Source organism: Schistocerca americana, chromosome 6 (assembly GCF_021461395.2).
Source record: "Schistocerca americana isolate TAMUIC-IGC-003095 chromosome 6, iqSchAmer2.1, whole genome shotgun sequence".
In the NCBI taxonomy this organism is placed as follows: domain Eukaryota; kingdom Metazoa; phylum Arthropoda; class Insecta; order Orthoptera; family Acrididae; genus Schistocerca; species Schistocerca americana.
In genome coordinates this window covers 2,737,869-2,809,957 of record NC_060124.1, presented here as the reverse complement: position 1 = coordinate 2,809,957, position 72,089 = coordinate 2,737,869, and the positions used below count along the sequence as shown (strand labels likewise).

The following is a 72,089-nucleotide window of genomic DNA, read 5'->3' as shown; positions in this document are numbered from 1 at the left end:
GCCAATAAATCTACACGTAGGAGTAATCGAAAACTGTGTTAGTAACTGTAGAGAGAATACTGGACAGTTACGTAAAAAGTCACGTATCTTCATTGTTAAGTGTCTTGAGGGTATTGCTGGCAATTTAAAATCGGTAAGGAGATTTTTGAGTGAGAAACATCTTTCCATTTAACGACGACTGCAAATAACTAAATGGCTGCGATAATATGACACTGAACCAGAGCTGCTCAACACTTTACACTATAGTAAAGGCATTATCTCATACAGAGAACGAATTAGTTAAGGATGGGACGACAGACTGTTTGTAACAATCGATTGGCCAATCAATTGCTTTTTCGTCCAGTCGCTTTTTTCAGTCGAATGAGTCAACTGAATGAAACTAGTCTCTGCAGCCATGAATGTTTTCACCCATTCACTGGGTTTGAGTGGTTTCACTGAATGCGAGAGTCTATGTCAGTTGTGGCTGTTATATGAATATTTTCAGTCACTGACCAGGTTTGACTGGTTTTATTCAGTGCGAGAGAACTCAAATGGCTCAAATGGCTCGAAGCACTACAGGATTTAACATCTGAGGTCATTAGTCCCCTAGACTTCGAACTATTTCAATCTAACTAACCTAAGGATATCACACACATCCATGCCTGAGGCAGGATTCGAACCTGCGACCGTAGCAGCAGAGCGGTTATGGACGGAAGCGCCTAGAACCGTTCGGCCGCAACGTCCATGACACTGACTGACCATCTATCGGTTGCGGTCTGTGTATGAATACTTATGTTAACCAGGGACCTGGAAACGACGGAGAGGCTCCGTCCCCGCCCAGCCACAGTGGTCCGCAACCCCACGACGACTACCGCAGTCCACTTCACCCCTCCACCGCCCCAAACCGAACCCGCGGTTATTGTGCGGTTCGGCCCCCGGTGGACCCCCCAGGGAACGTCTCACACCAGACGAGTGTAACCCCTATGTTTGCGTGGAAGAATAATGGTGGTGTACGCGTACGCGGAGAACTTGTTTGTGCAGCAATCGCCGACATAGTGTAGCTGAGGCGGAATAAGGGGAACTAGCCCGCATTTGCCGAGGCAGATGGAAGACCGCCTAAAAACCATCCACAGACTGGCCGGCTCGGGCAGGCGCGTAGCGCCGCCACCGTAGCCTCCTCCTGCGGCTGCCAGGGCTAGGGATGCAGCCGACGCGAGAAGGTGAGGCGGAAGCCTGCTTGAGCGCACCTTTGCCGGGAACTGCGCCACCTCCTCGCGCGGCCTGCGACCCTGGCCTTGGCAGCTGCAGGACGCTGACGTGGAGCGTGTTCTATTTACGGATGCATTCATTCCATTCATTCATTCATTCATTCATTATATATATGCAAACAGTCGCAAAAATGTGTCAGTGATTCTTTCTTCTTCATTTACCCCTAAAAAGAACTCCTAGCTTGCTCGGTATTGTACTATGAACGAAGTTTCGTTTTAATAGCAACTAGAATACTTTAACCCTTAACTACTAGGGATGGTCGGTCTCTCAGACCGCTACAGATTTTTTTTTGTCTTGCGATATTTCACATAATCCTGTGCGGTGCTTTTATGTACCTTCCTATTGGATGGGACAGTGACTCATGGCCTCAAAAGAATACATAACGTTACTTCTACTTTCTTCTTGATTTGTTGAGTAAAAATTTCGCAAAATTTCTGCTTTGATAGAATTATGCGGTGGAATAATCGCTCTAAGGCTGAAACGATGACCAGTAATCTCGAAGCTGATTCCAATTACAGTTTGTCATAACTGAAACGTGTTTTTCCATACATTTATGTGGTGGATCTGTAATACGAGGTGCATTCAAGTTCTAAGGCCTTCGATTTTTTTTCTCCGGACTGGAAAGAGATAGAAACATGCGCATTGTTTTAAATTGAGGCCGCCTTCATTGTCAATACGTCCCAGAGATGGCAGCACCATACGGCAGATGGAATTTTACCGCCAGTGGCGAGAATGAGAACTGTTTTAAATACTTAAAATGGCGACGTTTTCCTTACTTGAACAGCGTGCAATCATTTGTTTTCTGAATTTGCGTGGTGTGAAACCAATTGAAATTCATCGACAGTTGAAGGAGACCTGTGGTGATGGAGTTATGGATGTGTCGAAAGTGCGTTCGTGGGTGCGACAGTTTAATGAAGGCAGAACACCGTGTGACAACAAACCGAAACAACCTTGGGCTCGCACAAGCCGGTCTGACGACATGATCGAGAAAGTGGAGAGAATTGTTTTGGGGGATCGCCGAATGACGGTTGAAGAGATTGCCTCCAGAGTTGGCATTTCTGTAGGTTCTGTGCACACAATCCTGCATGATGACCTGAAAATGCGAAAAGCGTCATCCAGGTGGGTGCCACGAATGCTGACGGACGACCACATGGCTGCCCGTGTGGCATGTTGCCGAACAATGTTGACGCGCAACGACAGCATGAATGAGACTTTCTTTTCGTCAGTTGTGACAATGGATGAGACGTGGATGCCATTTTTCAATCCAGAAACAAAGCGCCAGTCAGCTCAATGGAAGCACACAGATTCACTGCCACCAAAAAAATTTCCGGTAGCCGCCAGTGCTGAAAAAATTATGGTGTCCATGTTCTGGGACAGCGAAGGCGTAATCCTTACCCATTTCGTTCCAAACGGCACTACGGTAACAGGTGCATCCTACGAAAATGTTTTGAAGAACAAATTCCTTCCCGCACTGCAACCAAAACGTCTGGGAAGGGCTGTGCGTGTGCTGTTTCACCAAGACAACGTACCCGCACATCGAGCTAACGTTACGCAACAGTTTCTTCGTGATAACAACTTTGAAGTGATTCCTCATGCTCCCTACTCACCTGACCTGGCTGCTACTGAATTTTGGCTTTTTCCAACAATGAAAGACACTATCCGTGGCCGCACATTCCCCAGCTGTGCTGCTATTTCCTCAGAGATTTTCCAGTGGTCAAATCAGACTCCTAAAGAAGCCTTCGCCGCTGCCATGGAATCATGGCGTCAGCGTCGTGAAAAGTGTGTACGTCTGCAGGGCGATTACGTCGAGAAGTAACGCCAGTTTCATCGATTTCGGGTGAGTGGTCAATTAGAAAAAAATCAGAGGCCTTAGAACTTGAATGCACCTTGTACTTTCTCTCTGATAATCTGTGAGTGAGTAGAGAGGCAACTATGTGATTTTATTTTAGTAATACGTAAATGAAAATAAACTGCAAATTTTGCTGTGTTTTAGTTTTCCAAGTGTCTTAAATACTGCGTTATTTAAAATATTCGAATTTCCATAAAGTCTGTTTCCCAGAACTGTAATGTATAACGGGAAGTTATGAAAACATATCTTCACGAAAACGGTGGTTTATTACACATAAGATAACACAGCAGTTTGAAAAACCCCTCCATAGTAACTGTGTTCCTGTCAACATCCATGCTACCTGGGGGTTAAAGCACAGCAATCCAACTATCAGCTTTAAATGGTGAAAAGAAGAATTAAATTTGTCTCTCAGTATATAATGAAATTGGTTTGTCTGTTGTTTGTCTTTCCGTAGACATGAGAGTATATGCAACACGGTTTGTATTGTACACCACTGATTTGCTTCAGCTACTGAAAGTACTACAGACTGGTTTCACTCAGAAGGATAACTGAATAACTCAGTTCTGTGACTGACGCCCGAACAACAGGGAACTAACATGCATCGAGATCAGAAAATGTTGCATTGATAATGACTAGACACTAGCCGAAATCTGGATTTGCGTAATAAAACCTACAAAAAAAAAAAAAAAATAGCGACTGATTGCTGCGCTCTATAATTTATAAATCACACAACAGGGCATAATGGAAGGTAATCTGATGACGTATTTATTTGTGTCTTCCAAGGTTCGTTAGCTGCTCTGGAGCTTACCTGGTCTAGAACAGAGACTACCAAAACCCTTTAATAAGGGAGTGTACCAGAGGTACAGACAACAATTCGAATTACTTAGTGACGCGAGAAGGATTGAAGTATCTACTCAATCCCCTAAATTCACTACATTATTCGCTTCATGGCTTCAAAAGCATAGAGTTTGCTCTCCTTGGTAGCTGCGCGGTCAGCGCCGTGGACTGCTAACCAAAGGGATCCAGGTTCGATTCCTATCCAGGACGGGGATATTCTCCTCTCGGTGACTGAGTACTACGTTGTCCTCACGCTCGTATTGTCATATCTGGCATTTCACGTATGGCACATCCCAAAAACCAATAAATTTGAGGAAACAAAAGAGTTTCGTTGGGTTGTTTGGCGGAGGAGACCAAACAGCGAGGTCATCAGTCTCATCGGATTAGGAAAGCATGGGAAGTCGGCCGTGTTCTTTCAAGGGAATCATCCCGGCATTTGCCTGGAGCGATTTACGGAAATCGCGGAAAACCTAAACCAAGGATGGCCGTACGCAGGATTGAACCGTCGTCCTCCCGAATGTGAGTCCAATGTGCTAACCACTCCGCACCTCGCTCAGTGAGAAATAAAAAGAAAAGGAAAACGTCTGAGACCTGATACCAAGCAAGGCACGGTTGGGGTACGATTGTGGATGGGACAGTAATGAATTACTGCTGGTTAGTTTATTTTTCAGTCATGTACACTTTATTTGGAAAAAAACAAAAAATAAAAGGTGACAATAAATTAAAGTGTTCCATAGCTGAAGGCAACAAATTCAAACTGTTTCTCGGCTGAAGACTCCAATAACCGCCGCTTCTGGCACTAGCGGACAGACAACGCTTGCAAACGGAGTGGCGCCATTGAACACAAGAAGATGACAACCGTAACTATACCAACTAAACAATGCCAACCTAGCAACGGCACGAACGCGAGCCACAGCTTGGCTCAACCTCCTCCTCCCCCACCCCCTCCCCTCCCCCCTCGAATACAAACCTGGGGGCAACCCAACTAGCGGTCTAACCAAATGGACCCGGTATTGTTTACCAGTACGGTTGTCCTTAACCAGAAGATTGACTGGGCCTAAAATACGCATAATTGTACACAGACCCAGACATCGGCGAGTAAACTTACCAATGTTGCCGACACGCACCTCCCAGCCAGGAAAATTGCGGACATAAACCTGATCTCCCGGCTTACATCTGAAGGCTTGGCGATTACGATTATAACGATCAGCTTGACTGTTGTGGGCCCTGAGAATATTGCGGCTCTTGCGATTCCTGTTTTCCTTGATGACCTGAGGGGTAATGTCCGCAGGAATTGGATCTTGAATCCCCCATAAGTTCGAAAGGGGGGAATTAACAGGATAAGCAAAGATCAGGGGGAAACCGGGGTAACTTTCAAAGCCTCATGACTGGCGGTATTGAAGGCAAAGCTAAGCCAAGGGAGACTAGAATCCCACTTACTGGGAGACATCTGATGAAAGATAATCAGTGCAGATTTCAGGTTACGATAGACGCTTTCCAAGAAGGAGCCCTGCGGATAATAGAGAGTGGTAGTCACGTATTTCACACCGCTTTTAAAATAGAAGGCCTTGTACGGGGCCGAAAAAAAGGCCGGCTCAGTATCACTAACGATTTGCTTAGGGGGTTCAAAAACACTAAACACGTTAGTTAAATGCGCAATGGTGGTAGCAGCAGCCACATTACGACTCGGAAGAAGCCCGGTAAACCTCGAAAACACGCCAATAACTAATATATGCCGATGGCCACCTTTGGTGCGAGGTAAGGGCCCCACATAATCGATATAGAGTTTGTCCATGGGGCAGGATTCGCGTTCAGAACTCAGGAAGCCCTGTTGAACATCGTTCTTCGGTTTGGCCACTTGACAACTGACAACGAGAAACCTTCTCTCTAACGTCTCGGTTCAAATACGGCCAAGTCAGATGCTTCTTAATCTTCTGCAAGGTCTTATAGGTTCCTAACTGCCCACCAATCAAAGAGTTGTGAAAGTAATGGAAAACCAGGCGTACTAGGGCGGCTGGTAGACAGACCTTAATCTCCCTGGCACGTCCCACGCTTTTACACAAAATGCCTTTGCTGATAATGTATTCATCCAACAGTTCTCCTGCCGAAAGCTGTTTCTTAACTGGTCCTGCGGTAGGGTCCTGATCCTGCTGGTCGGCAATGTCACTTAACATTTTCAGGAATACCGCCGAACACTACACAACTAAGACTTCCCTCCTGAGTTTCTTGTGCGCCCTCACTAGATGGATGTTCAGTTAACATATGGCTGAGGACGCCCGCGAGCACATTCTCGGTGCCCTTAATGTGTTCAAACTCGAATTGAAACGCCGAAATGCGTACCGCCCACCTCGCGCCGGTTTTACGCGGTCTAGCTAGCACCCAGCTTAAGGCTTGATTGTCAGTCTCTAACTGAAATACTCTGTGTTCGAGATAAAACCGGTACTTCCCCAGCGTGAACAAGACAGCCAATGCCTCACATTCGTGAACAGAATATTTGAGCTCGGTTCTGGTTAACCGATGAGACGCGTATGCTAACGGCTGCCTCTGACCCTCAAACTCCTGGAGGAGGACTGCCGAAATTCCCGTTTCAGATGCGTTAGTTTGGACAATAAATACCTTTTTAAAACCAGGCACTCCGAGAACCGGAGGACCGGCTATAGCTGCCTTAATGTGCTCAAAACCGGCCTCTTGGGCAGGTGCCCATTCAAAACGCACCCCTTTTCGGCGCAGTTCATTTAAAGGAGCCGCCAGCTGAGCAAAATTAGGGACAAAACGCTTAAATTGTCATTCGTATAAACCTGGTAATCACACGTTTATCAGTAGGTAGCGGCACAGCCCTCAATGCCTTATTGCGCTCCTGATCAATGTGAATGCTCTCACCTGATACTAGATGACCTAAGAAGGATACCTGCTGCCTGGCTAATATTCACCTTGTGGGTTTAACAGTCAAACCGCCCACCTGCAACCTACCAAAGACTTGCAGGATATGTTCCAAACGCTCTTAAAACGAACGACTACAAATTACCAAATCGTCCAGATAATTATAAACACAGACTAATTTCAAGTCTCCAAGAATATTATCCAGCAAACGATTAAGGATGGCTGCGCCAGTAGCCAAATCAAGAGGGACCATGTTAAACTCACAGATTCCAATCAGTACAAAGTGCTGTAACGTGTTTACATTCTTCGGCTAAGGGAATCTGATAATAGGCCTGACTCAGATCGAGCACGGCGAACCAATTAGCCCCGGCAAACCAAGTAAAAGACTTATGAAGATCAGTTAAAGGAACTGATTCTAGGATAACCTTCACATTTAGGCGGCGGTAGTCAACAACACGCCGAAAATCCCGCCACTGATCCTTAGGGACAAGGAATATAGGGGAGGCATAAGCAGATGTAGAGGGCCTAATAACTCCTTGTTCAAGCATTTTGGAGATCTTTCGGCTTAATATCTTCATCTTAGGCGGTGAGAGACGATATGGGGACTGCCTGACGGGAATATGCTCAGACAGACGAATATGGTATTCAAGAACATTAGTAACACCCAGTCTGTCACAGAGAAGCTCTGGGAACCTCTCCAACAAACTCCCTAGTTCCGAGGTCTGCTGGGAAGAAAGATGCACGAAATCACATTCACTAACCTTAGTATCAACAGCCAGTATTCCCGCATCTCGATGCACTTTACGTTTAGCACATTCACAGAACCCAAATTTCTGAACAGAAGCGAACTTAAAGAAAAAAGTGTACCCGGAATAATCCAAGACAAGATCAGTTTTACCGATAAAACCACACCCCAAAATCGAATCGACCGGCTGCTTCTTCACCAAGGCCAAAGACAAGGGCCACGAGAAATAGCCCACCGAGATACTCCCGCGGATCCAAGCATGCAGAGGCAACACCTGCCCGTTAGCAACCCGACATCTCTGCACCAGAGAATGGACTGACCTAGGCCTCTCAAGATGACTAAATTCAAGGAATCATTCCAAACTCAACAATGAAAAGTAGCTACTAGAATCCGAAAGGGCACAAATGGGATCGACACCTACTCTAGAACAAATATAAAGCAGAGGAGGTTATGATGGAGCAGCGACACGGGCACACCAGGTTTTAAAGGCTCGATTCTGGTGTCGTTGCCTAGCCAGGCGTCATTTATTGTCTCTGGGTGTCCGCGGCTGAACCCAAGTACGAACTAAATGCCCTGTCCGACAGCACCTGAAACAACGCCGCCGTTCCCTTTTAGCAGACTCAGCTGATGTAGATAATCAGGAATTCTTATCGACAACGCCCGAGGACTGAACCTTAACTTCACGGCATGGATCGTCCGAGAGCTGCAAGAGTGGATATCGCTACAACGGCGGCATGAAGTTCTTCCCAGGTGGAGGGACGACCACGAAAAACAAAGTGTGATTTATCCGCCGCTCGCATTCCCTTCAGGACAATAGAAACTAAATCCTTTTCTGGAAAGTCAACTAAAAAGGCCAAACAGGCCGTCTTGACTCTTTTCACATATTGATGTAACTCCTCTCTAGCGCACCACCCGGACAATAACACATCCTGCTCCGCGGTCCTCTTCCCATCAAGTTCTAAGCAAGTCACTTTAAACTGCAATTTACTAACCAAGGACTCTAATTCAGCTGTTGATTCCTTATCACGATTCTCTAACTTTAATCGCCTTAAATCAGATTTTCGGTTGCACCCGCAGCCTGTCTAACTGATTGCCACTAGGTTTAGTGTCCTCTAAGAAAGAGATGTTATCCTCAAGACTACTAACGGCTTTAAAGAAGAACTCAATGGTTGTCTGTCTCACCCACAACTTCCGTCAACTGGCTGAAGCACGGTAGCACATAATCCGGCTGCTAAGTCCGGTAAACTGCCCTCAACAGGCTGGCGTCTTATCGCCAGCTCAGAAATAAGGTGGTCCTTCCTCGAAAGGCCGTCCCGGGGCACTGTCTGACCGCCATGAGAGTTGGTCACCTAAAACAGAACACAATACGAAAGACAAGTATCGTATAACACAGAGTTCAAACCAACAGTAACTGAAATGACAATATTACAATCCCAACCACGCTCTGCTAACAGTTGAGATCTGATACCAAGGAAGGGAGCATTGGGATGCGATTGTGGACGCGGCTGTAGTCAATTATTGTTGGTTAGTTTATTTTTAAATCATTTACTCTTTATTTGAAAAAAAAACAAAAAATAAAAGGTGACAATAAATTAATAAGTGTTCCAAGGCTGAAGGCCTTAATGACAACAAATTCGAACTATTTCTCGGCTGAAGGCCCCAATAGTGATAATTTAAAACTGTTTCACGGTCGAAGGCCTGAATCGCAATCTTAAGAACCAGTTTAGCAATCTTAAGAACCAGTTAAAGTACTTCAAACAGCAATTACAGTTATTAAAATATTTTAAAGAACAATCATCAAAATCTCACTGCTAGAATACCATTGCCAAACTAAAATTTTAAGACAAGTAACACTCACGGCTGAAGGCCTTAATGACAAGAAATTCAACCACTGCTCGGTTGAAGGCCCCAATAGTAATAACTTAAAAACTGTTTTACGGCTGATGGGCTGAATAGCAATCCTTTTAAGAACCAGTTAAACATCTTCAAACTTCAAAATACAGTGATTAAAATATTAAACAAATAAAAAAAATAAAAAACCATCAGATCGCTTGGCAAGCGATGAGATAGGCAGCCAAGAGGTGCATTCACTTCACGAGATAATATCTCAGACTAGTGGCAGTTTAAACACATGACCTATAATCATTTGCCGAAGCTACGTAACGTGCAATGACCAATGCAACGATGGAATAACACACCCAAGCCGGAACCGGTGGTCAGCACTACGTCTTCAAACTCTGGTGTTTAGAGCACCCGGAAGCAGAAAGAAAGCACTACTACCAGAGTAGGGGGAAAAAACCACCACCTGGGCCACAAATCAAGGAAGCTGTCGAACTACACACCCTACTGGACAGCAGCGTCAAGGCGTGTGTTCCTGTCGTGGCAGAATGCGGGCGAGGCAGCAAAGCAGAGTCACTGTGAGTGAGAGAAATGAAAGTGAAAAAAGTCAAGGTGGCCGAGCTCTTAGAGAAGTTTTTGGCGTGGGTCGGGCTCTCTATCAGCCATGTATGTTAGCGCAGTTTCCAGTCAGAGATTGGCGCTGCGGATGCGGATGGGTAGGCAATGGAAAATTTTGAATTGGAAATAAATGCCCAGGAGGTGATTATAAGGCGTATATACCATTAGACACTTTTATTATTTCACAGTTGAGCATTTACATGTGCTAGGTTGATAGTCATTGTAAAAAACAGGGGAAGAAGTAATTTTCTCGGAATCTTGAGCACGCTACAAAGCCTGCACTTTTACACTTACACGATTGTGTCAAAATTTAAATAATCAAATTTGGTTTACTTTCATAAAAGGCTCCATCACTTCGCCTTGTTTGGAGCAAACCACACATAAAGCATCATTTCCCGAGATTTTGCGAGAATATTGGTAATGTACAATGGAACGTATTCCGAAGCAGTCTTCTCAGCTGCGATCTCTTTTTCGCTCTCAACGAGAAAAGAGCAGTTTGAAAGCTTTTTGATCAAATTCTTTAACTGACAGTAAGAATAGAAATCGCAGTGATGTTGTAGCGGAGAGCTTTACGGTATATCTCTGTTATACTACGCCAATGAACCCTTCATCTTGAAAAATCTCGTCGTACAACTGTGGATTTCGTTGTCTTCTCTAAGAGCCGATTAACAAAAGAAGTTTGTTCACCTACAGCTAGGGCTTTTGTGTAAGGCTGTTGTAACTGTCCCAGCTTTTGCCCTGTATTCATCCACCATTTTTTCAATCCTCGATCCAAGAGAACCAGCCCTTTCTTTTAGGAAAATGTAGATGACAATAATTTTCCACAAATGGTTACAGCATACTGCTCAGCACAAGAGGCTTACTTTCTTCATATTTCAATTTATTTTCAGCAATGATGATGATGATGATGATGATGATGATGATGATGATGATGATGATCGTATGGCACTGATGGTCGGTCGTCGAGTTGCAAGTCTTTTCAGTTGACGCCACAATGGGACGACAATACAACGCTCGATCAGTCACCGAGTGGAGAATATATCAGACCCGGGAATCCAACCCACACCCGCTACATACCAGTCAGGTGCGCTAACCACTCAGCTAAGGGGGCGGACATAAAAACTGAAAAAAGTATCGTGGTAGGAACTTTACGACCTTCAAATCACCAGACTCGTTCCACTGTACCAACCGCTGCCTGGAAGCTGAGCTCCAACTTCTAATACTTGCATTCCTTGCCAAGTTCCGCATGTATCAGAAATATGCACTAGGTTGGTGATGACGTGTGTAAGAGGTCTGCTTCTGAAGAACAACAGGAAGGAGTAATATGTGACAGACGAGCAGCCACAACTTGAAATCTACGTCGGGGACGTTGCTGGTTGCCTTCAGAGAATACCTATTGGGACGCACGGTGCGTGTACCGTCCGCTAATTTCTTCATACTGGAGTGGCTGGCTCCTTAGTTGGACAGCGAACAGCAGTACCTCTTGGTCTTTGGGTTTTCTTTAAGCAAGAAGTATGGTAAGGCAGCTGTTTTCATCTAGTCTGGCAGTTGGTCGGTCAACAGCGGAGCCGCGAAGTCTGCGAGCAGTGGCGGTTGGTTGCTGCCAATGTGTGATAGCGTCCCCATATGTAGGACGACAGGAAAGTCAGTGTGTATGGGAGAACGACACAACGTGGCACCTCAGAAGCTAGGTGGTGGGTGGCGATTAGCAATACGAGCGTGCACACCCGTGGGCCAGAGACATGGGACGTTCAGCGCTGTCCTGGTGTCCGTAAGTCTCTTCCTTGAAGTTCCTGTGATTGGTGATCTACCTGTGTCTTTGACACAGCGCTCCACAGGAGCAGTGGAAGAGGCTTGTACGTCTGCCCATTATATGGTCCACCTTGTCTTACAGGAAACACACCAGGGACTATGCCCAGGCCACTGAAACTTTGCCCTTGACGATTGAGTTTCAAGTTGGAAGAGTAACAGTTTAACATTATTGAAGAACGTGGAGCGCAAGGCGTCAGTCGTGGTGCCAATCTCAGAGCAGTAATAGCTATCGGTCATGACGAAGCTCCCGCGTTGCAGAATATGTTTGTACGAAAATAAAAAAAAAAAATGTTTCGGTGTGATTTGGAAAATTCTGAAGCTTGGAAAATGCCACCAAAAACACTTAGTTCTCCTAGTGACAGTCCTTTGCGTCGAGGTGTACCGCTGAACATCGAGGCCCTGTAATTACTAAAGAGAATTCGTGAGTATTGGTTCAAATGGCTCTGAGCACTATGGGATTTAATATCTCAGGTCACCAGTCCCCTAGAGCTTAGAACTACTTAAATCTAACAAACCTAAGGACATCACACACATCCATGCCCTAGGCAGGATTCGAACCTGCGACCGTAGTGGTCGCGCGGTTCCAGACTGTAGCGCCTAGAACCGCTCGGCCACCAGCGGCCGTCCGTGAGTATTACGAGCAGGAGAAATACTACGTAAGTACTCAAAGACAGTTATCAATTGTCGCCGATAAAGTTGCGGAATGAACATCAAGAACTCTCGGAATTAGTGCTAGAACAGTGGTGAGTTGAAAGACGTTGACGTGAGCCGTGTTCTGGATCAGATAACGATATTTTTTGCCAGCCCTGGAAAGAAGAAAAAGCAGTCTCACCTTGTCACTGACTTAGATTCTTTCCAGACCTATGTGATTCGCAGGCATGTTTATACTTATTAAAGCAGGAAAGAGTGTCCATAGTAGCCAAATTACTGGAATCGTTGAAAGAATGTGAACTCCCCAGGAGCGGGAGAACGTCGCTACAAACTGTGCTGAAAAGTATTGGTTCCAGTTATAAAGCGCTAGACTTACGCAAAGTCCTGTTAGAAAATTCACATACTGCATATAGCCATATGAAACAGCGACGATGGGGAGCTGGAACGAATTGAGCCGCTGTCGCCGTAAATCGTTGATTGGAAAGTTACGAATATCGGTTATGTATTGCACAATTGTCATTATAAAACGTTGAGCGAGAGATTAAAACCTCTGTTATTTTTTCTTTTGGAAACTGTGTACCGTATTGGTTTCGAGATATTGGTTACCATCAAATACTTATTTTCTTTATTTATTTACACGGTTATCGAAAGAGTGTGATTTGTTATGTCTATTTCAACATTATCATGCGGTTATTTGGTGTCATAATGGTAGCAACGAAAAACCAATTATCATATCCACTTTCACTGTTCAAGGGCGTACATTTACGGGATTGAACGGAAAACCATATCGTCTGCTATGTGTACAGAGGCTCGTGATGCAACGTAGTTACTGCCGCATAGCGAGCCTAACTTAACGTAAGGCGGCGGAGGTATAGTGCTACACAGCGTATATGGACACCGAGTCTATGAAAGTTTGGCTACATCTTACACTGCCTTTAACTAATTTTGCGCGTAATTGGATACGCCTCGTTGTGGATCTCATGGGTAACATCATTTGTGTAGTCCTTGCATCAGTAGTGGATGAAGCAAATTTTGTATAATAATGCATTTGCTGCCGGAGATGACGTTATTTTGGGGGATAAATTAGTGATGATGTTGTTACCTCTGATGCCCATTTCAGTTTGATCACTATGGTCTAGCACAATTAAATAGGTTTTAATTTAGTGGTTTTCATGAATAGCTGACGTGAGTCTCGCTAGTCTCGTGAGTTGTTTAAGGATTCCGTGATGGTATTACAAACTTTTAGGAGCTATTGAGAAACGTAAATGCATCACCTTGGGGTAGTGGACCCCGGTACGCTAACAACCTAGTCGAAAGTTATAGCCAAAAATAGTTCTGATACCTCTGACAGTGCAATACATGTACCAGTACTACTACTACAGGGGTTCTAGTGTAGCTAACTTACACAGGCAGCAGCTTGGATCAAAAGACGAAAAAAGTCAGGGAAACATCGGCCCTAAAAATCATACCTTAAAACCTATGGGCACTTGTTCCTCTTCGATATTGTGAAACAAACCTCTTCGACTGCAATGTCTTTGATTTCCATATCTTTCTTGGACGTAGTATGGACAAAAACAAGAAAATGTCCAGGAAATATGGGCTCTAAAATGCATATTGTAAGGGCTATGGACACCTGGTTAGTAGAGAAGAAAAGAGAGACACATGCTCTCACAACCCCCAGTGACTTCTGCTACTCAGCCAACGTTATTGCTAATCTTATTGCATCCGTAGACATAGACTTTGCACATAGGACGACCTCAGCGATAGACGTCTAAAGGAGGAGGGGCCATTTTATGGACGATATCACTCCTCTTCCCCGTTATCACTAACAAACCAAATATTCATTGCCGCAATTAACATGTAACATTGGGTTGCTGTAAGTTCCCCCTGCAAGTATTAATATTTTACGATAATGTCAGTCTAAAAACTGACACTGGCTTGTTAAAAGGCACCGATTAATTTTAGAGTAATGTTAGAGAAAGAATATACTTCAAATGTAAAATTTAGGTCTATTTATCTAACGTCTTAGAGAAACGTCATAATGCCGCAGTATTGCATGCATACAGCTCGAAATACGGGTATACCCTTGGCTGTCAAGTAGTCTCTCCCGATCGTTGGGTTGGTTGTTTAGTTGGAAGAGACCAAACTGTGAGGTCATCGGTCTCGTCGTATCAGGGAAGGACGGGGAAGGAAGTCGGCCGTGCCTTTTCAAAGGAACCATCCCGGCATTTGCCTGGACCGATTTAGGGAAATCACGGAAAACCTAAATCAAGATGGCCCGACGCGGGATTGAACCGTTGTCCTCCCGAATGCGAGTCCAGTGTGCTAAGCATTGCGCCACCTCCCTCAGTCTCCCGATCGTGTCTTCGGATATCGACTACCTGATAATTTTTCAGTTTTGAATGCTGAGGTATATATGGTGATCAGGGCAGCGGAGCTGATCAGTGGTCATCAAAGTAAAAAGTTTATCAACTGCTCCTGTTTCGTTCGCGCCAGGCAAGCATTACAGAAAATCTACCAGGTAGAGAAATTCATCCAATGAATATGGAAAAACTGTTTCCCTTTCAACAACAGGGGAAGTACGCACTATTGTTCTGGGTACCACACTGTGTAGGAATTAGGGCACATGAGATACCAGATTTAATAGCTAAGAAAACTATTTTAAACACAATCGTATGGACCTTTTTACGTATTTATGCTAAATTTTACGATATCGTTTGTTCAAGATACCTCATGATCATCAATGTAAACATCATCACTAATGGTTACATTTTGAGTTGATGGTTCAAATGCCTCTGAGCACTATGGGACTTAACATCTGAGGTGACCAGTCCCCTAGAACTTAGAACTATTTAAACTTAACTAAGCTAAGGACATCACACACATCCATGCCCGATGCAGGATTCAAACCTGCGACCTTAGCAGTCTCACGGTTCCAGACTGAAGCGCCTAGAACCGCTCGGCCACTGCGGCCGGCCATTTTGAGTTGACTTCCAAACAGTTTATAGTAGTGACACTAGTCAACGCATTTCCACGATATTAAAAACATTTTTGTAAGATTACATAGACACCGATAAACAGAATGTTATTGGATAGCTACCCGCTACAGTCCCCTCACTGCTATGTAGCAACAACCGACTAATAGTTACATACTATTTGTGTATGCTGTGAGGTTAGGTCTCAGCAATCGACGTACCACCGTGGATGTCAGAATGACCTGTATCGGATGACTTACCTGTAAACAGATCACTATCACTCCCTGTAGGATCAGTTGAATTTAATTGCAAGTGTCACACAGTGGATTAGTTAGTTAACTGAATTAATTATGAAGGTGTGCAATGGCCCTAACATACATGAAACTTGGGTGTTGTAACCCAGAAGATGATAAAGCTAGGGAACTAATCAAACTACTAAATGAAAGAATGGTTGCTACAAGTCCCTGTACACTTCAAGTGAAACCCAAAGTGAACAGATGATGGAGGACTGTTACGTTCTTGAAATATCAACACAGGTTATAACTGAATTAAAGTATCAGTACTTTGGCAAAGGTCAGATAATGGACGTGAAATGAACCAATGAGAATCAGCACGCGTTTGGGGTAGCAACGAATTTCGTGAAAGTCGCACAGTGACTACCGATGGTTAATCAAGAAGGAAGAAGAGAAAAACAGAAAGAATGGCGCATTCACCTACTGTCTGGATTAAGCGTACGTTTATCCTCTGAAGAGTAATAAGTATACTTGAAATGAAAATGCGAAAGTTCTAAAATTAGTATGAGGTCTTTGCGTGTGTTCTACAACTTGCTGTGTGAATGCAGCTGTTCCTCTCCATACTTAGTTACCTGTGCTTGCAGGTGGCTACTAAGGCGGTTGCAGAGCTCTTGAGCCATCTGTCCTGCATCAAAGGCTGCTTCTCTCTTAGAGCCCTGAATCGAATTCCCTCCCTCAGCTGAAGCGTCCCCTGCCGAGTCCTGGATTGAAGTGTGTTCTGCAGAGTGCTCTTGGTAGGAAGTGTATTTTACTCTTTACATGTGAGTGTACGCCTTATGCATGACTTTTTTAGCCCATGACAGTGGTCCTGACTGCAGACCGATCAGATACTATCTAATAGAGCAGAAGTTTCCCTTCCATACTCATTTTTAATGTGGTTAACCAACAGTGGTGATTTTTAATGCTGGAGCCCAGAAATAGGCTGTGTCTTACTATTATTATCTGTCGTATATCGCGTTCCTGCAAATAAGAGCTCCTCCACGTACGCATAGGCGAGCACCATTCTTCCATTACAGAATTTGTTTATCTCAACCAATGATAGCTGTTATTGATTTGTTTTTTCAATAATCAAGAACCTCTACTAATTTGGCACCACCCTTATGGCTGCCGATGCCATGATTACAAGCACGAAAGTACCAGTGGACATTTTCTTATTCACCTCTTAGATCTTATCTCTACAGTATTCATTTCTACATCTACATCTACGTAGATACTCCGCAAGCCACCGCACGGTGCATGGCGGAGGGTCCCCTGTGCCACTACTTGTAATTTCCCCTCCTGTTCCACTCGCAAGTAGTGCGAGGGAAACACGACTATCTAGACGCTTCCGTATGAGCCCTAAATTCTCGTATCTTACCTTTTTGGTCCTTACGTGCGATTTACGATCGCAGTAGTAGAAGCATTAGGCAATTAGTTTCAGATGCCGGTTCTCGAAATTTTCTCAGTAGTATATCTCGAAAACAACGTCTCTTTCCCTCCAAGGATTCCCATTTGAGTTCACAAAACATCTCCATAACACTTACGTGTTGTTCGAACCTACCGGTAACAAATCTAGTCGCCCGCCGCTAAACTGCTTCGATGTCTTCCTTCAATCCGACAAGGTACGGAACCCAAACACTCGAGCAGTACTCTAGAATAGGTCACACTAGCGCCCTATATGCGGTCTTCTTTACACGTGAACCAACCTCTCGTAAAATTCTCCCAATAAACCGAAGTGACTATTCGCTTTAAGTACCACAGTTTTCACGTGCTCGTTCCAACTCATATCGTTCTCAACGTTACGCCCGGATATTTAAATGATTTGACTATATCAGGTGGGACACTAGAGTAATACTGTATCCGAACATTAAGGTTTGTCCTTCCTACTCATCCTCATTAACGTACATTTTTCCACATTTAGGGCAAGCTGCCATTCACCAAACCGACTGCAATTTTTGTCTAAGTCGACTTACATCTTCCTACAGTCACTCAAGTTCGACACCTTACCACACATCACGGCATCATCAGCAAACAACCGCAGATAGCTGCCCACCCTCTCCGCCAGTCATTTATGTATGTACAGAACAACAGCGGTCCTATCACAGTTCCCTGAGGCTCTGCTGACGGTACCCTTGTCTCCGATGAGCACTCGCCGTCGAGGACAACTTACTGGCTTTTAGTCCCGACATTTCCCAGAAAGTGGGATTCCCACGGGGCTCAGTTCTCTTGCAACTGGCTTCCGGAAAAATTCATAATGTGCCTGTGGTGGTGACAGACTGGTGACATCAAAAACGGTCTTTCATTACTCAACAGACTCCCGTTGCATAGATCTCGAGCAATATTCCGAAGGAGAAAGCACAGAGGTGCCTGCCCAATGAACCTCTGGTCACACGCAACACACGGCCGTAGTGGCTTGCTACCTAGTATCTCAACTTACTTTGCACTGGCGGCAAGTGCTCATTCAAAGAGACCTGAAAATTCTCAGGACTAATGACTCGGCACTGGCCCTGTGCGAGAATTCGCTCAGCGTGGGTTCAATAGGACTCTCGACCACTCTTCTAAGTAATAATCCAGAAAAAGAGGAAGTAAATATGCAATAATTGTTGCTAAATATGGCAATCACTAACGTTAACTTTACCAGTATTCAAAGTTTCATTTCTCCCTGGAAATGCATTTAGATTAAGTGGGCTTATTGGTTTGATGGAACTTAATTATGATGCATGGCAGTTTTTATCATGTACCAGTACACTCTGTTCTTAGCTGTAGAGTTCTTTTCTTTCGAGCAAATTCACAAAACATGGACACATATAACCCATATATAGCAATAACTGTAACTACGATCATGTTTTCTCGTAATATTGAAGAGTTTAACTAGAACATGTAGGCACATTTATCAATAAATTACGGACGCCAAATCAAAACACTGAAAATTACTGAACAAACTGTTTAGAATAGGACCGCGGTATTCCTGAATGTCGTAAGACGCGAGTAGAAGGAGTCTCAAACGTTTCGGCCTATATGTGATGGTCCCCTCTCGGGTTTGACCTACTTCTACATCGACATCTACATGATTACTCTGCAATTCACATTTAAGTGCTTGGTAGCGGGTTCATCAAACCACAATCATACTATCTCTCTACCATTCCACTCCCGAACAGCGCGCGGGAAAAACGAACACCTAAACTTTTCTCTTCGAGCTCTGATTTCTCTTATTTTATTTTGATGATCATTCCTACCTATGTAGGTTGGGCTCAACAAAAGGACGAACGAGTGTAGTGTAAGCTGTCTCTTTAGTGGACTTGTTGCATCTTCTAAGTGTCCTGCCAATGAAACGCAACCTTTGGCTCGCCTTCCCCCCCAATATTATTCAAGAGGTCTTTCCAACTGAAGTTGTTCGTAATTTTAACACCCAAGTACTTAGTTGAATTGACAGCCTTAAGAATTGTACTATTTATCGAGTAATCGAATTCCAACGGATTTCTTTTGGAACTCATGTGGATCACCTCACACTTTTCGTTATTTACCGTCAACAGCCACCTGCCACACCATACAGCAATCTTTTCTAAATCGCTTTGCAACTGATACTGATCTTCGGATGACCTTACTAGACGGTAAATTACAGCATCATCTGCGAACAACCTAAGAGAACTGCTCATATTGTCACCCAGGTCATTTATATACATCAGGAACAGCAGACGTCCCAAGACGCTTCCCTGGGGAACACCTGATATCACTTCAGTTTTACTCGATGATTTGCCGTCTATTACTACGAACTGCGACCTTCCTGACAGGAAATCACGAATCCAGTCGCACAACTGAGACGATACCCAATAGGCCCGCAGCTTGATTAGAAGTCGCTTGTGAGGAACGGTGTCAAAAGCTTTCCGGAAATCTAGAAATACGGAATGAACTTGAGATCCTCTGTCGATAGCGGCCATTACTTCGTGCGAATAAAGAGCTAGCTGCGTTGCACAAGAACGATGTTTTCTGAAACCATACTGATTACGTATCAATAGATCGTTCCCTTCGAGGTGATTCATAATGTTTGAATACAGTATATGCTCCAAAACCCTACTGCAAACCGACGTCAATGATATAGGTCTGTAGTACGATGGATTACTCCTACTACCCTTCTTAAACACTGGTGCGACCTGCGCAATTTTCCAATCTGTAGGTACAGATCTATCGGTGAGCGAGCGGTTGTACATGATTGCTAAGTAGGGAGCTATTGTATGAGCGTAATCTGAAAGGAACCTAATCGGTATACAATCTGGACCTGAAGAGTTGCCCGTATCAAGCGATTTGAGTTGCTTCGCAACCCCTAAGGTATCTACTTCTAAAAATCTCATGCTAGCAGCTGTTCGTGTTTCAAATTCTGGAATATTCCATTCGTCTTCTCTGGTGAAGGAATTTCGGAAAACAGCGTTCAATAACTCCGCTTTAGCGGCACAGTCGTCGGTAACAGTACCATCGGCACTGCGCAGCGAAGGTATTGAATGCGTCTTGCCGCTTGTGTACTTTACATACGACCAGAATTTCTTCGGATTTTCTAGCAAATTTCGAGACAATGTTTTGTTGTGGAACCTATTAAAGACATCTCGCATTGAATTCCGTGCCAAATTTCGCGCGTATGTAAATTTTAGCCAATCTTCGGGATTTCGCGTTCTTCTGAACTTCGCATGCTTTTTCCGTTGCCTCTGCAACAGCGTTCGGACCTGTTTTGTGTACCATGGGGGATCAGTTCTACCTCTTACCAATTTATGAGATATGAATCTCTCAATTGCTGTTGCTACTATATCTTTGAATTTGAGCCACATCTCGTCTACATTTGCATAGTCATTTCGGAAGGAATGGAGATTGTCTCATAGGAAGGCTTTTAGTGACACTTTATCCGCTTTTTTAAATAAAATTATTTAGCGTTTGTTTCTGGTGGATTTGGAAGAAACGGTATTGAGCTTAGCTACAACGACCTTGTGATCACTAATCCCTGTATCAGTCATGATGTTCTCTATTAGCTCTGGATTGTTTGTGGCTAAGAGGTCAAATGTGTTTTCGCAACAATTTACAATTCGTGTGGGTTCGTGGACCAATTGCACGAAATAATTTTCGGAGAAAGCATTTAGGACAATCTCGGAAGATGTTTTCTGCCTACCACCGGTTTTGCACAAGTATTTTTGCCAACATATCGAGGGAAGGTTGAAGTCCCCACCAACTATAACCGTATGAGTGGGGTATTTTTTTGTTACGAGACTCAAATTTTCTCTGAACTGTTCAGCAACTATATCATCGGAGTCTGGGGGTCGGTAGAAGGAGCCAATTATTAACTTAGTTCGGCTGTTAAGTATAACCTCCACCCATACCAATTCGCACGGAGTATCTACTTCGACTTCACTACAAGATAAACCCCTACTGACAGCCACAAACACTCCACCACCATTTCTGCCTCCGCTCGTTTTCCATCTCTTGGGCGAGGATACTTTCCTGGGTATGATAACCACTTTGCATTATGCAGTGTTGCTTTTTGCTGATACGACAACCTTGAACATTTTTGCACCTAAGATCCAGCACGGTAGCCAGTCCGTTGTGGTGGGACCGCCATGTACACTGTTGCTTGTAGCCCCCTGACAACACATGGATCAGTCTTCTGATGCCTGCGCCGTTAACTCCCCACGTATGCCAAGGAGTAGATGCCCATCTCCCTGGGGCATCAGGACTCCCGGCAATGGCCATCCTGCCAGGTGGCCTTCGGTGTGTCTGAGTGGCGCCCCTGGGGTGGGCCCTTGGTCGGAGTAGGTGGCATCAGGGTGGATGACACGCAATGAAGCGTGGCACATCTTCTCTCGCTGGTGGCCAGCCACCAGCAGTCTCTAAGCGTTCGACGGCTCATTTTAAAGCTACGTGTATGACCCCAAATCGTTCCCCTCCCTGGCCACACCTTGGGAGGAATGAAAGGCTATGAATGACAGTGAAACGTATTTGCCCCGGTATCTCGTCTGTACCAGAGCTGATGGGGAATCCTTTGTATCCGTGAAGCCTCAGTTTTTTGTAGAGTATTTGGAGGACAAATTCAGGAAGGTGGAGGGCTTGTCCAAAATGCGGTCTAGTTCAGTCTTGATAAAAACAGCATCCTCTGCCCAGTCACGGGCCTTGCTCGCTTGTGAGACGCTGGGGATGCTTCAGTTATTATCACGCCTCATAAAAGCTTAAATATGGCCCAGGGCATTACTTTCCACAGGGATCTCCGTTTACAGTCCGATGACGAGCTGCACGCCCACTTAGAGTGACGAGATGTCCATTTCGTTCAGCGCGTTCATCAGAGTCCGAGGGATGATCAAGTTACCACCAATGCCTTCATCTTGTCTTTGAGGGTGACACATTACCTGAGAAGGTCAAGGTGATGGTCTACTGCTGTGTTGTAAAGCCATATATCCCTCCCCCAATGCGGTGCTTCACGTGTTGGAAGTTCGGCCATATGTCTTCTCACTGTGCTTCCAGCCTCATGAGTCGCGATTGTGGTCGTCAATCCCATCCTGATACTCCATGTGCCCCGCCTCCCATCTGCGTCAACTGTGGAGGGCACCATTCCCCTTGCTCGCCGGACTGTCCGATTCTGCGGAAGGAAAGGAAAATAATGGAATACAAGACCCTGGAACGACTGACCTACACTGAGGCTAAGCAGAAATTTGAACAGCTTCATCCCGTGTGCATGACGTCTTCTTAGGGCGCCACTGTCATTCCTGCTACAGTTCCATCAGCTGCAACACTTCCAGTCAGCTCTCAGAGTCGAAGGACCACTCCTGCCCCCTTGATGGTGGGGGGGCAATTCGCTCCCTGTCGCTCCTGCTCCATCTACTTCAGGAGCAACACCACCCTCCAACCATTAGGGACATCAGTTCCCCCTTCCCAGCCGGAGAAGCGTACGACTTCTTCAGCTCCTCTCGCCAGGAAGGGGTCCCTTGAGGACCTCCCTTCGCAAGTTCCGACCAGCAGAAAAGCGGACACCCGCAAGTGGCTGAAACAACCAGCAGTCGCTAATTGTAGGGCCTCACGGACGTCGTCTGTCCCTGAGACTGACCCACTGAAGCCCTCCCAGCCTGAACCACCGAAGGCACAACGCGAGAAGCCGAAAAAGAAAGAGGTTCCCAAGAATCCCGACATTGCGGTGGCACCTGTCCCACTACTTCCTACAAGCTCAGTGTCTGAGGATAAGGTCGAGATTCTGGCGTCTGCTGAAGACCTGGATCTCGCGAGACCCTTGGATGCAATGGATGTCACTCGCACAGGTACTGAACTCGTGGCAGCAAGTGACCCAGTGGTGTAACCTGCCTTCCCAGTCCCTTCACGCCTTTCTCAGCCATGGACAATGTCATCCTCCAGTGGAACTGCGGCAGTTTCTTCCACCATCTTGCTGAGCTCCGACAACTTCTCAGCCTTCACCCTATCTTCTGCATCACTCTTCAAGAAATTTGGTTTCAGCGATGCAAACCCCTGCTCTCCGTGGCTATTAGGGTTATTATAAGAACTGGCAGCTTATGAAAGGGTATCTGGTGGCGTCTGCATCTATGTCCTTCACTCTCTTCACAGCGAGTCTGTCCCTCTACAAACACATTTGGAGGCTGTCGCTGTACAGGTGTGGACGCCACAGGCTGTTACTGTCAGCAGTCTCTACCTTCCACCAGATGGTGATGTCCTGCAGCATGTCCTGGCTGCACTGATAGCCCAATGGCCGCCACCTTACCCGTTACTGGGCTACTTCAACACCCATAACCCTCGGTGGGGTGGGTCAGTAGCAACAGGCCGAGGCGCCACCGTTGAGAATGTATTAACACAGCTCGACCTTTCCATTTTAAATGATGGTGCCTTCACACATTTCAGTGTGGCGTATGGCACATACTCAGCCATCGACCTTTCTATCTGCAGCCCTAGCCTCTTACTGTCTGTCTAATGGAGTGTGCATGACGATCTGTGTGGTAGTGACCACTTTCCGATCTTTCTGTCACGGCCACAGCGTCACTCTTCTGGGCGCCCTTGCAGATGGGCTATGAATAAGGCTGACTGGGACTTGTTCTCCTCCATGGCCGCTATTGCGCCCCTTTCCAATGAAGCCAGTGATGCAGTGGTTCACTCGGTCACCACCGGCATCGTTACTGCCGCAGAATCTGCCATTCCGAATTCTTCTCGTTCCCCTCGGCGGAGGACTATGCCTTGGTGGTCGCCTGCGATCGCCGAGGCAATTAAAGATCGGCGGCGGGCGCTCCAGCGTCACAAGCGACATCCGTCAATGGAACACCTCATTGCCTTTAAACGGCTGTGTGCGCGGGCCCGCCGCCTTATTCGCCAACACAAGCAGGAGTGCTGGGAATGGTATGTCTCCACCATTGGCCTCTATTTCTCTCCATCACAGGTTTGGGCCAAAATTAGGCGCCTCTATGGCTATCGGACCCCTGTCAGCGTCCTGCACTCTCAATGAATGGAGCAGTTTGTACTGACTCTGATATCATTGCAGACTGCTTAACAGACCATTTTGCTCTCAGTTCCACTTCTGTGAATTACCCACTGGCCTTCCGCTCCATTAAAGAGCTGTTGGAATGTTGCAGCCTTTCATTTCACACGTACCATCCTGAATCCTACAATGTCCCATTCACTGAGTGGAAATTCCACAGTGCCCTAGCTGCTTGCCCTGATACAGCTCCCGGGCCAGATTGCATCCACTGCCAGATGCTGAAACACCTCTCAGTGGATTGCCAGCGACACCTACTCGACCTTTACAACTGTATCTGGGTCGAGGGTGAGTTTCCGTCGCAGTGGCAGAAAAGCATTGTTATCCCCGTTTTGAAACCTGGCAAGAACCCATTGGAGGTGGACAGCTACCGCCCCATTAGCCTCACCAACGTTCTGTGCAAGTTGCTCGAATGGATGGTGAGCCGGCAATTGAGTTGGGTACTCGAGTCTCAGGGCCTCCTGTCTCTGTCTCAGTGTGGGTTCTGTAAAGGCCACTCTGCCGCCGACAACCTGGTGAGCCTGGAGTCAGCCATCTGTACGGCCTTTGCCCGCCGTCAGCACCTCGTCGCGTTCTTTTTTGACATGCGGAAGGTGTACGATACGACATGGCGCCATCATATTCTCTCTACGCTTCACGGATGGGATCTTCGGGGTCCACTGCCGATTTTCCTACGAAATTTTTGGTCGCGTCGCACTTTCCACATGCAAGTCACGGGCTCCGAGTTCAGGAGAACAGAGTACCACAGGGATCTGTCCTAAGTGTCTGCCTGTTTTTAATTGCAATTAACGGGCTCGCTGTGGCGGTGGGAACGTCTGTCTCAGCTTCCTTGTATGCCGACGACTTCTGCCTGTACTATAGCTCCATTGGCATTGCATCTGCTGAACATCAGCTGCAGGGCGCTATCCGCAAGGTGCAGTCTTGGGCTGTAGCTCATGGATTCCAGTTTTTGGCTTCCAAGACCTGCGTTATGCATTTCTGCCAGCGACGAAGAGTTCACCTTGAGCTGCGGCTTTATCTTGCCGGCGAACTTCCTGCTGTGGTGGAGACACATCGGTTTTTGGGTGTGGTTTTTGATGCCCGGTTGACTTGGCTCCCTCATATTCGGCAGCTTAAACAGATATGTTGGCGGTATCTTAATGCTCTACGGTGCTTGAGCCACACCAGCTGGGGCGCCGACCGATCTACCCTCTTACGGCTCTACCAGGCCCGTCTGGATTATGGGAGCTTGGCTTATGGTTCAGCATCCCCATCTGCGCCGCGGGTGCTGGACCCAATCCTTCACAGCGGGACTGGACTTGCCACTGGAGCTTTCCGGATTAGCCCTGTGGAGACAGGTGTTCCTCCATTGCGGTTACGGTGCCAACGGTTACTGGCTGCTTACGCTACACATGTTTGTAGCTTACTCGGGCATCCTAATCATCACCTCCTGTTCCCTCAGTCGGTCGTCCATCTTCCAGAACGTCGGCCCCGTCTGGTTGTACGATCGCAGTCCGCTCAGAGACCTTCTCTGTGGGCTTGGGGTTTTCCCTCCTCCACCTCCTTTCCTGGACCCTCTGCATACACCCCCTGTGGTGCGTGCCCCGCCCTTGCCTTCGGCTCGGATTGGCACAGGGCCCGAAGGACTCAGTCCCTCCGGAGGCCTTCCGCCGCCGCTTTCTTTCCATCCTTGCCACGTATCAGGGCTCTGGCGTTGTTTACACTGGCGGTTCGATGGTTGCTGGACGTGTCGGTTATGCTCTCACTCTAGGGGACCACTACGAACAACGTTCATTGCCGACTGGCTGCAGCGTTTTCACTGCTGAGCTGGTCGCCATCTTTCGTACCCTAGAGTATATCCGCTCATGCTCAGGTGAGTCCTTCGTTATCTGTAGCGACACGCATCCCTGAGAGGTTTACGAGCTATCGACCAGTGATTCCCTCACTCTCGTCTGCTGATGGCTGTCCAGGAGTCCCTCCATACTCTTGCCCGTTGCGGCCGCTCTGTGGTCTTTTTGTGGACCCCAGGCCATGTTGGGATATCAGGCAATGAACATGTTGACCGCTTGTCCAAACAGGCCACCAGTGAACCAACTCTGGACATTGGCCTTCCGGAGACTGATTTGCGAGCTGTCTTACGCCGCAAAGTTTTCGAACTTTGGGACACCGAACGGTGCGCCCTGCCTTCACCAAAAGAACTTGGGGCCATCAAGGAGGCTACCGGAGTGTGGCGCTCCTTATTGCGGGTCTCTCGCAAGGAGTCTGTTGTCCTCTGTCTCCTCGTAGCTGGACTCAGGCAGACGTTTGCGCTGCCTGACCCGCTCCCTGCCCTTTTAACAGATGACACTGCCATGGCAGGCTTAGTTTTGCGTTTTATTCGGGCATGGTATTTTTTTTCACTTAATCTGAGTCCCTTTAATCCCCCCCCCCCCCCAAAACAAACCAACCAAACTGTTTCTTTAAAGAAATTGCTGCCATTTGACTATTATTACTTCATTTATTTTACACAATCATAATTTCAGTTTTTATAGCCATTATCAAGTGCATGTTGAAACGATAAAATACGTCTGACCAGTCTGTGACACTTCATCGTCGAATATTTTAACATTTCAACATGTACTTTAGAATGGCTCCAAAAGCCGAAATCATGATTGTGTCAAATAGATAAACAATGAACATGACACTTCCTGGCAGATTAAAACTGTGTGCCCGACCGAGACTCGAACTCGGGATCTTTGCCTTTCACGGGCAAGTGCTCTACCAACTGAGCTACCGAAGCACGACTCACGCCCGGTACTCACAGCTTTACTTCTGCCAGTACCTCGTCTCCTACCTTCCAAACTTTACAGAAGCTCTCCTGCGAACCATGCAGAACTAGCACTCCTGAAAGAAAGGATATTGCGGAACATGGCTTAGCCACAGACTGGGGGATGTTTCCAGAATGAGATTTTCACTCTGCAGCGGAGTGTGCGCTGATATGAAACTTCCTGGCAGATTAAAACTGTGTGCCCGACCGAGACTCGAACTCGGGACCTTTGCCTTTCGCGGGCAACTGCTCTACCAACTGAGCTACTGAAGCACCACTCACGACCGGTACTCACAGCTTTACTTCTGCCAGTACCTCGTCTCCTACCTTCCAAACTTTACAGAAGCTCTCCTGCGAACCATGCAGAACTAGCACTCCTGAAAGAAAGGATACTGCGGAACATGGCTTAGCCACAGCCTGGGGGATGTTTCCAGAATGAGATTTTCACTCTGCAGCGGAGTGTGCGCTGATATGAAACTTCCTGGCAGATTAAAACTGTGTGCCCGACCGAGACTCGAACTCGGGACTTTTGCCTTTCGCGGGCAAGTGCTCTACCAACTGAGCTACTGAAGCACGACTCACGCCCGGTACTCACAGCTTTACTTCTGCCAGTACCTCGTCTCCTACCTTCCAAACTTTACAGAAGCTCTCCTGCGAACCATGCAGAACTAGCACTCCTGAAAGAAAGGATACTGCGGAGACATGGCTTAGCCACAGACTGGGGGATGTTTCCAGAATGAGATTTTCATTCTGCAGCGGAGTGTGCGCTGATATGAAACTTCCTGGCAGATTAAAACTGTGTGCCCGACCGAGACTCGAACTCGGGACCTTTGCCTTTCGCGGGCAAGTGCTCTACCAACTGCGCTACCGAAGCACGACTCACGCCCGGTACTCACAGCTTTACTTCTGCCAGTACCTCGTCTCCTACCTTCCAAACTTTACAGAAGCTCTCCTGCGAACCATACAGAACTAGCACTCCTGAAAGAAAGGATACTGCGGAGACATGGCTTAGCCACAGACTGGGGGATGTTTCCAGAATGAGATTTTCACTCTGCAGCGGAGTGTGCGCTGATATGAAACTTCCTGGCAGATTAAAACTGTGTGCCCGACCGAGACTCGAACTCGGGACCTTTGCCTTTCGCGGGCAAGTGCTCTACCAACTGAGCTACTGAAGCACCACTCACGCCCGGTACTCACAGCTTTACTTCTGCCAGTACCTCGTCTCCTACCTTCCAAACTTTACAGAAGCTCTCCTGCGAACCATGCAGAACTAGCACTCCTGAAAGAAAGGATACTGCGGAGACATGGCTTAGCCACAGACTGGGGGATGTTTCCAGAATGAGATTTTCACTCTGCAGCGGAGTGTGCGCTGATATGAAACTTTCTGGCAGATTAAAACTGTGTGCCCGACCGAGACTCGAACTCGGGACCTTTGCCTTTCACGGGCAAGTGCTCTACCAACTGAGCTACCGAAGCACGACTCACGCCCGGTACTCACCGCTTTACTTCTGCCAGTACCTCGTCTCCTACCTTCCAAACTTTACAGAAGCTCTCCTGCGAACCATGCAGAACTAGCACTCCTGAAAGAAAGGATACTGCGGAACATGGCTTAGCCACAGACTGGGGGATATTTCCAGAATGAGATTTTCACTCTGCAGCGGAGTGTGCGCTGATATGAAACTTCCTGGCAGATTAAAACTGTGTGCCCGACCGAGACTCGAACTCGGGACCTTTGCCTTTCGCAGGCAACTGCTCTACCAACTGAGCTACTGAAGCACCACTCACGCCCGGTACTCACAGCTTTACTTCTGCCAGTACCTCGTCTCCTACCTTCCAAACTTTACAGAAGCTCTCCCTCGAACCATGCAGAACTAGCACTCCTGAAAGAAAGGATACTGCGGAACATGGCTTAGCCACAGCCTGGGGGATGTTTCCAGAATGAGATTTTCACTCTGCAGCGGAGTGTGCGCTGATATGAAACTTCCTGGCAGATTAAAACTGTGTGCCCGACCGAGACTCGAACTCGGGACCTTTGCCTTTCGCGGGCAACTGCTCTACCAACTGAGCTACCGAAGCACGACTCACGCACGGTACTCACAGCTTTACTTCTGCAAGTACCTCGTCTCCTACCTTCCAAACTTTACAGAAGCTCTCCTGCGAACCATGCAGAACTAGCACTCCTGAAAGAAAGGATACTGCGGAGACATGGCTTAGCCACAGACTGGGGGATGTTTCCAGAATGAGATTTTCACTCTGCAGCGGAGTGTGCGCTGATATGAAACTTCCTGGCAGATTAAAACTGTGTGCCCGACCGAGACTCGAACTCGGGACCTTTGCCTTTCGCGGGCAAGTGCTCTACCAACTGAGCTACTGAAGCACCACTCACGCCCGGTACTCACAGCTTTACTTCTGCCAGTACCTCGTCTCCTACCTTCCAAACTTTACAGAAGCTCTCCTGCGAACCATGCAGAACTAGCACTCCTGAAAGAAAGGATACTGCGGAGACATGGCTTAGCCACAGACTGGGGGATGTTTCCAGAATGAGATTTTCACTCTGCAGCGGAGTGTGCGCTGATATGAAACTTCCTGGCAGATTAAAACTGTGTGCCCGACCGAGACTCGAACTCGGGACCTTTGCCTTTCGCGGGCAAGTGCTCTACCAACTGAGCTACCGAAGCACGACTCACGCCCGGTACTCACAGCTTTACTTCTGCCAGTACCTCGTCTCCTACCTTCCAAACTTTACAGAAGCTCTCCTGCGAACCATGCAGAACTAGCACTCCTGAAAGAAAGGATACTGCGGAGACATGGCTTAGCCACAGACTGGGGGATGTTTCCAGAATGAGATTTTCACTCTGCAGCGGAGTGTGCGCTGATATGAAACTTCCTGGCAGATTAAAACTGTGTGCCCGACCGAGACTCGAACTCGGGACCTTTGCCTTTCACGGGCAAGTGCTCTACCAACTGAGCTACCGAAGCACGACTCACGCCCGGTACTCACAGCTTTACTTCTGCCAGTACCTCGTCTCCTACCTTCCAAACTTTACAGAAGCTCTCCTGCGAACCATGCAGAACTAGCACTCCTGAAAGAAAGGATACTGCGGAACATGGCTTAGCCACAGACTGAGGGATGTTTCCAGAATGAGATTTTCACTCTGCAGCGGAGTGTGCGCTGATATGAAACTTCCTGGCAGATTAAAACTGTGTGCCCGACCGAGACTCGAACTCGGGACCTTTGCCTTTTGCGGGCAACTGCTCTACCAACTGAGCTACTGAAGCACCACTCACGACCGGTACTCACAGCTTTATTTCTGCCAGTACATCGTCCCCTACCTTCCAAACTTTACAGAAGCTCTCCTGCGAACCATGCAGAACTAGCACTCCTGAAAGAAAGGATACTGCGGAACATGGCTTAGCCACAGCCTGGGGGATGTTTCCAGAATGAGATTTTCACTCTGCAGCGGAGTGTGCGCTGATATGAAACTTCCTGGCAGATTAAAACTGTGTGCCCGACCGAGACTCGAACTCGGGACCTTTGCCTTTCGCGGGCAAGTGCTCTACCAACTGAGCTACCGAAGCACGACTCACGCCCGGTACTCACAGCTTTACTTCTGCCAGTACCTCGTCTCCTACCTTCCAAACTTTACAGAAGCTCTCCTGCGAACCATGCAGAACTAGCACTCCTGAAAGAAAGGATACTGCGGAGACATGGCTTAGCCACAGACTGGGGGATGTTTCCAGAATGAGATTTTCACTCTGCAGCGGAGTGTGCGCTGATATGAAACTTCCTGGGAGATTAAAACTGTGTGCCCGACCGAGACTCGAACTCGGGACCTTTGCCTTTCGCGGGCAAGTGCTCTACCAACTGAGCTACCAAAGCACGACTCACGCCCGGTACTCACAGCTTTACTTCTGCCAGTACCTCGTCTCCTACCTTCCAAACTTTACAGAAGCTCTCCTGCGAACCATGCAGAACTAGCACTCCTGAAAGGAAGGATACTGCGGAGACATGGCTTAGCCACAGACTGGGGGATGTTTCCAGAATGAGATTTTCACTCTGCAGCGGAGTGTGCGCTGATATGAAACTTCCTGGCAGATTAAAACAGTGTGCCCGACCGAGACTCGAACTCGGGACCTGTGCCTTTCACAGACAAGTGCTCTACCAACTGAGCTACCGAAGCACGACTCACGCCCGGTACTCACAGCTTTACTTCTGCCAGTACCTCGTCTCCTACCTTCCAAACTTTACAGAAGGTCTCCTGCGAACCATGCAGAACTAGCACTCCTGAAAGAAAGGATACTGCGGAGACATGGCTTAGCCACAGACTGGGGGATGTTTCCAGAATGAGATTTTCACTCTGCATCGGAGTGTGCGCTGATATGAAACTTCCTGGCAGATTAAAACTGTGTGCCCGACCGAGACTCGAACGCGGGACCTTTGCCTTTCGCGGGCAAGTGCTTTACCAACTGAGCTACCGAAGCACGACTCACGCCCGGTACTCACAGCTTTACTTCTGCCAGTACCTCGTCTCCTACCTTCCAAACTTTACAGAAGCTCTCCTGCGAACCATGCAGAACTAGCACACCTGAAAGAAAGGATACTGCGGAGACATGGCTTAGCCACAGACTGGGGGATGTTTCCAGAATGAGATTTTCACTCTGCAGCGGAGTGTGCGCTGATATGAAACTTCCTGGCAGATTAAAACTGTGTGCCCGACCGAGACTCGAACTCGGGACCTTTGCCTTTCGCGGGCAAGTGCTCTACCAACTGAGCTACCGAAGCACGACTCACGCCCGGTACTCACAGCTTTACTTCTGCCAGTACCTCGTCTCCTACCTTCCAAACTTTACAGAAGCTCTCCTGCGAACCATGCAGAACTAGCACTCCTGAAAGAAAGGATACTGCGGAGACATGGCTTAGCCACAGACTGGGGGATGTTTCCAGAATGAGATTTTCACTCTGCAGCGGAGTGTGCGCTGATATGAAACTTCCTGGCAGATTAAAACTGTGTGCCCGACCGAGACTCGAACTCGGGACCTTTGCCTTTCACGGGCAAGTGCTCTACCAACTGAGCTACCGTAGCACGACTCACGCACGGTACTCACAGCTTTACTTCTGCCAGTACCTCGTCTCCTACCTTCCAAACTTTACAGAAGCTCTCCTGCGAACCATGCAGAACTAGCACTCCTGAAAGAAAGGATACTGCGGAGACATGGCTTAGCCACAGACTGGGGGATGTTTCCAGAATGAGATTTTCACTCTGCAGCGGAGTGTGCGCTGATATGAAACTTCCTGGCAGATTAAAACTGTGTGCCCGACCGAGACTCGAACTCGGGACCTTTGCCTTTCACGGGCAATTGCTCTACCAACTGAGCTACCGAAGCACGACTCACGCCCGGTACTCACAGCTTTACTTCTGCCAGTACCTCGTCTCCTACCTTCCAAACTTTACAGAAGCTCTCCTGCGAACCATGCAGAACTAGCACTCCTGAAAGAAAGGATACTGCGGAGACATGGCTTAGCCACAGACTGGGGGATGTTTCCAGAATGAGATTTTCACTCTGCAGCGGAGTGTGCGCTGATATGAAACTTCCTGGCAGATTAAAACTGTGTGCCCGACCGAGACTCGAACTCGGGACCTTTGCCTTTCGCAGGCAACTGCTCTACCAACTGAGCTACTGAAGCACCACTCACGCCCGGTACTCAAAGCTTTACTTCTGCCAGTACCTCGTCTCCTACCTTCCAAACTTTACAGAAGCTCTCCTGCGAACCATGCAGAACTAGCACTCCTGAAAGAAAGGATACTGCGGAGACATGGCTTAGCCACAGACTTGGGGATGTTTCCAGAATGAGATTTTCTCTCTGCAGCGGAGTGTGCGCTGATATGAAACTTCCTGGCAAATTAAAACTGTGTGCCCGACCGAGACTCGAACTCGGGACCTTTGCCTTTCACGGGCAAGTGCTCTACCAACTGAGCTACCGAAGCACGACTCACGCCCGGTACTCACAGCTTTACTTCTGCCAGTACCTCGTCTCCTACCTTCCAAACTTTACAGAAGCTCTCCTGCGAACCATGCGGAACTAGCACTCCTGAAAGAAAGGATACTGCGGAGACATGGCTTAGCCACAGACTGGGGGATGTTTCCAGAATGAGATTTTCACTCTGCAGCGGAGTGTGCGCTGATATGAAACTTCCTGGCAGATTAAAACTGTGTGCCCGACCGAGACTCGAACTCGGGACCTTTGCCTTTCGCGGGCAAGTGCTCTACCAACTGAGCTACCGAAGCACGACTCACGCCCGGTACTCACAGCTTTACTTCTGCCAGTACCTCGTCTCCTACCTTCCAAACTTTACAGAAGCTCTCCTGCGAACCATGCAGAACTAGCACTCCTGAAAGAAAGGATACTGCGGAGACATGGCTTAGCCACAGACTGGGGGATGTTTCCAGAATGAGATTTTCACTCCGCAGCGGAGTGTGCGCTGATATGAAACTTCCTGGCAGATTAAAACTGTGTGCCCGACCGAGACTCGAACTCGGGACCTTTGCCTTTCACGGGCAAGTGCTCTACCAACTGAGCTACCGAAGCACGACTCACGCCCGGTACTCACAGCTTTACTTCTGCCAGTACCTCGTCTCCTACCTTCCAAACTTTACAGAAGCTCTCCTGCGAACCATGCAGAACTAGCACTCCTGAAAGAAAGGATACTGCGGATACATGGCTTAGCCACAGACTGGGGGATGTTTCCAGAATGAGATTTTCACTCTGCAGCGGAGTGTGCGCTGATATGAAACTTCCTGGCAGATTAAAACTGAGTGCCCGACCGAGACTCGAACGCGGGACATTTGCCTTTCGCGGGCAAGTGCTCTACCAACTGAGCTACCGAAGCACGACTCACGCCCGGTACTCACAGCTTTACTTCTGCCAGTACCTCGTCTCCTACCTTCCAAACTTTACAGAAGCTCTCCTGCGAACCATGCAGAACTAGCACTCCTGAAAGAAAGGATACTGCGGAGACATGGCTTAGCCACAGACTGGGGGATGTTTCCAGAATGAGATTTTCACTCTGCAGCGGAGTGTGCGCTGATATGAAACTTCCTGGCAGATTAAAACTGTGTGCCCGACCGAGACTCGAACTCGGGACCTTTGCCTTTCGCGGGCAAGTGCTCTACCAACTGAGCTACCGAAGCACGACTCACGCCCGGTACTCACAGCTTTACTTCTGCCAGTACCTCGTCTCCTACCTTCCAAACTTTACAGAAGCTCTCCTGCGAACCATGCAGAACTAGCACTCCTGAAAGAAAGGATACTGCCGAGACATGGCTTAGCCACAGACTGGGGGATGTTTCCAGAATGAGATTTTCACTCTGCAGCGGAGTGTGCGCTGATATAAAACTTCCTGGCAGATTAAAACTGTGTGCCCGACCGAGACTCGAACTCGGGACCTTTGCCTTTCACGGGCAAGTGCTCTACCAACTGAGCTACCGAAGCACGACTCACGCCCGGTACTCACAGCTTTACTTCTGCCAGTACCTCGTCTCCTACCTTCCAAACTTTACAGAAGCTCTCCTGCGAACCATGCAGAACTAGCACTCCTGAAAGAAAGGATACTGCGGAACATGGCTTAGCCACAGACTGGGGGATGTTTCCAGAATGAGATTTTCACTCTGCAGCGGAGTGTGCGCTGGTATGAAACTTCCTGGCAGATTAAAACTGTGTGTCCGACCGAGACTCGAACTCGGGACCTTTGCCTTTCGTGGGCAACTGCTCTACCAACTGAGCTACTGAAGCACCACTCACGCCCGGTACTCACAGCTTTACTTCTGCCAGTACCTCGTCTCCTACCTTCCAAACTTTACAGAAGCTCTCCTGCGAACCATGCAGAACTAGCACTCCTGAAAGAAAGGATACTGCGGAACATGGCTTAGCCACAGCCTGGGGGATGTTTCCAGAATGAGATTTTCACTCTGCAGCGGAGTGTGCGCTGATATGAAACTTCCTGGCAGATTAAAACTGTGTGCCCGACCGAGACTCGAACTCGGGACCTTTGCCTTTCGCGGGCAAGTGCTCTACCAACTGAGCTACTGAAGCACGACTCACGCCCGGTACTCACAGCTTTACTTCTGCCAGTACCTCGTCTCCTACCTTCCAAACTTTACAGAAGCTCTCCTGCGAACCATGCAGAACTAGCACTCCTGAAAGAAAGGATACTGCGGAGACATGGCTTAGCCACAGACTGGGGGATGTTTCCAGAATGAGATTTTCACTCTGCAGCGGAGTGTGCGCTGATATGAAATTTCCTGGCAGATTAAAACTGTGTGCCCGACCGAGACTCGAACTCGGGACCTTTGCCTTTCGCGGGCAAGTGCTCTACCAACTGAGCTACTGAAGCACCACTCACGCCCGGTACTCACAGCTTTACTTCTGCCAGTACCTCGTCTCCTACCTTCCAAACTTCACAGAAGCTCTCCTGCGAACCATGCAGAACTAGCACTCCTGAAAGAAAGGATACTGCGGAGACATGGCTTAGCCACAGACTGGGGGATGTTTCCAGAATGAGATTTTCACTCTGCAGCGGAGTGTGCGCTGATATGAAACTTCCTGGCAGATTAAAACTGTGTGCCCGACCGAGACTCGAACTCGGGACCTTTGCCTTTCGCAGGCAAGTGCTCTACCAACTGAGCTACTGAAGCACGACTCACGCCCGGTACTCACAGCTTTACTTCTGCCAGTACCTCGTCTCCTACCTTCCAAACTTTACAGAAGCTCTCCTGCGAACCATGCAGAACTAGCACTCCTGAAAGAAAGGATACTGCGGAGACATGGCTTAGCCACAGACTGGGGGATGTTTCCAGAATGTGATTTTCACTCTGCAGCGGAGTGTGCGCTGATATGAAACTTCCTGGCAGATTAAAACTGTGTGCCCGACCGTGACTCGAACTCGGGAATTTTGCCATTCGCGGGCAAGTGCTCTACCAACTGAGCTACCGAAGCACGACTCACGCCCGGTACTCACAGCTTTACTTCTGCCAGTACCTCGTCTCCTACCTTCCAAACTTTACAGAAGCTCTCCTGCGAACCATGCAGAACTAGCACTCCTGAAAGAAAGGATAGTGCGGAGACATGGCTTAGCCACAGACTGGGGGATGTTTCCAGAATGAGATTTTCACTCTGCAGCGGAGTGTGCGCTGATATGAAACTTCCTGGCAGATTAAAACTGTGTGCCCGACCGAGACTCGAACTCGGGACCTTTGCCTTTCACGGGCAAGTGCTCTACCAACTGAGCTACCGAAGCACGACTCACGCCCGGTACTCACAGCTTTACTTCTGCCAGTACCTCGTGTCCTACCTTCCAAACTTTACAGAAGCTCTCCTGCGAACCATGCAGAACTAGCACTCCTGAAAGAAAGGATACTGCGGAGACATGGCTTAGCCACAGACTGGGGGATGTTTCCAGAATGAGATTTTCACTCTGCAGCGGAGTGTGCACTGATATGAAACTTCCTGGCAGATTAAAACTGTGTGCCCGACCGAGACTCGAACTCGGGACCTTTGCCTTTCACGGGCAAGTGCTCTACCAACTGAGCTACCGAAGCACGACTCACGCCCGGTACTCACAGCTTTACTTCTGCCAGTACCTCGTCTCCTACCTTCCAAACTTTACTGAAGCTCTCCTGCGAACCATGCAGAACTAGCACTCCTGAAAGAAAGGATACTGCGGAGACATGGCTTAGCCACAGACTGGGGGATGTTTCCAGAATGAGATTTTCACTCTGCAGCGGAGTGTGCGCTGATATGAAACTTCCTGGCAGATTAAAACTGTGTGCCCGACCGAGACTCGAACTCGGGACCTTTGCCTTTCGCGGGCATCTGCTCTACCAACTGAGCTACTGAAGCACGACTCACGCCCGGTACTCACAGCTTTACTTCTGCCAGTACCTTGTCTCCTACCTTCCAAACTTTACAGAAGCTCTCCTGCGAACCATGCAGAACTAGCACTCCTGTAAGAAAGGATACTGCGGAGACATGGCTTAGCCACAGACTGGGGGATGTTTCCAGAATGAGATTTTCACTCTGCAGCGGAGTGTGCGCTGATATGAAACTTCCTGGCAGATTAAAACTGTGTGCCCGACCGAGACTCGAACTCGGGACCTTTGCCTTTCGCGGGCAACTGCTCTACCAACTGAGCTACCGAAGCACGACTCACGCCCGGTACTCACAGCTTTACTTCTGCCAGTACCTCGTCTCCTACCTTCCAAACTTTACAGAAGCTCTCCTGCAAACCATGCAGAACTAGCACTCCTGAAAGAAAGGATACTGCGGAGACATGGCTTAGCCACAGACTGGGGGATGTTTCCAGAATGAGATTTTCACTCTGCAGCGGAGTGTGCGCTGATATGAAACTTCCTGGCAGATTAAAACTGTGTGCCCGACCGAGACTCGAACTCGGGATCTTTGCCTTTCGTGGGCAAGTGCTCTACCAACTGAGCTACCGAAGCACGACTCACGCCCGGTACTCACAGCTTTACTTCTGCCAGTACCTCGTCTCCTACCTTCCAAACTTTACAGAAGCTCTCCTGCGAACCATGCAGAACTAGCACTCCTGAAAGAAAGGATACTGCGGAGACATGGCTTAGCCACAGACTGGGGGATGTTTCCAGAATGTGATTTTCACTCTGCAGCGGAGTGTGCGCTGATATGAAACTTCCTGGCAGATTAAAACTGTGTGCCCGACCGAGACTCGAACTCGGGACCTTTGCCTTTCGCGGGCAACTGCTCTACCAACTGAGCTACTGAAGCACCACTCACGACCGGTACTCACAGCTTTACTTCTTCCAGTACCTCGTCTCCTACCTTCCAAACTTTACAGAAGCTCTCCTGCGAACCATGCAGAACTAGCACTCCTGAAAGAAAGGATACTGCGGAGACATGGCTTAGCCACAGCCTGGGGGATGTTTTCAGAATGAGATTTTCACTCTGCAGTGGAGTGTGCGCTGATATGAAACTTCCTGGCAGATTAAAACTGTGTGCCCGACCGAGACTCGAACTCGGGACCTTTGCCTTTCGCGGGCAAGTGCTCTACCAACTGAGCTACCGAAGCACGACTCACGCCCGGTACTCACAGCTTTACTTCTGCCAGTACCTCGTCTCCTACCTTCCAAACTTTACAGAAGCTCTCCTGCGAACCATGCAGAACTAGCACTCCTGAACGAAAGGATACTGCGGAGACATGGCTTAGCCACAGACTGGGGGATGTTTCCAGAATGAGATTTTCACTCTGCAGCGGAGTGTGCGCTGATATGAAACTTCCTGGCAGATTAAAACTGTGTGCCCGACCGAGACTCGAACTCGGGACCTTTGCCTTTCGCGGGCAAGTGCTCTACCAACTGAGCTACCAAAGCACGACTCACGCCCGGTACTCACAGCTTTACTTCTGCCAGTACCTCGTCTCCTACCTTCCAAACTTTACAGAAGCTCTCCTGCGAAACTTGCAGAACTGGCACTCCTGAAAGAAAGGATACTGCGGAGACATGGCTTAGCCACAGACTGGGGGATGTTTCCAGAATGAGATTTTCACTCTGCAGCGGAGTGTGCGCTGATATGAAACTTCCTGGCAGATTAAAACTGTGTGCCCGACCGAGACTCGAACTCGGGACCTTTGCCTTTCACGGGCAAGTGCTCTACCAACTGAGCTACCAAAGCACGACTCACGCCCGGTACTCACAGCTTTGCTTCTGCCAGTACCTCGTCTCCTACCTTCCAAACTTTACAGAAGCTCTCCTGCGAAACTTGCAGAACTGGCACTCCTTAAATAAAGGATACTGCGGAGACATGGCTTAGCCACAGACTGGGGTATGTTTCCAGTATGAGATTTTCACTCTGCAGTGGAGTGTGCACTGATATGAAACTTCCTGGCAGATTAAAACTGTGTGCCCAACCGAGACTCGAACTCGGGACCTTTGCCTTTCGCGGGCAAGTGCTCTACCAACTGAGCTACCGAAGCACGACTCACGCCCGGTACTCACAGCTTTACTTCTGCCAGTACCTCGTCTCCTACCTTCCAGACTTTACAGAAGCTCTCCTGCGAACCATGCAGAACTAGCACTCCTGAAAGAAAGGATACTGCGGAGACATGGCTTAGCCACAGACTGGGGGATGTTTCCAGAATGAGATTTTCACTCTGCAGCGGAGTGTGCGCTGATATGAAACTTCCTGGCAGATTAAAACTGTGTGCCCGACCGAGACTCGAACTCGGGACCTTTGCCTTTCGCGGGCAAGTGCTCTACCAACTGAGCTACCAAAGCACGACTCACGCCCGGTACTCACAGCTTTACTTCTGCCAGTACCTCGTCTCCTACCTTCCAAACTTTACAGAAGCTCTCCTGCGAACCATGCAGAACTAGCACTCCTGAAAGAAAGGATACTGCGGAGACATGGCTTAGCCATAGACTGGGGGATGTTTCCAGAATGAGATTTTCACTCTGCAGCGGAGTGTGCGCTGATATGAAACTTCCTGGCAGATTAAAACTGTGTGCCCGACCGAGACTCGAACTCGGGACCTTTGCCTTTCACGGGCAAGTGCTCTACCAACTGAGCTACCGAAGCACGACTCACGCCCGGTACTCACAGCTTTACTTCTGCCAGTACCTCGTCTCCTACCTTCCAAACTTTACAGAAGCTCTCCTGCGAACCATGCAGAACTAGCACTCCTGAAAGAAAGGATACTGCAGAGACATGGCTTAGCCACAGACTGGGGGATGTTTCCAGAATGAGATTTTCACTCTGCAGCGGAATGTGCGCTGATATGAAACTTCCTGGCAGATTAAAACTGTGTGCCCGACCGAGACTCGAACTCGGGACCTTTGCCTTTCGCGGGCAAGTGCTCTACCAACTGAGCTACCAAAGCACGACTCACGCCCGGTACTCACAGCTTTACTGCTGCCAGTACCTCGTCTCCTACCTTCCAAACTTTACAGAAGCTCTCCTGCGAACCATGCAGAACTAGCACTCCTGAAAGAAAGGATACTACGGAGACATGGCTTAGCCACAGCCTGGGGGATGTTTCCAGAATGAGATTTTCACTCTGCAGCGGAGTGTGCGCTGATATGAAACTTCCTGGCAGATTAAAACTGTGTGCCCGACCGAGACTCGAACTCGGGACCTTTGCCTTTCGCGGGCAAGTGCTCTACCAACTGAGCTACCGAAGCAAGTTTGGATGGTAGGAGACAAGGTACTGGCAGAAGTAAAGCTGTGAGTACCGGGCGTGAGTCGTGCTGTTGAAATACTTTGATATTTACAACATGACTGTAGAAGTGAATTACGGAAGAAAAAGTTATTACTACTACTACTATAGCTGCTACTACTACTATCAGTGAAGAAATATTATCAGTATAATAGCATCTCACAAAATTTGTCGTCGATGCAGCTTAGCGATATTAACTTGATGACCGTTTACTGGGACAGTACAAATACCATTTCAGAATTCTGAAACCTACATAGAATTCTTGTCTTGGGAGACACGGAAACGCACACCACAGCATTTCTGTAGCTGATTTAGCAAAACGCCTGACGAAATTAAGTGAGTCTTCTTCCATCTACTTCATTTGCGAGGCCTTTCCCTGTTCCACCCCTGATTTATTGAGCGCCGTAAATAACCTCCCACGATTTAGGTCATTAAAAGTTAATTTCGGCGAGGGTAGCATCTGATAGCCTTAAATATTCCGAAAAGCACATCTACGGTTTCGGACTGGTTTTATAATTAGCGGCTGAATTTCTGATAGCTCCACATCCTCTTTATATTTAGCATCCCGCTTGAAGGAAAACAACGAATACATAATTTTTTAGTACTTGTCTTCTTCCTAATCTCCTTGACGAAGTAGAAATGTTTTCTCAGCAACAGTCTACTGTGCAAAGAGAGCTGAGAAAATATTTGTGACTCCTTTTAACGGCAGACGATGGAACCACAGTTTTAGTACCTGCACATGTTGACTACAACTGATGAAGTATCACTGTTTTCGATTTATGAGCGTATCCGAGAGATTATTACCTGACATTGTGAAGATGGAGAAAACGGACAACAAACGTATTTCTACACACATAAAGTCTTTAAAAACTTGAAACCTTTTACATCTAAATTAGCTAACTAGTTCTGGTTGAAAAAAATCAGGCATCTTCAAATATGAAAGGAATAAGCAGATGGAAAATTGCTGTAGACGCGATTTTTTTACAGTGATAGTTTTCCAGAAAAAGGGTTTTAACGCAATATATAGCTAAAGAGAGAGCATACTCAGTTTGGCGAGAAGTTAATGTTAACAGTACGTAAAAATAATAAAATGAACCATCTGAATAGCAGGAAGCTGCGCAAACCTTCTAGGAGATGCTGCATCCAACGCTAGCTGATTTTGTATTAACCTCGTGACTTATTTTGCATTTGCATATTCAATTTTGCTTTGTATCTGTAAGTATTGTTATCTTTTCTACTGATATGTCACATTGTCTTAATATTGTCTTACATCTTACCACTTTTTACTATGGGCTAGTCTTCAAAACCACGTGATAATTTTTATCTTGCCATATGCCATATGCTTTTTCTTAGGTATTTTATTTTATTATTATTATTGTTCCAATATTAGTTTTTCATGTTACTGTTATAAATTCTTATTTTCATTGAAGTTTTGGAACTCTGCATACTGGTGCGACACATGCAGGTCTGTTTGGGAACTTTTCTGTTCAGCTTATGAGAATACACTAAGCTGCCACTTTGCTGTGTTGCTGGGACTAGTTCACTATCAACAGTGACTTGCTCGCACATCTGTATAATGTACATAAGTTAACAGACAAGTTACTTCATACAGAGATCCAATGCACAGACGTTTATCTTACACTTGTGTTCATTTTCGTCTAGTATGTTATGGTTGGTTTTATAACTGCTTACTTATTTCGGACAGTGCATACTGTTTCTTGTATTTGTGTTATATTTTTCTGCTTGTTTATTTGTTCTTAGCTATGTCGTTCTTATTACCCTACTTTTATAGGTTTGCAAGGACTGTGTTGTTCTTCTGTCGATAGGGTCCAATTCTAATGCACATAAGCCGTTCATGAGATTCACTGTGAAACACAATGATTCATCTTATACATTTTTTCAGTAGAAATTCGTCCTGCTATTCAGGCGCTGTGTTTCATCGTTTTCACATACTGTTAATATTAATTTCTTTCTGCATTGGGTATGTTCTATCTCTTAACTTAAATATTGTAAAGTTTTTTCTGGAACTTCTTCAATACGGAAAATCTTTTCACTTATAGCAATTATCTCTCTGCTTATTCCTTCCAGATCTGAAGATGGTTAATTTTTCAACCGAAACTTTTTGTCTAATGATTGTTATCCAACTGAAATCCACACCATTCATAGTTTTGTACTATTTCTCTCTCTCTCTCTCTCTCTCTCTCTCTCTCTCTCTCTCTATATATATATATATATATATATATGTATATAAAACACAGGGTGTTACAAAAAGGTACGGCCAAACTTTCAGGAAACATTCCTCACACACAAAGAAAGAAAATATATTATGTGGACATGTGTCCGGAAACGCTTACTTTCCATGTTAGAGCTCATTTTATTACTTCTCTTCAAATCACATTAATCATGGCATGGAAACACACAGCAACAGAACGTACCAGCGTGACTTCAAATACTTTGTTACAGGATATGTTCAAAATGTCCTCCGCTGGCGAGGATACATGCATCCACCCTCCGTCGCATGGAATCCCTGATGCCCTGATGCAGCCCTGGAGAATGGCGTATTGTATCACAGCCGTCCACAATACGATCACGAAGAGTCTCTACATTTGGTACCGGGGTTGCGTAGACAAGAGCTTTCAAATACCCCCATAAATTAAAGTCAAGAGGGTTGAGGTCAGGAGAGCGTGGAGGCCATGGAATTGGTCTGCCCCTACCAATCCATCGGTTACCGAATCTGTTGTTGAGAAGCGTACGAACACTTCGACTGAAATGTGCAGGAGCTTCATCGTGCATGAACCACATGTTGTGTCGTACTTGTAAAGGCACATGTTTAGCAGCACAGGTAGAGTATCCCGTATGAAATCATGATAACGTGCTCCTTTGAGCGTAGGTGGAAGAACATGGGGCCCAAACCAAAATGAGCTCTAACATGGAAATTAGTCGTTTCCGGACACATGTCCACATAATATCTTTTCTTTATATGTGTGTGAGGAATGTATCCTGAAAGTTTGGCCGTACCTTTTTGTAACACCCTATATATATATATATATATATATATATATATATATATATATATATATATATATCGTGACAGAAAACAGTTAACGACGTAAGGAGGAATTAAGCGGCAGGTTGGTCTTTGAAATTTTGTATGTGTAAATTACAAGTAACCCTTGGAAAAAATATGTAAGATGTGCTACCGCTTTCAAACCTCACAGTTTCTGATAATCACAAAAACTCCATGATAGATCTTCCGTGTAACATTTAGTCTTTGCATCAACCTTATGTTCGAAATACGATACTGAAAAACGACTGAAAGACGCTCGTAATTCCTGAGCCCTTTCAAATGACTGTATGTGGAATGACCTATAAGGGTGCAAGCGCAAAAGAGTTGAATTTTGCTGGTATTTAAGCTATGCATCACAGAAGTTGGAAAGGAAAAAACAGGTACATAGAAGATAACTGCGAAGAAACCGTGGGTAACAGAAGAAATACTTCATTTGATCGATAAAAGAAGACAGTAAAAATATGTTCAGGGAAATCCAGGAATGCAGAAATACAAGTCGCTGAGGATTGAAATAAATAGCAAGTTCAGGGAAGCTAAGACGAAATGGCAGCACTAAAAATGTGAATAAATTGGAATAGAAATGATTGTCGGATGGACTGACACGTATAGGATAGTGAAGATAACATATGGTGAAATTAAAAGCAAGGGTGCTAACATTAAGAGTGAAATGGGAATTCCACTATTAAATACGGAGGAGAGAGTAGATAGATGGAAAGAGTACACTGAAGTCCTGTATGAGGAGAAGATTTGTATTACGTGATAGATGAAGAATCAAGAGTCAATTTCGAAGAGGCAAGGGATCCAGGTTAGAATCAGAATTTTAGAGGGCTTTGAAGAACGTAAGATCAGATATGACGGGAGGGATAGATAACATTCCACCAGAATGTGCATCCAACTCGCTGATAAGAATAATATTCCAGAACAATGGAATAGAAAACTGAAGACGTGTTAAATGACGATCAGTTCGGCTTTAGGGAAGGTAAAGGCACCAGAAAAGTAATTCTGACGTTGTGGTTGATAATGGAAGCAAGACTAAACAAAAATCAAGACACGTTCACAGTATCTGTCTACCTGGAAAAAGCGTTCGACAACGTAAAAAGCTGCAAGATGTTCGAAATTCTGATAAAATAGGGGTAAGCTATAGGGACAGGTAATATGCAGTATGTACAAAGCCAAGAGGGAGTAGTAAGAGTGAAAGACCAAGAACGAAGTACTCCGATTAAAACAGGTGTTGTCTTTCGCACCTACCGTTCAATTTGTACATCGAAGATGCAATGATCGAAATATGAAAATAAGTGAAAGATCTAGGAGTGGAATTAAAATTCAAGGTGAAGGGATATCAATTATACGATTCGCTGAAGATATTGCTATCCTGATTGAAAGTGAAGAACAATTACATGATCTGCTGAGTGGTATGAACAATCAAATGAGTACAGGATATGGATTGACAGTAAATCGAAGTTAGACGAAAGTAATGAGAACCAGCAGAAATGAGAACAGCGATAAATTTAACATTAGGATTGATAGTAATGAAGTAGTTGAAGTTAGTTAACTCTGCTGCCTAGGCAGCAAAGTAACCAATGATGGATGGAGCAATGAGGGGATCAAAAGCAGACTAACGCTGGCAAAGAAGGGTATTCCTGGCAAAAACAAGTTTACTAGTATCAAACATAGGCCTTAATTTGAGAAATAAATTTCTGAGATTGTACTTTTGGAGCACAACATGATATGGTAGTTACATATGGATGTGGGAAAAATGGATCAGAAGAGAACCAAAGTATTTGGGGTGTTGTGCTACAGACTAATGTTGAAAATTATGTGGACTGATAAGGTAAGGAATGAATAGGTTCTGCCCAGACACAGAGAGGAAACGATTATGTGGAAAACACTGGAGAAGGAAGAGGATGATAGGATATCTGTTAGATCAAGGAATGACTTCCACTGTATTAGAGGGAAAGGAAGACGGACATTGTATCACATCCAGAAAATAATTGAGGTTGTATGTTGTAAGCGATACTCTGAGATGAAGATGTCGGCAGCGGAGAAGAATTCGTGGCGGTCCGCATCAAACCTGTCAGAAGACTGATGAGTCAAAAAGAAGCTTTGTGTAGTACACAGTAAAGAATGCGGTCTGTCGTTCTTTGCTTATAGCGGGCTGTAATGTATAATGCGAATTTCACTTGTGTATGCAATGAATGCTGTCCTTGCATAACCAGGTGTGAAGTTCCACAGATATCGGAAGGGAATATGAAATTTTAGGTAACTATTGTTGAGATGGATAGATTGACAGAAATCAGATAAGATGTTTTAGTCCATTAATACTACACATACATACGTAGTTAACTGTTGTTGTTGTTGGGGTATTCAGTCCAGAGACTGGTTTGATGCAGCTCTCCATGCTACTCTATCCTGTGCAAGCTTCTTCATCTCCCAGTACCTACTTCAACCTACATTCTTCTCAATCTGTTTAGTGTATTCATCTCTTGGTCTCCCTTTACGATTTTTACTCTCCACGCTGCCCTCCAATACTAAATTGGTGATCACTTGATGCCTCAGATTACGCCCTACCAACCGATCCCTTCTTCTAGTCAAGTTGTGCCACAAATTTCTCTTCTCTCCAATTCTATTCAATACCTCTTCATTAGTTATATGATCTACCCAACTAATCGTCAGCATTCTTCTATAGCACCAATTTCGAAAGCTTCAATCCTCTTCTTGACTAAACTATTTATCGTCAACGTTTCACTTCCATACATGGATACACTCCATACAAATACTTTCAGAAATGACTTCCTGACACTTAAATCTATACTCGATGTTAACAAATTTCTCTGCTTCCAAAACGCTTTCCTTGCCATTGCCAGTCTACTTTTTATATTCTCTCTACTTCGACCATCATCAGTTATTTCGCTCCCCAAATAGCAAAACTGATTTACTACTTTAAGCGTCTCAATTCCTGATCTAATTCCCGCAGCATTACCCGATTTAATTCGACTACAATGTAGTTAATTATGTTATTTAAAATTACTTGAGATTTCGTAATTTCTCTGCAAGTCTTCCAGCGTACGCACTTCATTAAGAAATGACAGTCCATCTACAGCCACTTAAAATACGATGTTCGAATTGCATACACAATCTAAATCATCTTTTAACTACAGGATTTAGTGGGTGAATAAATTGTTCAAATGACTCTACAGCCCCCCTGCAGTGCCAAATGCAGAAATACAGTCAGGATCAGACGAAGTTACCTTGGAGTGTACTGCATTTTTTATAGAGTCATATGAAAATGGAATTGTTATGTTGAACAGGAAATTTTCACTAAAAGTTAGCGTTATCTCAGTTCTCTGAGTTTTCGTACTTTTGACAATAAATAAAACGAAGAGAAATTTACTTTTAATCAGCCAGGCTTCCAATGAAATTAACCATTTCACGCAGCCTTAAGAGACGCGAATACTCAGGACTCAAACAAAAAGATCGACTCTAGCTTGCGTGGGACTAGTTCCGATCTATCTCCTTACCACAGTTGCATATAGACGCTCTCTGAGTGTTTTAGGAATTTGGTGTTGTACCTATGGCCTGCAAGGTAGGAAGATACTACGTCACATATGCAGAGTTCACAAGAGTGCAGCAGTGTGGTCAGTGATGTAATTAGACAATTATCTCACAGTCGGTTCCACTACACTCCCTGTACTGGAAACGTTATCGCTAACAGAAATTAGTGTATGGGTTCCAGTGTAACTATATGTTAGCAATAATGAAAATCTTAGATTTTCGTTATAATAAGGTCATTTATTTTTACTCTATGACTTCATGACGTGAACAAGTGTTCACGTAATGACTCTCGCAATCGTTTCAGCTTGGCGCGAGTCGCCTCGCTCAAACACTCGACGATTTGCTGCCAAGTGAACGAGTGAATGCTTCTGGCTGTAATTTGGCTACATCAACGCTGGTGGCCATGTATTTTCTTTCTGGCCAATCAGAACATTAGTCCTTGTTGTAACTACACCCACTAGAGTTTCTGTAGCCTAACATAGGCGAAATTTATTTCATAGCGCAGAGTTTAAGTTCTACTGCGTAATACTGAGATAAACAGCTTTTTCTTTCATGGGAGTTTTAACACAGGTTGCTACAGTGAGCCATCAGTGTTTTGAGTTGAGTACCTCTGGTCATTTATCTGTCACCCCCAGCCATGTTCGTGTTGGATGGTTTGCCGAAGGGTCATTGTTAAAAGCACCGACAAGCGATATTCCTTTGTGTGGGTTTTGGCATAACACTGGGATGGGCGTTACTGTCGTAAAATCCTTCTTCCCTCAGAACTGCGTCTTGTAGCTTGGGTCTGGGAATTTTCTTGCACACAATTAGTAGAGTGAGTGTTAGTGGTTTATAGTCACGAAATGCTTTCTCGTTTATTCTCTTTGTCTGTCAATAATTCGTACATTTTCATCTATGTCATATGACATATTGATTTAACGAGAATTGTTTCAGGAATTCAATGTAAGGTATGTTATGTTTTGGTATCTTACATATCACCATCCTTCTGCAATAGTTTTGGTACTGAGGTTAGACAGTGATTGAGGCATTGTCTAAGTCAGTCAAAAACTATACTTTTTCACAAGCACTGAATATTGGTGAGCCACTTGGTCTAGTCCTTATTCCATTTAATTCTATTGATTTGTACACTTTAATTTTTAATATGGTTAACTTTGTCAATGATTTAATTATCTCCCTGAAGTTAAGACTATAATTTTTCTTATTAGTATTGATATCAATTTCTTTTTCTTGTTTATTTAAATGTGTTGTGTGTATTTTACATTTCATACCAAAGATGATGAGCCTCTCATATCGATCTTTTAATGCTATTTTCTAAACCATTTACAATTTAATTCAGCTCAAAAAGTTAAATGACTTTATACATAATACAAAAGTGCATTGTTTACATTCTGTTGATTGTTTTACAAAAATTATGATTCTAACACTAATATAAGCATGAAAATAATTCTTTAGCAGATCCTACTCATGTCAAAATTTTAAAACTTGATATTAATGATTTATGCAAAATTTAAAAATATTATTGTGGCATAAATGTTAATACACCCATATTATTCTAAAAACAATATTATTCTAACAGATAATGTGGTTATTAAGGAATGTTTTGTTGATACGAATAAAATTTTAGAGTATCACACTCGTATACAGTAAATTGAAAATGTTATCTTTAAGACACAATACATATGAACAGGTCTTATTTTTAATATATTATTCTAGTTAATATTATAAGTACATAAATCATCTCTTTACAAACAGGTTTCTCCTGCATTACTCATGAAACAAAGATTATGAAAAGACTGTTATACAGTTCACACAGACACACTTTCACATATCGTATCAAGAAATGTAAATTGCAGCAATACATCAAAGTCCTATGTTAATTGTTGTGCTTTTGCTGTCTTTTTCACTGTCTGACACTGATTTTACCGAATTTTGACTATTTTCACATGGTGTCTACGAATGTTCTTAGGTGAGGTTGGCGATAAAAGTCCTTGAACGAAGCTAAAGGACTTGTGAGAGATGTTTGTCTGCAAAACTTTGGGTGTGGAGCGTTGCTCTTCATCGAATTTTGCAACAGGATGTTGCCATAGTTAGGGGTGGCTCTCACAATAATGTGGACCTTTTAGTGAGGAGTCTCGTTGAGTACTGCCTTTAAAGACATGTATTTTTCTTCTCAAGCGATTGCTGCAGGTATTTATATTTTTGTAGAACTTCTTAGACAACCAGTTAACACCAGGATGGGTATTTGTAAGGTATATCTTGCAATAGTTTCACCAATCTTCCCTGTTCAGCATCAGTCTTGGGACTCTTCAGCTTCTGCTCTTCCAAGCATCTTCCTTTCTTCGGAATTGCACCCTGTCTCTTCTCTGGGCAGGCTATAGGAAATTATTGACTACTAGTTGCTTTGAAGTTTTACATTTGTTAGTGCTTCAGTCGTTGATTAAGACTTGTAGTTCAGCATTGATTGACTGATTTTCCTTCAGCTCTGTTGTTCAATATAGTATCGCAGTTTGGTGGCGACAGTGCTATTCTACAAACAATTTTTTTGTCCAATTGTGCCTCAGCCACGCTGGGGTTTCGCCGAGGCGTTTTGCCTTTACTCCGCGCACTGGCTGCTGTTTCTATTGTTATATCTCGTTGTTCCCCGCAGTCCTCCCAACTTGAGTATTGGTCGAAAGTGAATTTTCTCAAGGCCCGGACCCAACGTCGATTTTCTGCTGCTCATCAACCTTCCTTGTACTTTCATTTTCATGCCATGATTGCTACAAGAATTAGGTACAGGGGTTGTCTTGGTTACAAATCACCATCCTTCTCGTGCCCTTGCCAGCACCTTCGCATCGTAGAAAATCGCTGATCTCGTCCATTCACGTCCCATATACATTTTCAGTTGTCGTCTGCCTCATTGTCGTGGTCAACTGACTATTGTTTCTTGCAGGAGGCTTGAGCACAAAAATCTCTGTTTAAAATCTCCCAAAGGTCCAAAGCGAGGGGAAAGATCCACCGTGGTATAACAATCATGTACGAAAGGTACTACGGAAACAAAGAAAGCTTCATCATAGTTTTAAGAGTAGTCGAATCATAGCTGATAAGGAAAAGCTGAACGAAGCGAAAAAGAGCGTAAAGAGAGCAATGAGAGAAGCATTCAACGAATTCGAACATAAAACATTGGCAAACAATCTAAACAAGAACCCTAAAAAGTTTTGGTCATATGTAAAATCGGTAAGCGGATCTAAATCACCTATTCAGTCACTCGTTGACCACGATGGCACCGAAACAGAGGACGACCGAAGAAAGGCAGAAATACTGAATTCAGTGTTCCGAAACTGTTTCACTGCGGAAAATCGTAACACGGTCCCTGACTTCAGCCGTCGCACGGACGCCAAAATGGAAAATATTGAAATAAACGATATCGGAATTGAAAAACAACTGCTATCACTTAGTAGCGGAAAAGCATCCGGACCAGACGAGATACCCTTAAGATTCTACAGTGATTATGCTAAAGAACTTGCCCCCTTTCTATCAGCAATTTATCGTAGATCGCTGGAAGAACGTAAAGTACCTAGCGACTGGAAGAAAGCGCAGGTCGTTCCCATTTTCAAGAAGGGTCATAAATCAGATGCGAATAATTATAGGCCTATTTCGCTTACGTCAATCTGTTGTAGAATAATGGAACATGTTTTGTGTTCTCGTATTATGACGTTCTTAGATAATACAAATCTCTTTCATCATAACCAACATGGATTCCGCAAACAGAGATCATGTGAAACTCAGCTCGCCCTATTTGCCCAAGAAATTCACAGTGCCGTAGACACTGGCGAGCAGATTGATGCCGTATTCCTGGACTTCAGGAAGGCATTTGATACGGTTCCGCACTTACGTTTAGTGAAAAAAATACGAGCTTACGGAATATCGGACCAGGTTTGTGATTGGATTCAGGATTTCCTAGAAGAAAGAACACAACATGTCATTCTTAACGGTTCAAAATCTGCAGATGCAGAGGTAATTTCGGGAGTACCGCAGGGAAGCGTGATAGGACCTTTATTGTTTACAATATACATAAATGACTTAGTTGACAACATCGGTAGCTCCGTGAGGCTATTTGCAGATGACACGGTTGTCTACAAGAAAGTAGCAACATCAGAAGACTCGTACGTACTCCAGGAGGACCTGCAGAGGATTAATGCATGGTGCGACAGCTGGCAGCTTTCCCTAAACGTAGATAAATGTAATATAATGCGCATACATAGGGGCAGAAATCCATTCCAGTACGATTATGCCATAGGTGGTAAATCATTGGAAGCGGTAACGACCGTAAAATACTTAGGAGTTACTATCCGGAGCGATCTGAAGTGGAATGATCACATAAAACAAATAGTGGGAAAAGCAGGCGCCAGGTTGAGATTCATAGGAAGAATTCTGAGAAAATGTGACTCATCGACGAAAGAAGTAGCTTACAAAACGCTTGTTCGTCCGATTCTTGAGTATTGCTCATCAGTATGGGACCCTTACCAGGTTGGATTAATAGAAGAGATAGACATGATCCAGCGAAAAGCAGCGCGATTCGTCATGGGGACATTTAGTCAGCGCGAGAGCGTTACGGAGATGCTGAACAAGCTCCAGTGGCGGACACTTCAAGAAAGGCGTTACGCAATACGGAGAGGTTTATTATCGAAATTACGAGAGAGCACATTCCGGGAAGAGATGGGCAACATATTACTACCGCCCACATATATCTCGCGTAATGATCACAACGAAAAGATCCGAGAAATTAGAGCAAATACGGAGACTTACAAGCAGTCGTTCTTCCCACGCACAATTCGTGAATGGAACAGGGAAGGGGGGATCAGATAGTGGTACAATAAGTACCCTCCGCCACACACCGTAAGGTGGCTCGCGGAGTATAGATGTAGATGTAGATGTAGATGTATGCCTAGTGCCTAATTTACGCCTCTTCACAAATTCTTTACATGGCTTGGCACACTATTTCTGTGTTAAAATTCTAGTTTTCTATCAGGTTCCAATTTGTTCCTGATATCTTGAGCTAATGAGACTCCTTACGTTCGTTATGTGTGGTGTCGGGGTGTGGCATGTTAGTATATTATTAAATCCTGATTTATCCGTTTCACCTTTGTAAACTCTATATATCATGTTTGTTACTATACATATCGGTTTGTGACACTTCTCGTTCCTCCTCCTCTGTCTGTTCTTTTCTGCAGACCCTGGTCACATCCTGTCTGAAACATACTTGATATCTTCTTTGATATTATTTACTGATGCCTATAAGTGATTATTCATCATACCTTTAAATAAGGCTTACATGATGAAGTCTTAAACTTATACCTACCTCATTCTATGCTCGATTCGTTTTGTCTAAACCATTTTGATTGAGTCGTGCAACATCGTATCTTAGGTCTGGAAGGCTATTGCTCTTCCACCTATGTTTGACACTGTGCAGCCCTGGATTAAAGAAAAGTGTAATGTCCCAAATGTGACTATCTTCTTCCCGTTTATCACAGCTTGTCTTTGATTCAAAATTTCGTTCCTGTTTTCATCTCCACCATTAATTTCAGTATGATAACGAAATTGGCCTCGATCTTTGACCTTGGCACGAAAGAGTTAACCTTATTTGTTTCTTAACATCAGCAATGTGATTTCTGATGGGACCCCTCACATTAATCTTCTTCGCTTTTGAGATGGCTAGTTCTTCATTAGCATTGCATTGGTGATATATGTCCTCCGATATCGCAGTTAGCTTTCTTCCGCTGGCTATGACTACCTTAATTGGGATTTTTGCTACCATGGCCCAAACAACTGTTTGAATCTCGACCGGTTTGCTCCGTTATTCCTCATCTCCCAGCATTGAAGCAATCTCTATTGAATCATGCGTGAGTCGTTTCGGGATTTTTACCTGTGAGTTCGAACCTTCTATAGGATATGGCTCAACCACTATCTCTCTCTCTTCTACAACTTCTTATCCACATTTAACTTCGTCATCCCTCAGCTAAACTACATCCGTCTTTATTTCTTCGCGGAAACTCCCAGATAGTCGCATCTAAGTGTCTTTATTATATCTTTGTAACTTCCATGATTGTACACATTAGGACCTGTGCCCAATTGTAATTTATTTTCATCTTCTGTCAACTGCACATTATCTTCCTTGAGTTCGTTTTCCCTGGTCTTAACCTCAAGTACATGGGCATTTCTAATTATTTCGTCCATTAGGACCTGTGCCCAATTGTAATTTATTTTCATCTTCTGTCAACTGCACATTATCTTCCTTGAGTTCGTTTTCCCTGGTCTTAACCTCAAGTACATCGGCATTTCTAATTATTTCGTCCTTATTCTCTTGTCCCATTGTGCCTGCCTCTGGTAGCTCGTTTCCTTTGTCAGTATCCTCCCAATTAATTTCTCCCCAGCACGATGTTGTTGTTTTCCTGCTTTCGTTTGATCCCTGCAATCCTGTTTCCTCATTTCTACATCTACATCTACATGATTACTCTGCAATTCACATTGAAGTGCTTGGCAGAGGGTTCATCGAACCACAATCATACTATCTCTCTACCATTCCACTCCCGAACAGCGCGCGGGAAAAGCGAACACCTAAACCTTTCTGTTCGAGCTCTGATTTCTCTTATTTTATTCTGATGATCATTCCTACCTATGTAGGTTGGGCTCAACAAAATATTTTCGCATTCGTAAGAGAAAGTTGGTGACTGAAATTTCGTAAATAGATCTCGCCGTGACGAAAAACGTCTTTGCTTTAATAACTTCCATTCCAACTCACGTATCATATCTGCTACACTCTCTCCCCTTTTACGTGATAATACAAAACGAACTGCCCTTTCTTGCACCCTTTCGATGTCTTCCGTCAATCCCACCTGGTAAGAATCCCACACCGCGCAGCATTATTCTAACAGAGGACGAACGAGTGTAGTGTAAGCTGTCTCTTTAGTGGACTTATTGCATCTTCTAAGTGTCCTGCCAATGAAACGCAACCTTGGGCTCGCCTTCCCCACAATATTATCCAAGAGGTCTTTCCAACTGAAGTTGTTCGTAATTTTAACACCCAAGTACTTAGTTGAATTGACAGCCTTGAGAATTGTACTATTTATCGAGTAATCGAATTCCAACGGATTTCTTTTGGAACTCATGTGGATCAACTCACACTTTTCGTTATTTACCGTCAACTGCCACCTGCCACACCATACAGCAATCTTTTCTAAATCGCTTTGCAACTGATGCTGATCTTCGGATGACCTTATTAGACGGTAAATTACAGGATCATCTGCGAACAACCTAAGAGAACTGCTCAGATTGTCACCCAGGTCATTTATATACATCAGGAACAGCAGACGTCCCAACACGCTTCCCTGGGGAACACCTGATATCACTTCAGTTTTACTCTATGATTTGCCGTCTATTACTACGAACTGCGACCTTCCTGACAGGAAATCACGAATCCAGTCGCACAACTGAGTCGATACCCAATAGGCCCGCAGCTTGATTAGAAGTCGCTTGTGAGGAACGGTGTCAAAAGCTTTCCGGAAATCTAGAAATACGGAATGAACTTGAGATCCCCTGTCGATAGCGGCCATTACTTCGTGCGAATAAAGAGCTAGCTGCGTTGCACAAGAACGATGTTTTCTGAAACCATGCTGATTGCGTATCAATAGATCGTTCCCTTCGAGGTGATTCATAATGTTTGAATACAGTATATGCTCCAAAACCCTACTTCAAACCGACGGCAATGATATAGGTCTGTAGTACGATGGATTATTCCTACTACCCTTCTTAAACACTGGTGCGACCTGCACAATTTTCCAATCTGTAGGTACAGATCTATCGGTGAGCGAGCGGTTGTATATGATTGCTAAGTTGGGAGCTATTGTATCAGCGTAATCTGAAAGGAACCTAATCGGTATACAATCTGGACCCGAAGACTTGCCCGTATTTATTACCTATAGTGACAAAATATTTATTTCTCCTGACAGTAAGCTATTCTCTTGGAAATAGCTCTCTGTTGTTTGAATATTAAATAACTCTGCAATGCTAATTACTTTACCTCTTAACTCAGTTTCCGATATGTCTGCTATATTTTGTTCCGGTAGTCCGTTTTCTGCGAAATTCTCCAACTAATTCCTGTCCATCCTGATGCTTGCGGTATCTCGACTTCTTTCAGTCCCTGCGGTTCTGTTCCTTCATCCTTCACCTCTCGTGATAAGGTGGGTATTTCTCTCATTACGTTGCTGCTTCTTGCTTGGGTTGGTGCGCCGTCCTCATTGACTTAGGCGCTCTCTCTCCATTTCGGACGTTTATCGGGTTTTGGTGGCCTTAGGTCCACGTCTTCTTTTGGTCCTTCCTGGCTTTGTTCAACTTGTCGATACGGGTCTCGTCGCTGGAAATTTGTCGGCCTGTTTGTTCTTCAATACCCGTGCGATTGCCGTTATTCCCCCTATACCAAGTACTAAAAAAAATTATTTATTCAACCAATGATATTCATACATAATAACCAACCACCTCATACATTAGTGGGTCTTAATTACTACAGTAAAGTTAATTCCTAGCAACATTATTAGAATTACAGGTTTTCTACCTTCTACCTTGCTACAGAATGTGAGAGCGTTTGTATACCAATTATTGCCATTCCTGGGTGGATAACCATTGCCATTTCTTGTTCCGCGTCCATACCCATTTCTCTCTTGGAATCGATTTCCATTTCTCGGCACAAAGTTATCACACGATTCGTAATAGCTGATATTCCCTCACGCGGCCTTCGGCCCATTTCGTGGTCTTTTATACACGTTTTCACGCGGGTTTCGCTTTTACCTTGCCTCATATTCCGAGAATATGAATTCTACTTCTCTCAAAATTCCATTGAAGGCTTCCACGTCCTTGCCTCCGAACCCTACCAATGACTGTTGGTATTTTAGTGGCAGCTTCATGGTACACCATGTAATCAATTCTCCGTCGCTGTACGGCACATCCAAACATTCGATTTTCTTTGCCATTGCTTCGGAAAACTATACAGGGCTCTTCTCTCCATAATTCTAGAAATATGGATTTTGTACGAGTTCGTTCATACGTCGCCCTATTTTGCGCTTCATTCGACCAATAGCGTGAGAGAAACTTATCTCTGAAATCTTCATATAATCGACATGTAGCTGCTATGTTTTGCATCGTTTCTGCTACTGTTTCAGACATATGGACACATGTAAAGTCTAGTTTGTGTGCTAATGTCCAATGTTCTGGTACTCCTCCTCTGAACTAATAAATGGCGTTGTGGATACAGTGTGTTTCCTTCACGGAAATGTTGAAACTTCCATACAGTAAGGAAATGATCGTTGTCGTACCACGCCATGGACCGTACGAAATTCGAGAGTTCTCGCCACTTCCGTTCCCGATCATTTCACGTGTCAGTCTTTCAGGTTGTGGTAAATCCATTGGATATCGCCCACTGTAGCTTTCGCCTAGTCTCACATGATATAGTTGAAGTGGGACGCAATGACTTTCTTCCATCGGCTATACGCGAGTGTCGGTATGCTTTACGCTATACGCAAAATCCCCAAGACTGGCTAAGTTTCACGGAAGCTCGAAATTTAGTGCGGACGTCAATGAGAGACGCTTTTAATAGTTTCCACAATGAAACATTGTCTCAAAATATGGTAGAAAACCCAAAGAGTTTCTGGTCGTATGTAAAGTACACCAGTGGCAAAAAACAGTCAATACCGTCACTGCGCGATAGCAATGGAAATGTTACCGATGATGGTGTCACTAAAGCGGAGTTACTAAATACAGTTTTCCGTAATTCCTTCACGAAGAAAGGACGAAGTAAATCTCCCAGGATTCGAAACCAGAACAGCTGTTAGCATGAGTGACATAAAAGTAGATATCTTAGGTGTTGCGAAACAACTCAAATCACTTAAGAAAGGCATGTCTTCCGGTCAAGAAGGTATACCAATCATGTTCCTTTCAGAGTACGCAGGCACAATAGCTCCTTTCTTAGCAATCATATACAACCGCTCACTTGACTAAAGGTCTGTTCCTAAGGACTGGAGGGGAGCACAGGTCACACCAATATTCAAGAAAGGAAATAGGAGTAACCCATTGAATTACAGACCCATATCAAAATGGTTCAAATGGTTCTGAACACTATGAGACATCTCTGAGGTCATCAGTCCCCTAGAACTCAGAACTACTTAAACATAACTAATCTAAGGACATCACACACATCCATGCTCGAGGCAGGATTCGAACCTGCGACCGCAGCGGTCACGCGGTTCTAGGATGAAGCGCCTAGAAACGCTCGGCCACAGCGGCCGGCACAGACTCGTGTAACTGACCTCAATTTGCAGTAGGATTTTGGAAGATATACTGCACTCGAACATTATGAATCACCTTGAGGAAAGTGACTTACTGATGCATAACCAACACGGATTCAGAAAATACCTTTCTTGTGCAACACAGCTAACTCTTTATTCCCATGAAGTAAAGAGTGCTGTCGACAAGGGGTTTCAGATCGATTCCATATTCCTAAATTTCCAGAAGGCTTTTGATACCGTTCCTCACAAGCTACTATTAATCAAATTGCGTGCATATGGAGTATCGGCCCAGATGTTTGACTGGATTCGTGATTTCCTCTAAGAGAGGTCACAGCTCGTAGTGATAGACAGTAAATCATCAAGTAGAACAGAAGTGATATCTGACATTCCGCAAGGTAGTGTCGTAGGCCCTCTGCTGTTCTTGATTTACATAAATGATCTAGGTGATAATCTGAGCAGCCCCCTTAAATTGTTTGCAGATGGTACTGTAACGCCGGAAATGCATATCCTCCTATTTCCATCTATTGTACTGTTATTTTTTTCCTTGTTTTGTTACCTCAAGATATGACATTTCTGTCTCTTTATATATTGTAATTGCTTTACTGTTTGGATATATATATATATTTATGCACTTATGTCGATGTATAATTGGTTTGTTTCGTAAATATTATTTGTATTTTTACGCTGGGTCTTGCCTAGGGAAAACTGCTATCGAACGATTACATCGATAGGTCGTGTGAAGAATCAAAGTGTGTAGGATCTTTGGTAGTGTTAACTCTGCCGCGCGGAGCGCGGGCAGAGCAGTCGGAGTCTGGCTGGAGTAGCGAGTGGAGCAGGTGTGTTGTGTGACGCTCCCGCGAGTTGCCGCGCTTTCGGGGTTTGGCAGCATGTAATTGCGCTCGACTCGCGATGATAGTTTCTGACATGGTGTCGCGGACGGGAAGCATTAGCTAGCGCACATCAAGAGCCCGTTTCGCCTGGTGACCGTGTCGAGAAGAAGGCGCGCCAACATCCAGCTTCTGCAACAGCGACGGCCGACAATGAGTGACTGTCGCCACCTCCTCGACCGACGGTTTCAAACCTTCAATCAACCGACAAGGAAGACTGGACGCACGTAAAGTTTTAGAGCTGTATGGCAGACCTCAGCTTTTAATCTTGTTCCATTTTCGTAACTATAATTACAGCAACTTAGCATGAACGTTTGTTGCTCATTGTCCCAATTGCATCACCAAGCAGAGTCCCTTCCTTTTCCGAAATGAACCCGAGTGTCGTTGAAATTCAAACGCCAGCATTAAAGTAATATAGCTAACTCGTTTTCACTGCTTTAATTTCAAAGTTCAATTATGGCATTAATAGCTGGCTACAATATTCAGATTACACAAGCACGAATTAAGAGTGCGAGCTTTGTTACCGTATTTTAGCTTACCTGTGACTGCAGCTCAGCTTGGTACGTACTAAATTTTACTATTGTTAATTGTTCAGAATCATTTAATTCAAGTTCAAAGTTAAATCTCTTCTTTCTAAATTGCGTAGATTCAAGTAGCTTTTGAAATGATTGTTGAGGTAGTCCAAGACTAACCGTATTTTACTGAATTTCGATGTGCTTCAGAAAGAAAGCTCATTATTAACTTCAGTCACTAAATTAACTTTCGATTTTCCGGTTTTAGTAATTCTTTTGCTAAATTAAGTCAGAGTGTAGTGAAATTTATTACTTCTGACAAACTTTCAGTTTTCACACTACACGTGTCAACCTTCAGTTGCCACGCTTCTAGTGCTAATTATATGTGTAATTACCTTTCTTTTTCAGTTACTATAGTAATTGTCCTTAGGACTGGCGACCGTGATTTCCCCAAATCTCAAATACCTAATTACCGCTAGTTAATTGTTAATGTAACGGCTGCACATTTACTTTCTTTATTAACTTTACCCCTTTTCAAAATTAATTTCCACCAGTTTCATTAGCACATTTCCTTTCATTTAGATGTAACTCTTTCCTCCCTCTTTACCGACAGGTTAACTTCGGTGACGATTGCTTTTCCAAAACTCCCATTAGGTACACGCGGTTTCATTTTTCACTGTCATTAAGGTCGGTAAGTGAGGGGGAGGTTACACGTGGCGACCTGGTGACAGGACAATCTTCAAATTTGAGGTTGTTCTGGACACGAATTTTCTTTGGTGCAAATGTCGTAACAAAGTACTGGTTACATACAGGCCGTTACGTCAGCGAGAATAAGTAGTGGGAGTAATCCTAATTACATTTGAGATTTGTCATTTATATTGAAAATTATTAAAATGAGTGAAGGCAACAATTACCAAAATTTGGTAGACTTGGATACGGAACAATCGGTCGAACAGTGGGAAACGCGCACGGCGGTTCCCATTGTTCAGGGGCAGGCGGCTAGCATGAAAGACGCGACCGCCGAAACGCGACAAAGAGCAGAAATGGAATTCCAAACTTTAGAAAATGTTTCGGAATCGGAAGCGAAAATCAAATCTGTACCCCTTGATGATGAATACGGGGGAACATGTATAGAGGAACCAGCTACGGAAGTAAAACCGGTAGTCTCCGGGAATTTAACTGATTTATTGAATGTTTTGATTAATGAAATCAAGAGTCAATCGGCAGAAATTATAGCTCTGTCTGCCAAGCAAGAAGCTCAGTCTGAAAAGATTGAACGAAAGCTAGACAATCAGAACAAAGCTATTAATGTTGTTAACAACAATGTTGGAGTTGTTAATACAAAAGTTGATAAAATCAAAGAAGATATTGTTGTAATTAATACCGAAATCGGTAATCTTAAACAGGAAATGATAGGCGTTCAGGCGGAAATTGCGAGCATAAATACTCGTTTTGATTCCGAAATTAGCAGAATCGAGAAAAGTGTAGGAGACGCAGTTGCTCCGATCATCGAGAATAAGGTGACGGAACAAATTCAATTAGTGAAAAAAGAGGATCAAAAGAAGGTGGAAACTTTAAAGGCTTTAGTGTCCGAGGTTGATGCTAAAGTGAAGAAGCAGGCTAATACCTGCGAAGAGGAAAAGAGGGAAGTCGAAACGCTTGCGGCAACCACTTGCCAAGTAATTACGAGAGTGTCGGAATTAGAAAAGAAACTTGACGAAAAACAAAGCTATGTGCCAATCTGTGCACATAGTTCGGAATTGTTGACGAAAGAGGAGCGGTTTGACCCCTTGAAAAAAGGCGGTGTACATGCGACGGATTTCATTAAAAACTGTGAAAGAGTTTTACCCAGATCATGGAGTAATGAGAGAAAAATTAATGCGGTTATTGATGTGTTGGCTGGTGACGCCAAGCGTTGGGGCTTAAACCTCAACATTACGGACCTGACTTTTGACGAATTTAAAAATTTGTTTCTGGCTGAATACTGGTCAAAGCAAAAACAGCAATGTGTCTGGCGCGAATTTGTCGTATCGAGGCCTTTCGATGCGAATTCGCGCGGTTCGATGAAGGAGTTTTGTGAGGGCTGGATCCGCAAGTTGGAATACTTGCGTGATCGCCGCACGGAATCCGAAATAGTCTGGGAACTCTACAAAAAGCTTCCAGATGATACAAAACGCTACGTAGGGAGCAATTACAGGACAATCAATGATTTCCTGGAAAGAGTTGAGGACGAGGACAATTGGCGCAATAATCGCGACAGTGGTAGAGGCCGTGGTAACAACAACGGGTACCACCCCAACCATAACAACGATAACCATGGGAATAATGCATACCGCAGCAATAACAATAATGGTTCGGGCCGTAATAACAATCGGTACAATGCAAATGATAACAGGAATGACAGAAACCAATATCATACTAACGTGATACGGGCTTCACAGAATAGTAATAACGCCAGAGGGTGTGATCAGCCGCCTCAGCAGCATCCGGGGAGCGTATCTGCTGGGACGAGACAGGGAAACCATTAGCCGCGCCGGTGAGGGGCCGACCGGGCGTGGAGAAATTTTGGCGGCCCAATAACAGGAGAAAACCCAGGTGTCGTCGTTATGAAAATTCCGTATGGAATAATCAACGGCGGGAGAGTGTGCCAGTGTTAGGAGAAAGGAGTGCGCCCACAAGTAGTAGATCAGCTGTATACACGGCAGTAGAAAATACATTCACTGTCAGTGAGAACAATGTAAGTAGTGTTCCGGAAATAGATTATAAAGTGGCAGCTGTAATACCCACAGCGGAACTGGAGATTGAGTTTAAGAATGATTCGCAAGTGTTGAAAGAAGATCAGATGTCGGATAAAACGTCCGTCATCGAGCGAGGGGATGCAGAGAGGGATGAGGTCTGGTTATGGCAGTTCGGTCGCTTATACGACGAACTAAGAGATTATAGGGGCCTGTACGGGAGAAGTGTTTATGGGGAGCGCGGGCAGGATTTGCCGCGTCTCGTCCCGCAGGAAGATAGTGATTGTGAAGTGATAGAAAGTTCTGGCCCTAACCGGCAGACTTTACTAGAAATAGTTGATGTTAATGGGGAGCACGAGCAAGATGCGTCGTGTTTCGTCCCGCAGGAGTTGAATGTTGAAGTAGTAACGGAAAGTTCTGGCCCTAACCGGCAGACTTTACCGAAAGTTATAGTGATAGAAGTAGCCGACCCATCCGACGCAAACCTCCAGTTTAAACATTGCGAGAGTATTAAGGAGAAAGATTACGAAAATTTTAGTGATAGCCGGACACGATTGGTAGAAAAGCACATAGATTACAGCGTGTATGAGGTTAGAGCTGACATTATACAGTCAGACGATAGCAGTGTGGGTTGCGCAGATCCAGAGGAAGTAATTTCAGATGCTACTGGGCACATTCCTCCAGGTAGATTGGCAGATGAGATCAATCTGACCAAAGTGGAATCAACGAAGGTGACAATTAGTGAATCTATAGCAAAGCAACACTCACTAGTTGACGAGTTACAGGAAAAGGTTTCGGTATTGGAGGCGAAGCTAGAGACAAAGCCTCAGGACAAACGTGTTGAAATTAAAACTGTATGTGAAAAGAGGCTGAAAAAGCCGCCAGATAAACCGGATTTAGGATCAAAGCCGGATGGTTTTTTCTGGAATGACCTGGATATAGACGAGGACTTACTGTGGGAAAATAAAGAAACAGTCGAGGACAAGTTGTTGACGGGTAGTAGTGTCTGTTAATATGCACGACCTATAACTAAACGTGTTGATTGACACCGGTGCAGAATTGAGTGTTGTATCTGGGAAAATATTTGAGTTACTGAAAGACAGACCCGGCATCGTAGTTATGCCAGTAACAGGAGTGAAAATTATCGGTGCTACTGGGAAGGCCAGTAAACCGGTCACAAAACAGATTTTTGTCAACTTCGGGATATGTGGGGCACGATTTGAACAAGAGTTTGTCGTCGTGCCAAACTTAACTACGGAAGTAATTATCGGGTTAGATTGGCTGTTAAAGTACCGTGCAGTGATTAACTGCGAAAGCAAAACGTTGACATGTACGTCCCAAGATAAAACAATAGTAGTTAGTTTTGACGAGGCAGGAGACGGTGTGCATAGGCAATACCAGCCTATACACATTGTTAACTGGCCGGATGGTATTGACGTAGGTATGAATCTGAACTACTGTAATGTGAAGAATCTCGGCATTGACAATAATGTAGAAAGTGAATTGGAAAGTATTGTAGAAGGTGTGTCAAACGTAACACACGAACAAAGACGAGGCCGACTTTCCCGTACCTACTGCCATCACAACCATAGGGCATGGGGCAAATATGTAGCAGTATTTGAGAGAATTATGAACACCTTGAGACATGAATCGACGGGATTTTCTCCAGAGGAAATCCTGTTGGATGACAGAAGTAAAAGTTTAGTGGAAGAGATAATCAAATTCCCTCCACGGATTGACATTAGTATTGGTGTGAAAAAAGATCGTTTGCGAGAAGTAATGAAGCTAAAAGCTGATGCTCGCATACGTCGTCATGACGCTAAAGCGCGTTTTGCTAAGTTTGCGATCGGAGACTTAGTACTTGTAAAAGCTCATGAGAAATCGAGCGAGATAGACAATGAAATCTCTAAATTTAAGTTTGTTTATAATGGACCATATAAAGTCATTGGTATACCTCACACAAATGCTTATTGCTTAGAGTATCCAAGCTCTGGAAAGCTATTAGGTATACGAAATATAGTAAATTTGAAATTGTACCAACCTAGGATCGATTAATACCACACAATGGGTAATTTGTGCAGTATGTAGATATAGAGTGTAAGATTTAAGGATGTGCCATGTGGCGATGCTTTTGCCTGACCTAGAGGTCATTAAAGAAGTTGTAATTAATAAGTAATTTATGTTGATTAAATGATTTAAGAGTTACTGAATATTAATCAATTTAAAAATCCAAGCTGCTAGTTTAAGTTTTCAGCTGAGTCACAGTAGATTAAGCAATGTAAATAGGATTTTGTAACTAGCTGTGAGATCCCATGAATATGTGTTTTACTAGTCATTGCCGATGTACTTAGACGCTGTTTTAAGTTTCAGGCTTGTACATGTGTGATGATGGACAGTGTTGAGTTATCCACTGTGATAGTGTTTATGGACTCCTTGAGATTACTCGGGAGTGAGTTTTTCCGAAAGAATTCAGTGAAACGGACGTTCTGGAAATGCCGTTACACAGGCGAGTGAGATCAAGCGTGCCGCACAGGCGGGCGCAACAATACTGGCGAGGCGGTGCCACTGTCGGCTCTTGGGCCGCTGTCGGCATTCTTTGTACTTGCGAGTACGGAAGGCGGAATTGTTTTTCTTCCTGGACAGCTGAAAGAATTCTACTGTCAATATTTATGTTTTTTTCGATCTGATGTGTGTTATTTTCTTGTTTAGCGTTTAATGGACTCCCATGACGAGAATATTAATTATGAAAGGGTTATGTAAAAATGTGTATTCTATGTAATTAATTATTAATTTGCGTATTTTGATCTACCTGTTTTTATGACCATGTACTCTGATTAATTTTGTAAATAGTATTCCATTTCTTGATACTGTTAGGAATTTTGACGATTTTGGAATAGCTAAACCATTTTCTATATCTTCTATGAATTTTAATATGTTGTCAACCTGTTTTATTTTGTGCAAGATGACAGAGTGGAATAAGATTAGGAGTGTCTCCACTCAGTTATTATGGTCTAAAAATTGATTTATGGTTAATTAGACGAATGCTAAAATTTGTTGATGTTTTGAGCATATGCATTTCCGCTGTTTCTTTTTTGGGACATTTTCTGAGTCTGTTTACGTTACACGAACATCCTCAGACAATGTGGGGCACGTGTAACGCCGGAAATGCATATCCTCCTATTTCCATCTATTGTACTATTATTTTTTTCCTTGTTTTGTTACCTCAAGATATGACATTTCTGTCTCTTTATATATTGTAATTGCTTTACAGTTTGGATATATATATATATATTTATGCACTTATGTCGATGTATAATTGGTTTGTTTCGTAAATATTATTTGTATTTTTACGCTGGGTCTTGCCTAGGGAAAACTGCTATCGAACGATTACATCGATAGGTCGTGTGAAGAATCAAAGTGTGTAGGATCTTTGGTAGTGTTAACTCTGCCGCGCGGAGCGCGGGCAGAGCAGTCGGAGTCTGGCTGGAGTAGCGAGTGGAGCAGGTGTGTTGTGTGACGCTCCCGCGAGTTGCCGCGCTTTCGGGGTTTGGCAGCATGTAATTGCGCTCGACTCGCGATGATAGTTTCTGACATGGTGTCGCGGACGGGAAGCATTAGCTAGCGCACATCAAGAGCCCGTTTCGCCTGGTGACCGTGTCGAGAAGAAGGCGCGCCAACATCCAGCTTCTGCAACAGCGACGGCCGACAATGAGTGACTGTCGCCACCTCCTCGACCGACGGTTTCAAACCTTCAATCAACCGACAAGGAAGACTGGACGCACGTAAAGTTTTAGAGCTGTATGGCAGACCTCAGCTTTTAATCTTGTTCCATTTTCGTAACTATAATTACAGCAACTTAGCATGAACGTTTGTTGCTCATTGTCCCAATTGCATCACCAAGCAGAGTCCCTTCCTTTTCCGAAATGAACCCGAGTGTCATTGAAATTCAAACGCCAGCATTAAAGTAATATAGCTAACTCGTTTTCACTGCTTTAATTTCAAAGTTCAATTATGGCATTAATAGCTGGCTACAATATTCAGATTACACAAGCACGAATTAAGAGTGCGAGCTTTGTTACCGTATTTTAGCTTACCTGTGACTGCAGCTCAGCTTGGTACGTACTAAATTTTACTATTGTTAATTGTTCAGAATCATTTAATTCAAGTTCAAAGTTAAATCTCTTCTTTCTAAATTGCGTAGATTCAAGTAGCTTTTGAAATGATTGTTGAGGTAGTCCAAGACTAACCGTATTTTACTGAATTTCGATGTGCTTCAGAAAGAAAGCTCACTATTAACTTCAGTCACTAAATTAACTTTCGATTTTCCGGTTTTAGTAATTCTTTTGCTAAATTAAGTCAGAGTGTAGTGAAATTTATTACTTCTGACAAACTTTCAGTTTTCACACTACACGTGTCAACCTTCAGTTGCCACGCTTCTAGTGCTAATTATATGTGTAATTACCTTTCTTTTTCAGTTACTATAGTAATTGTCCTTAGGACTGGCGACCGTGATTTCCCCAAATCTCAAATACCTAATTACCGCTAGTTAATTGTTAATGTAACGGCTGCACATTTACTTTCTTTATTAACTTTACCGCTTTTCAAAATTAATTTCCACCAGTTTCATTAGCACATTTCCTTTCATTTAGATGTAACCCTTTCCTCCCTCTTTACCGACAGGTTAACTTCGGTGACGATTGCTTTTCCAAAACTCCCATTAGGTACACGCGGTTTCATTTTTCACTGTCATTAAGGTCGGTAAGTGAGGGGGAGGTTACAGTACTATAATTTACCGTTTAGTAAAATCATCAGACGTTCAATTCCAATTACAAAATGATCTAGAGAGAATTTCTGTATGGTGCGAAAACTGGCAATTGGCACTAAACAAAGAAAAGTGCGAGATCATCCACATGGGTACTAAAAGAAATCCGATAAATTTTGGGTATAAGAAAAAATGGTTCAAATGGCTCTGAGCACTATGGGACTTAACATCTGTCGTCATCAGTCCCCTAGAACTTAGAACTACTTAAACCTAACTAACCTACGGAGATCACACACATCCATGCCCAAGGCAGGATTCGAACCTGCGACCGTAGCAGTCGCGCGGTTGCGGACTGAGTGCCTAGAACCGAGAGACCACCGCGGCCGGCGGTATACGATAAATCGCACAAATATAAGGGCTGTCAGTTCGACAAAATACCTTGAATTAGTAACAATTACGAGCAACTTAAATTGGAAAGACCACATAGATAATATTGTGAGGAAGGAGAAACAAAGACTGCGCTTTGTTGGCAGAACACTTAGAAGATGCGACAAACACACTAAAGAGACAGCCTACATTACACTTGTCCGTCCTCTGTTGGAATATTGGTGCGCGGTGTGGGATCCTTACTAGGTAGGATTGACCGAGGACATCGAAAAAGTGCAAAGAAGGGCACGTAGTTTCATGTTATCGTGCAATAGGGGTGAGAGTGTCACTGATATGATACGCGAGTTGGGGTGGCAGTCACTGAAACAAAGGCGGTTTTCTTTGCGGCGAGATCTATTTACGAAATTTCAATCCGCAACTTTCTCTTCCGAATAGGAAAGTATATTGTTGACACCCACCTACATAGGGAGAAATGGTCATAATAATAAAATAAGAGAAATCAGAGCTCGAACGGAAAGATTTAGGTGTTCCTTTTTCCCATGCACCATTCGAGAGTGGAATGGTAGAGACGTAGTATGAAAATGGTTCGATGAACCCTCTGAATTTCAGAGTAACCATGTAGACGTAGATGTGTAGATGTAGATAATCTTCACACCTTTGCATTTCTCTGTCACGTAGTGGTTCGGTGTCTTGCCTGGGCCATCTTACCGCTTCATCACGTGTTCCGAAATGTTCCGAAAAGTATGCCTGAGGTACCCGATGACTTCGTGGTGCCGTCCGCTCTTCGTAAGTATCGAAACGTGGCTGTGGCATCGCAGGTGATCGGCTATTGCTTAGTTTCCTCTCCACCTGTGATTGGAATTGCATTTGCATGAAATCTTTCTTCACTCCTTGTGAAACTTCTTGCCTTTCTGGTGGCATTATTAACTCGGAAGTTGTTACGGATTCAGAGCTTGTACGATCCTGATCGCTTCGCTCTTGTATAGTTCGCAACAGTTCTTCTCTGAGTTTTTCGAACCGCTTTCGTGGTGCATTTTTGCAACACACTATCTTCAACTATTTGTCGTGCGGTGCCCGATGCTTGGCGTTTAATTGCATTAACCTGTTTGGTTGTCTTTGCTATTTCATAGTGAGTATCGTCACTAATGTTTTTATTTCGGTCTGTGTGTCGTCATGCAATGTTTGCACATCCATGTAGACCTTGTCGGTATCTGTTCTGAATTGTGTGTGACCTAGTATTAAGTTTTCGATCACATCTCTGGATTCGTTTGCCTCTTCCTCTGTGTGACTCAACTATTCTTTGATCTCAAGCAGTAGTTTTGCGGTTCCCGCACTCTGCTCACATATCCATTGTTTTATCTCTCTACTTTGTATCCTTATCGTGCATGTTAATTGCTGGAGAATTTCTGACAAATTAACAAGTCCTATTCCTCTTCTTCTAACGTGCTTAGACCTGGGTTTGCGTTCTCGTGTCCACCCGCAACTGGCTCAAGTGAACCGTGTGGTGACACATTTCGACTTGTACTGCCTGTACTCGGTTGTGACGGAGGTCTTACTACATGTACTATGTACTTCTTGCACCACTGCAGTATGTTGGTCGCCGCTCACAGCTCCTTTTTCGTCGGTATTTACGTCACTCTGCACCCCCTGTTCTATTTCCCACGGCGTTGTGTCGTCTGTTGGTTTGTCCTGAGGTTCCCGAACGGTATCTTGCTGAGTGTCAATCTCAATTCGGTCATGGTATCGACAACATGTAGCTCATCTCACTGATTCCCGTCCTTGCAATTTTAACTGACGCACCCTACTTATGATCTTACCTCATAAAATTATTATCATCACCATTTCCCTACTGCTCCTAGCTCCCTTGACACAATAACAAGACGGTACGAGCGTCACTTACCAACTGGGACAGAACCAACTAAAGAACGCTGTGTCAGTCTCCTGTGCGCTGCGAGAAAAATTTAACAATGGCGACTGATGACCATAGATGTTAAGTCCCATAGTGCTCAGAGCCATTGCTAAAAATGGCGTTAAAACTATACTATGGGGACACTGCGCAGGTCTCTCAGTCTCTCTGTCTCCCTATTGACTTATCAATGGCCTACTAACTGCGTATGGTCAACCATCTTACCACAGTATTTTACTATCCTGGCAGGATCACCATTATCTAACTTGTGTGAGACTGGTTCTGATCTATCTTCCTACCACAGTTGCGCAGAGATGCTCTGTGAGTGTTTTAGGAATTTTGTATTGAACCTATGGCCTACAAGATAGGAAGGTACCATCTCACACATGCAGAGTTCACAAGAGTGCAACAGCATGGAGAGTGTTGTAATTAGTCAATCATCTCAATGTCAGTTCCATTACACTCCCTGTACAGGAAACGTTATCGCTAACAGAAATTAGTGTATGGGTTCCAGTGTAACTATATGTTAGCAATAATGAAAATCTTAAATTTTCGTTACTATAAGGTTATTTATTTTTACTCTATGACTTCATGACGTACCAACGTCAGCAAAAATACGTACAGGACGGTAAAATATTGATACTGGATGTTCACAACTGTGAAGTTAAATTCCTAACCATTCTAAGGCTCTTTAATAGCCTGTTTGATGACCATGCCTGAGGGTCGATAAAATACAAAGAAATTAAATACAATTGGGGCCAGAGATATCAATTACGCTAAAATGCACAATGAAAATACCCAAAAATGAATGGGGGTCGGTAAAGAGCAATGAGAAAGAAGTACACGATTAAAACAATTCCGTAACTTAGGAGCACTCTACAATGGATGATCAGTTCTTTTCGTTAAATCGGATATCTCTCATTTCCGCTTCAGTTAAGCCCGAAAATCGTGAATGGGTTTAACTACAGGTCATGGTTGAAGGTACGAAAGAAATGCGAGAGATGGAGACGACCACAGTTCTGATTGTCAACTGAACGCCACTTGCTGGCATAGCGCGTGCGCGGTTGTTTACCTTCCGGCGGCGGCGGCAGTGGCCGCTGTCAGTGCGAGCTGTGAACCGGAGAATCCATCTCTCTCGACTGTTAAACACCACTCTGATACATTTCCTACTTTTTTGGTGAAGCCGAGAGTCCTAGTTGTTCCCTTGCTAAGTTAATTGACATGGTACACACTATTTGGCTGGAGTAGCGCATACACCATTGCCCTCAAATCACTCGCAAGCATTAACTGCCAGTGCTTGGTGCGATTCTCCATACTAGGCGTCTTTGCAGTTTAACTACTTATGCGTTACGACAAGCCTGTGAACAAGTGTTCACATAACCACTCTCGCAATCGCCTTGCTGAAAAACACGACGATTTGCTGCAAGAGAGAGAGCGAATTCTTCTTGCTGGAATTTGCTTGTATCAAAGATGGTGGTCACGCATTTTGTTTCTGGCCAATCAGTGTTTTCGTACTTGTTATTACTCCACCCACTAGAGTTTTTGTAGCTCATCACAGGTGTCGTTTCTTTCTTCTACTACATAATACTGAAATACACAGATGTTTCTTTAATGCGAGTTTCAACACATGTGGCTACAGTGAGTCACCAATGTTTTGAGTTGGGTTTCTCCAGACGTTTGTCATCTCCAGTCATGTTCCTGTGGATTCCGAAGGGTCATCATTGAAAGCTGGGACAACGCGGCTTTTTCAAACCGAATGGCATTCTGATATACTGGTAGTGGCCTCAAGGAGTAGAGAAAGCAGTTTTCGGACAATCCTCTGGAGCCACCTCTAGCTGATGATGATAACCACTTGTCAAATCCATCGTAGAAAAGTTCTGGCACTGTTCTAAGTGATCCAAAGTCTCTGATATGTTTGGAATGGGGTATGCGTCCGTTACTGTCTTATTATTGAGGTATCGGTAGTCACAAGAGAACCGGTATTTCTTAGGTCTATCCATAGACATTTTTGGCAGAACGACAACACCCGCTCCCCAGCAACTATTACTGTGCTCTATAATACCGTCCGCTAGCTGTTGATCAATGAAATCCTCCACAACAGGCTGCCAATACCTTGGTATTCTGTATCGTTTATGGTAAACAGGTGCTTCGTTCCCTGTTGGAGTCCTGTGTTGAACTAATGGAGTTGCTGGTAACGGCCCTCACGGAAGAAACAAATCCTTAAATTCCCACAGCGATTATTCCATATGCTCTCTTTCTCCTCCTTTCAATTGCTTAACTTTGTCACGCAATGCAGTTATATCGGCAGTTACTGGTTGATCGCTATGCCTACCTCTCGAACACCAGTCTTTGTCATCTGGTACATCCAATTCGCAACCAAAACTCCTTTTTTCAAATTCGCGTCTACAGCGCTAAAATTATCCATGTTCACGGGAACTACTCGCCCGTCGTTCCCATCCTGTCCGCGTGGAACACTACGTTTCACAAAACAACCTAATGGATCGAAAAATTTATAATCCTCCAATGGTTCAATAACACATACCATACCCACAGGCAGATTCGATTCTACACTTACCCAAAGCGACTTTCGGGTGCCACTAGACACTCAGTCATTCGAACTAAGCTTTAATGCCAATGTACGTGGTTCAATTGGTTTGTTCACTACGTTGAACGCCCTCGAAACTGCATCTACAACAGTTTCCGCTAGCTGAAATAACATTCCACTAAGTTCCACATTTCGTTGTCCAAGGTCAATTTTAGCATGATGCTCATGCAAGAAATCTATTTCTATTATCATGTCGTAGCGCTCGCTTACCCATGGTACTACCTCCATGCATGCATCAAATCGGACTTTCCCTATACGAAAGTCACTGACCCTAAAGGTGTGACCTCCTTATCTCCCACTCCACGCCACCTATAATGTGGTGGGTCCAAATCCCTTCGTTCCATTAAACCCGTAATAGCCACTGACACTTGCGCCCCTGGGTCCAACAAAATCTTAAATGTTTTAGTTCCTATGGATCCTACCACTGAACATTCCACTTCTGCGTACGTATTTGTAGCACTGAAATTAAACGGGAGCTCCCTTAGGTGGGTCTTGGGCCCCCTCTGCCGTTTATCGATTGTCCACCTCTCCTATCTCCACTTCTCCATCCTCCACACTGCTGATTTCCACCCCTTCCTCTATTCCTTGGTGACTGGGTACATTGCCTCTGCGCATGTCCCGTACGACCACACTTATAACATTTCATACCCGCTGTAGACATGCTTGTCTGTCACGTATTTCTGTTGCAATGTCTATATCCTCACGTTGAATTGCCAGCTGAATGGCCGAGTGCAAATCTTTTGCAGTCCCTTCACGCACTTTCAGTGACGTATGTGCCGGTAATCCCCTCAAAAATACATCAAGTGCCCTTTGTTCGGCCTTCTGCAACAGAACACCATTTGCGTCTTCGCTCTGAAAAAAATGGTTGAAATGGCTCTGAGCACTATGGGACTTAACATCTGAGGTCATCAGTCCCCTAGAGCTTAGAACTACTTAAACCTTACTAACCTAAGGACATCACACACATCCATGCCCGAGGCAAGATTCGAACCTGCGACCGCAGCGGTCGCGCGGTTCCAGACTGAAGCGCCTAGAACCCCTCGGCCACAACGGCCGGCTTCATCGCTGTGACCCAACTCAGAAGTATACTCGTTAATTTCTCTTA

The 72,089-nt window shown here is 44.8% G+C and overlaps 11 non-coding genes across 11 annotated transcripts; all 11 read right to left on the bottom strand.

Moving 5' to 3' along the window:
- Nucleotides 1–28,413: 28,413 nt before the first annotated feature.
- On the bottom strand, nt 28,414–28,488 carry Trnas-uga. The gene has a single exon. It is a non-coding gene; the product is annotated as a tRNA-Ser (tRNA).
- Nucleotides 28,489–29,013: 525 nt separating this feature from the next.
- Nucleotides 29,014–29,088, bottom strand: Trnas-cga. Its single transcript has one exon. It is a non-coding gene; the product is annotated as a tRNA-Ser (tRNA).
- Nucleotides 29,089–29,916: 828 nt separating this feature from the next.
- On the bottom strand, nt 29,917–29,991 carry Trnas-uga. Its single transcript has one exon. It is a non-coding gene; the product is annotated as a tRNA-Ser (tRNA).
- A 2,331-nt stretch (nt 29,992–32,322) lies between these two features.
- Trnas-uga lies at nt 32,323–32,397 on the bottom strand. The gene has a single exon. It is a non-coding gene; the product is annotated as a tRNA-Ser (tRNA).
- A 527-nt stretch (nt 32,398–32,924) lies between these two features.
- On the bottom strand, nt 32,925–32,999 carry Trnas-uga. The gene has a single exon. It is a non-coding gene; the product is annotated as a tRNA-Ser (tRNA).
- A 527-nt stretch (nt 33,000–33,526) lies between these two features.
- Trnas-uga lies at nt 33,527–33,601 on the bottom strand. The gene has a single exon. It is a non-coding gene; the product is annotated as a tRNA-Ser (tRNA).
- Nucleotides 33,602–34,429: 828 nt separating this feature from the next.
- On the bottom strand, nt 34,430–34,504 carry Trnas-uga. The gene has a single exon. It is a non-coding gene; the product is annotated as a tRNA-Ser (tRNA).
- Nucleotides 34,505–36,233: 1,729 nt separating this feature from the next.
- On the bottom strand, nt 36,234–36,308 carry Trnas-uga. Its single transcript has one exon. It is a non-coding gene; the product is annotated as a tRNA-Ser (tRNA).
- A 226-nt stretch (nt 36,309–36,534) lies between these two features.
- On the bottom strand, nt 36,535–36,609 carry Trnas-uga. The gene has a single exon. It is a non-coding gene; the product is annotated as a tRNA-Ser (tRNA).
- Nucleotides 36,610–37,136: 527 nt separating this feature from the next.
- Trnas-cga lies at nt 37,137–37,211 on the bottom strand. Its single transcript has one exon. It is a non-coding gene; the product is annotated as a tRNA-Ser (tRNA).
- A 2,333-nt stretch (nt 37,212–39,544) lies between these two features.
- Trnas-uga lies at nt 39,545–39,619 on the bottom strand. Its single transcript has one exon. It is a non-coding gene; the product is annotated as a tRNA-Ser (tRNA).
- Nucleotides 39,620–72,089: the final 32,470 nt, after the last annotated feature.